Here is a 65333-nt window from a genome sequence, read left to right as displayed (position 1 = left end):
GTGGACCTGTAGTTCTGCACTAAAATACTGGGAGATGCTTATGACAGTGCAAAAATATCAAAGATTCCCTTGGATCTATTATTATTATTATTATTATTATTATTATTATTATTATTATTATTATTATTATTATTATTTATACCACCCAATACCTGCAGGTCTCAGGGCGGTTCACAACTCAAAGTTACAGTATACAAAGCACAAAGTACATAATAAAAAGAAAGCAAATAAAGTACATGTCACCTATCATAAACAGAGTATTAGGAAGTTACATCTTATCTATAAACACCTGCAAGAATGTGAAGGGCTCAAAACTGGAAAGTTGCATCACTTCCTTGTTGGAATCAATGGCTTCATAAAGTACAGTGGTGCCTCGCAAGACGATTTTAATTCATTCCGCGAGTCACTTTGTTTTGCGAAAAATTTGTCTTGCGAATTGCGGTTTCCCATAGGAATGCATTGAAATTTCTTTTTTTTTTTTTGCCCATAGGAACGCATTAATTAAATTTCAATGCATTCCTATGGAAAACCGCAATTCGCAAGACGAATTTTCGCAAAACGAATTCGTCTTGCGAAAAATTCATCTTGCAGGGCATTCATCTTGCGAGGTACTACTGTATTGGACTTGGATATACAGTAATGGCAAAAGTAGCATCTAAAATTGAGAATAGCAAGTGACTATAGAAACCGCCCTGAGATCTACGGATGAAGCATGGTATACAAATTTTAATAATAATAATAATAATAATAATAATAATAATAATAACAACAACAACAACAACAACAACAACAACAAATTTGTGGGCTCTTACACAATATTGCCAAGGAAATTATTGCCTCCTGTGAAAGCAAATTCAAGTAGGATTTATTTTCTTGCAGGATACCATGAGCAAAAGTAACTTCTTCTGGAACAGCTTTCTTGATCATTCTTACAATTGTCAAACTATTGAACTGAAAAGGAATGAAATGGGATGCTGGGCTCAGAAGGATTTTTCATTTTCTGCCCTTTCTGTTTGGCCAGCAGGGAAAATGATCCTGGGTCTCTGTTTTGGAAAGATCTTCATTAACCACGGTTGGTCTTGGGAATTGCACTGCAGCCCTGCAGGTAAGATGTCTCAATTCCACACTCTTTATCACTCCCAGGCCAGACAGTGGTGATGGGATCTCAGAAGTCAGAACTGGAGACTGCAAGGGCCTCTCTGTACATTGATAAGCAGGGTACAGCTCGCTGTTTGTACGTTGGTTTATTTCAGTGTGGTTTTGTTCCAATGTCCAAGCCTTGCCGAGACTCTTTCCCCATTGCCTTGCGGCTCCGGGAGCTGCTGAGTGTTGCAACACGATAGCCTTCGCCCTCATTGCAACCAGGGCATTGCTCTAATCCCGAATTGCAACAGCCCCCCTCCCCAACTCTCCAAATGTCCCAGTTTAGGGATGCCCTTTGTATTCTTTGCTGGAACCTAAATCGCAACAGGAGACTCCTACGGTATGTGCTTCAAATCTCCCATCCTACCAGGGAAACACCTTGTTTTCTGTGCCTCACAACAGGGGACTCTGATGTCCTCTTGGTTTTCATGTTACAGAGGCAAGGGAATGCTGAGTGCACTCTGGGCTTTAAGAAGGCCAATTTCGTAAAAGCTTAAGGAACTGCAGCAGGGTAGGCAACCTAAGGCCTGGGGGCCAGATGCGGCCCAATCGCCTTCTCAATCTGGCCCCCGGATGGTCTGGGAATCAGCGTGCTTTTACATTAGTAGAATGTGTCCTTTTATTTAAAATGCATCTCTGGGTTATTTGTGGGGCATAGGAATTCGTTCAACCCCCCCCCCCAAATATAGTCCGGCCCACCACATGGTCCGAGGGACAGTGGACCGGCTCACGGCTGGAAAAGGTTGCTGACCCCTGAACTACAGGGTGAGATCCCACGGTCAGAAATACTCAAAAGAGAAAGGAGACCAAGATGGAGGGGAGTTTCTTAAAGGTGAAATATTGAAGTCACAAATGCAGACAATTCCAACAAGAAATAAAAGTGGGAAGCCCCTAAATAAAACAGCGTGGCTGCATAAGGAGCTTACAGACTGGCTGAGATTTAAGAAGGGTATGTCTGCCCCACCCCCATGCCCCACCACTGCCCAACTGTGAAAATCTGAGCTATAAACATACAGTGGAACCTCGGTTTACGAACACCTCGGTTTACGAATTTTCGGTTTACGAATGCCACGGACCCATCTGGAACGGATTAATCCACTTTCCATTACTTTCAATGGGAAAGTTCACTTCAGTTTATGAACGCTTCAGTTTATGAACAGACTTCCGGAACCAATTGTGTTCATAAACCGAGGTACCACTGTAATTATGGACTAATGTAATTTTACAGAGTGGGGAGCAGTCTTCCTGGATGAGTGTCATAACACCTGTACAGTGGTACCTCGGTTTATGAACACAATTGGTTCCGGAAGTCTGTTCATAAACTGAAGCATTCATAAACTGAAGCGAACTTTCCCATTGAACGTAATGGAAAGTGGAATAATCCGTTCCAGACGGGTCCGTGGAGTACTCAACCTGAAACGTACTTAACACGAAGCATGGGTGGAATTGGTTCCGGAAGTCTGTTCATAAACTGAAGCGTTCATAAACTGAAGTGAACTTTCCCATTGAAAGTAATGGAAAGTGAATTAATCCGTTCCAGACGGGTCCGCAGCGTTCGTAAACCGAAAATTCGTAAACCGAGGTGTTCATAAACCGAGGTTCCACTGTATTGCTTATTTCCTGCAAGTTCCTGTCTAATTCAGTTTGCATTTAAAAGCAAACCTGCTTAAGTCATACTTTTTGACACAAGTTTCAAACCACAACACAGCCCCTCTTCGAAATCTGCACTCCTCTGAAATTTTGCAGCGCAGTTCTCCAGCTGAGTAATGCATATGAAGATTAATATGTTAAGGAGAAAACATGCCTGTATTAGTTGATTTTATAAAAAAAATCTCAATGAATATAACCTACAAAATGCCATATATTATGCAGAAATGACTTTGCTAAAAGAAAAGTGTTTTTCAGGCACAATGGAACTCAAGGTACAGTACTTATGAACGAGGATTTTTTAATTGCAAATTTATAGGTGTTGATGTTCTTCCAGGCTCCAAGTACAAGTCTCTTGGCTTCCATAAACAAATGCAAAATCACTTTTTGTTCTTCTGCCATTAATCCCCATCCTACAGGAATATGAATTAAAAGTACTGTACAGCAAGTATAAAAGGATCTCACTGGTTCAAACTTGATACGACTTCATGAGGACTTTAAAAAAAATTAATGAATGTGACGGGAAACTAGGACTAGGACAAAAATGGGAAATCGATAAGGGCAGGTTTACTTGACCTGATGCAAATGATTGTGCATGAATACCAAGGCACTGCAGGGTCAACAGCTTCCCACATCACAACCTGGAGAGGTTGGAGTCCCCTCTGTTTAAATGAACAACTTGCATCTTTATCTGAGCTTCCTAGAGTCCTCCTTCACACAGCAGAGAGTTAAACTATGGAACTCACTCTCATAGGAAGCAGTGATACAGTGGCGTCACAAGGTGGGGGTGGGGGTGGGCAGTACGCCCCAGGTTCCATGTTTGGGAGGGTGACAAGAAGGCACCCCATGGGGTGCTGGCCCTGCCGCCCCGGCCCGTTCACGGCTGTACTTAGCGACACCGCACATGCACTGTACATAGTGGTTTGCCACCGGCGCGGCTGGAGCACCGTACGGATAGCGGTGGGATCCCTCCGCCGTTGGCAGGAGCCGCTTACAGTAAGCCAGGGAGGGAGGTTCCTGCTTTGCCACTTTAGAGCGAGCGGGGGGGGGCGTAGGGAGCCACGGCTCCCCTTCCCTCCCTCCCCAGTTTGCTGTAAAGCAGCAAAGCAGGAGCTGTTTACGGCGAGCTGGGGGGGCCCCTGCTCCCAGCCTCCCTCCCTCCCTGACTCGCTGTAAGCGGCTACCACTTTGCCGCTTTACAGCGAGCCGGGAAGGGAGGGAGGGAGGGAGGGAGGAGGACAGATGGGAGCTGTGGCTCCCGAGAGGATGCAGCTTTGCCAGTGCCCCGGCAAAGCGGCATAGCTCCACCCCTTCCCCCAACGGCTCGGGGTACTTGGGAGTCGCGGGGGTGGGGGCGCAGAGTCGTAGGAAGGGGGGGGCGAACATTCGGTCCCGGCCCGCGACTCCCAAGCCTACCCCGAGCTGTCGATGTGTGTGTGGGGGGGGGGTGTCAAAAAAAAATTGCACCGGGTGCCACCTGGGCTTGCTACGCCTCTGCAGTGATAACCACCAGCTAGGCTTAAAGAGGACTGGACAAATTCATGGAGGCAAAAGTTATTGATGGCCGGAGGCAGTAATGCTTCTCAATACCAGTTCCTGGAAACCACAGGAGGGGAGAGGGCTTTTGTCTTCGGATCCTGCTTGTGGGTTTCCTACAGGCATCTGGTTGGCCACTGTGAGAACAGGATGTTGGACTAGATGGGCCACTGGGCTGATCCAGCAAACACTTATTATGTCGTTATGGAAGTGTTTCACTGCTGCTGGACGAGGGCAGCCTTGACCATGGTGGCCTGAGGGTTGCATGGCACTGACAACCTCTATCCATCCTCGGGTGACCTTGTCCAAAAGGTGCCCCTCTAAATAGTCCCTAGATTTGCCACCTGAGGCAAAGCTCTCAGGCCGCCTCGAGCTGGACGACCCTTATTTGCTCATCCAACCTCTACAGAGCATGCAAAAATGGTACATTTGTGGGAGGGGGGAGGTTACTGTTTACGTGACACGGTAACTCCTTATAGCCTTGCTGGGAACAGGAGGTATAAAATGTCTTTCATGGGGCCTTGTGGTCGGCACGCCCCACAGAAGAATTTTGGACACTTTCTCTACAGTACTTCCCTATCGCCTAGATAAAATATCTGTGTTCCGTTGCCACACCTTGATAGAATTTTCTGGGCATACCTGCCAAGTTGCTGCCAGAGAAATAAGGGACCGGGCGGAAATAGCAGACCGGAAGCAGCGCTGCCGCCATTTTGGAACTGGGCAGAGCATGCTCAGAAGTGACTTTTGATGCTGCTTTGCCCAGTTCCAAAATGGCCGCCGCGCCAGAATAAACCGGGGGAAAAAAAAAACCCCGTTTTTTCAGCTTGGAAAAGCTGGAAAAACGGGGATTTCCGGGGAAAACGGGAGACTTGGCAGCTATGTTTCTGGGCTAGCAGTAACCATCCACCCTCCCCTCTGTTCAGAATTTCAAAGCAACGTCCTTTCACAGGTAACTGAATTGGTCCAGCACCCGATCAGAAAGCCTTTTCCTTTGCAATGGAAAGGACGCATGCCATGCTGGACAGCCCTCCTGAGACCTGCATCAAATGCAAACGTTTCTCTTCGTACAGTAGGCCACATAGCGCTCTCTGCCCTGCATCCTGGCAAGCAAAGTGGCATGGTCAGGGTTCAAAGGCGCACTCCAGCCAGACAGAAACACTCAAGGAGGATGAAAAGCCGGGCTGGTGAAGGGTGTGGCCTGGGGAGAATCCTGAGGGCCAGGTGGAAAGGCCTAGAGGGCAACATTTGCCTCCCTGAGTTCCCTCACCCCTTTCTTGCACCAACCGTACGATGGCCAGTGATGGCATGTAGGAATCAGACTCCTTACACCTCTAAGGAAAAGCCAGCCTCTGGTGAGAGAACAGCATACCCCCCCCCAACATTCCTCAGATGAAAATAGTGACATTTCTCACTCCCTGCCGACTGACCCATCTCAAACCCCCATTTTTGGTCTCCCTGCAGAGCATTTTCTAATAGAAGATGGGCAAGTGCCACCATCACTGGACCAGTTAAACTGGCGAAGATATATCATAAAAAGGATAATAAATGCTGGAAATGTAAATAATCGGAAGGGACCTTTTACCATATGTGGTGGACTTGTCCCCGAGTAAAGAGCTTCTGGGACAAGATTTATAATGAGTTGAAGAAAGTGTTTAAAAACACGTTTGTTAAGAAACCAGAAGCCTTTTAATCGGAATTACAAGGAAAGAATTGCCAAAGAAAGATGTTACTTTTTTTTCTGTATGCCACAGCAGCAGCTAGGATTGTATTAGCAAGAAATTGGAAATCTGAAGATCTGTGGACGACTGGCAGATGAAGCTGATAGAATTTATGGAACTGTCTGAAATGACTGGGAGAATCTGTGATTGGGGAGAGGAGACGGTGGAAGAAGATTGGAAGTAATTCAAGATTTATTTGGAGAAGAAATATAAGATTAAAAATGGACAATAAGGGAAGTGGAAGTACAAAGAGGCTGAAGAAGCACTTAGATATACCGTGTTTCTCCTAAAATAAGACACGTCTTATATTTATTTTTCCTCCAAAAAAACACACCACGGCTTATTTTCGGGGGATGTCTTATTTTTTCGAGCGGGAGAACCAATAGAAAACAATCAGGGGTGAATAAAGGAAGATCGCCTTTGGGTGCCCCTCCAAGAGCCGCTCGCTACTGAATAAGCGCCGCAAACAGAAGCAGGTTCCCGGCGCCGACCGGCCCCTCCGGCCCCCGGCCCCCCTGGGACTTTTTCTGAAGGACTCGGCTTCGGGGTGGCGGGCCAAATCTGAAGGCGGCTTTATGTCTGCGACTCCACAGAAGACGCGGCCGCCGGCTGCACTTACCGAGGATCCGGCCCAGAAGGGGCAGGAGTTCTTCACCTGCGGGGAGCTGCTTAGGGAGAGCGCGCCGAAGCTCAGCGCCACCAGGCAGCACCCCAAGATCAGCTGCAGCAGCCCCAGAGACAGCAGAGGTCGGGCCGGCAGCAGCCCCGTCCGAGACGCCAGCGGCGGCCTCCCCGCCCAACGGCAGGCCCTGCCGGGGGAGAGCGCGGCCCAGCGGGGCTGAGGCCACCCGGAGCGGGACCATCGCAGCCGGGCAGCTGGCGGGGGCGGCGGGACCGAGGAGGCGGAGCAAGGTCTGGGCGCCTCGGGCGCCACCGAGAGCCGGGCCAGCGGGCAGCAAGAGCCCGGCAGCACCGCGGGCAGAGACATGGGCGCCGGCCAGCCGGGCGGAGGGGAGCGGCCTCGCCTTCTTACGGGCGCTCTGCTCGGGCCAAGGGCGTCCCCTCCAGGGGGGTGACTCTCAGCAGCCAAACTCTCCCCATCCGCTGCCACGCACGGCCCTCTCACCAGCCTCTTCGCGCTGCGCTGTGCTCCCCGAAGCGGCAAGAGGCGGCTGCACGGGAGCCGCTTCGGGGAGCACAGCGCAGCGCGAAGAGGCTGGTGAGAGGCAGCTGCGGCTGCAGGTGAAGCCCGGGATCTGCGTGGTAGTGAAGAGGCGCCCGAACAGCCTGCTTCTCAGCTGATCGGGCGCCTCTTTGCCACCGCCGCAGCGCTCAGGGCGTTCGCCCCAGTCGCCCACGCAGATCCCGGGCTTCACCTGCAGCCGCAGCTGCCTCTCACCAGGCTCTTCGCGCTGCGCTGCGCTCCCCGATCAGCTGAGAAGCGGGCTGATCGGGCGCCTCTTCGCTACCGCTGCAGCGCTCAGGGCGCTCGTCCCCAGTCGCCCACGCAGATCCCGGGCTTCACCTGCAGCCGCAGCTGCCTCTCACCAGGCTCTTCGCGCTGCGCTGCGCTCCCCGAAGCGGCTCCCACCCCTGGCTTATTTTTGGGGGATGTCTTATATTTATTATACTAATGAAAAGCCTGACATGGCTTATTTTTGAGGACCGTCTTATTTTAGGAGAAACACGGTAGTAAGGGGGAAATAAGATTAATTGTAAAATAATTATTATGAGCTCTAGATCCAAATGATATTTTGAAATACTATTTGTGGTTAAAATGGATCAAGAATAAGATTTATAATGAGTATTCTAGGAGAAGAAATTATTTAAGAAGTATAGAGTGCTATATTAGTTATAAATAGAAACGTGGAAGGGGGAAGGAGGAAGTCGATAGAGTAAGAAAATATATTGGAGCATTATATTGTTAAGGAAACTAAAGTTTGATGAGATGTTTGCTCAAATGTGAATAAGTATTTGTTTTTCTATGTTCTTTTTTTGCTTTTGCTTTTTTCTTTTGCTTTTTCTGTTATATTTTTTGTATTAGTCATAAAACCAATAAAAATATATTTATTTATTTTTTTAAAAAAAGCCGGGCTGGTGAAGGGTGTGGCCTGGGGAGAATCCTGAGGGCCAGGTGGAAAGGCCTGGAGGGCAACATTTGCCTCCCTGAGTTCCCTCACCCCTTTCTCGCACCAACCGTACGATGGCCAATGATGGCATGTAGGAATCATACTCCTTACACCTCTAAGGAAAAGCCAGCCTCTGGTGAGAGAACAGCGTAACCCCCCCTAACATTCCTCAGATGAAAATAGTGATATTTCTCACTCCCTGCCGACTGACCCATCCCAAACCCCCATTTTTGGTCCCCCTGCTCCCTGCAAAGCATTTTCTAATAGAAGATGGGCAAGTGCCACCATCACTGGACCAATGGGGCACAGCACAGACAGCCATCCTAGAGAAAGACCCTTAATCCCATTTTTTTTTCTTCTTCGGTAGATTTACAAAAAGAAAAGCACACACCAATAAATAAATTTTAGAAAGGGGCAAGATTAGACGCGGGTGCCCAAAGCGTTTCTTTAAAAAGCAAGGCTCCTTGCTTTCTGCTCTGCTCCTCCTTTATTCCGGCTCAGGGTGGCCCTGCCCTCTGCCTGTCCCTCAGAGCCAGTGCTTCACCTGGGCCTGGGCTGCGGCAGCCTCTCCTCCTCCTCCTTGACTGGTCTCCAGCGCAGTGGCAGAGTAAGCTGCATGGGTGCCCAGAGCAGTGCACCCGGGGGCACAGCGGGGGTGGCAAGATCCTCTGCTTGCAGAGACGGCACCCGGGGCGGGCCGCCCCCTACCTCCGCCAGTGCTTCAGCGGCCAAGGGCGGAGGCCGGCAGCAGTAGCCATGGATACTCCATCATCACTGCTGCTCGGGACAGATGCTGGCTCATCCTCCCCAAGTTCAGAAATCAGAAGACTCTGCTCCCCTGTGTCTTATTTATTTCATTGCATTTCTATCCCACCTTTTTCTCCAAGGAGCTTAAAGATGGCGCACGTGCTTCTCTTCATCCCCATTTCATCCTCACAACATAGCTGCCAAGTCTCCCGTTTTCCCCGGGAAATCCCCGTTTTTTCCAGCTGTTCCTAGCTGAAAAAACGGATTTTTTTTGTTTTCCCCCGGTTTATTCTGGCGCAACGGCCATTTTAGAACTGGGCAGAGCATGCTCAGAAACGACTTTTGATGCTGCTCTGCCCAGTTCCAAAATGGCTGCAGTGCGACTTCTGGCGCAGCGGCCATTTTGGAACTGGGCAAAGCAGCATCAAAAGTCACTTCTGAGCATTCTCCGCCCAGTTCCAAAATGGCGGCAGCGCTACTTCTGGTCTGCTATTTCCGGCCTGGTCCCTTATTTCTCTGACCGCAACTTGGCAGGTATGTCCTCACAACCACCCCGTGAGGTAGATTAGGTAGTGTGAGAGACATTGAACTGCCCCCAGGTCACGCCCAGTGAGCTTCATTGCCAAGCGGAGATTTGAACCCGGATCTCTCTCCCAGGTCCGATACTCTATCCACAGTTGGCATATGGCCCCGAAACAGATCCGGGGAATGTGGGCTTTGGCAGAGGGGCTGGAGGAAAGTTGCCGACCTTCGCGGCAGGACCTCTTTCAAAGAGTTTTCTCGGCTAGTTATGGAAGTTCTTGAAGCTGAAATTGAACAATGAAAAAACAAAACCTGGTTTACCAGTCAGTAATGGACTGGTATGTAATCTGATCAAGTACCGGTAATTGCATCAGGAATTATATACATACATGCATGCATGCATGCATGCATATATATATAAGCAGGAGATTTTGTGGGCCTGCTGAGTAGCCGCCTGCTCTCTAAATGAACTTTGCACACGCAGAGAAAAGGGGGTAAGAAAGGTTTGCTTAGCATAACTGAATTTCTTTTGTGTTCCTTTCAAGCAAAACCAAAAGTTGGCGTGATCCTTGAGTTTCTTGCGTGCCTTTTTTTAGCCTTGAAGTTAGTCCTTCTTCCTTGACGGTGGGTGAAGGGATTTCAGTGGGGTGAAGGGCAGCCACTCTTCATGTGCTTAGAAACCCTCTCTGCCTCCACTGTTGGGACCTGGGAGCTGCAGCCTTTTCCCAACCCCCACCCCTTGACACCCCCAATTCCCTACCTTCTTTTCTCACTGAAATTCAGTCTTGCTTTGGTAAAGGACAGGCCAGTGGGCAGGCAGCTGCAGAAACAATTCCCCACTGTTTTATAGGGGATTAATGGCACGCTCTTGAACCTAATCAGAGTTCAGGGAGGCGGCCCCTGAATGCCAATTGCTGGAATCACCCGTGGAAAAAGCTTCCCTGCTTCCCCAAAAAGAAGAAGAGGTGGCAACCTCTCCCACAGCGACTGTCTCTAAATTTCAGAAATAGATTCAGAATTTGCACAACCCGTTCAGAGACTGTGCAATCAGGAATCTTGGAGGCCAAGCGGTTGGGTGCCTTTGTAAAATGATGTTATTTACCGAGAAAACATCCCCCTGTTGCTTCCGGGGCCCTCCATTCGCTGTGGCTTTTCACTATTGATGGGGCATGGCATGATGCTGTCAGTCTCTTTGTCCCGTACCTGCCCTTCATTGTTCTTCCCTGCATGCATAACATCTTCATTCAATGGGGCAAAGAACAGGCTCTGTCAAACAGCTGCAATGCCATGGACAGGCTCAGGGCAGGATTTAGGTTTGATGAGGCCCTAAGCTACTGAAGGCAATGGGGCCCTTTATATGTCCAGCTGTCTTTTGTTTTTTTGTGTGTTGAATATATGCTACGGTATATGGTAATTTATGGACCTAATGGATAGGTTTGATCAAACCTATCCATTCTTAAGGAAATCAGCCCTGAGTGCTCACGGGAAGGACAGATTGTGAAGCTGAGGCTCCAATACTTTGGCCACCTCATGAGAAGAGAAGAATCCTTGGGAAAGACCCTGATGTTGGGAAAGATGGAGGGCACTAAGAGAAGGGGACGACAGAGGATGAGATGGTTGGACAGTGTTCTCGAAGCTACCAACATGAGTTTGACCAAACTGCGGGAGGCAGTGCAAGACAGGAGTGCCTGGCGTGCTATGGTCCATGGGGTCACGAAGAGCCGGACACGACTAAACGACTAAACAACAACAACAATGGACCTAATAGGTATCTACAGCAATTTGCACATAACAAAATATGTATTTTATCAAAGTAATTGTTGAACTGAAATACAATTAAGAAGAAGTATATAAATAGGGAAATACAATTATTAAGCTCTAACTTAAAATTGTTTTTTAATTCATAAAAACTTAATAATGCAAACACATTGGCATTTGGCAGTAGGCTAACAAAAGTTCCTTTAAAAACACAATTTACAAAGACTCATAATCTAGTCTTTAGAAACTTGCTATGACATGAAATAATGCAAACTACTAATAATTATAAATAGCAGAATGTAGGCACCCTATATATAGTAATGAGCAAACCAGTGATATTTTAGGGAGCAGGCTTGGAGCATTTCTTGCATCATAGGAGCCTACACAACACAAAACACTGTTGCTGTATGTAGGTTTTATTTTATTTGTTTTTTATCTTATATTTTAGAAATGTACATCCAGGCTTTTTCCCTTTAAATTTTCTGGGGCCCCTCAAGAGAGTGGGGCCCTAAGCTATAGCTTGTTTACCGGTAGCTTATAGGTAAATACAGCACTGGACGGGCTGGATGCAGAGGGGAGGTGGAAGGAACCAGCCTGGGGAAGGCGGCTCAGAGCCTGGAGACTGGTGGTGGGACAATGAGAAGACGACTGGGAGGAGGATGTGTCGGAAGCTGAAGAGGCAACAGGGTTTAGTGAGCAGGGAGAGTCTCTGGCAGAGAGCAGTTCAGAATCAGAGGCAGAAGCGGAGGGAGGAGAGGAGGGTGGCCAAGAGGCAGAGCTGAGTCCGGCTGGTGAAGAAGCCAGAGGGGTCTCAGCCTCCAACAAGTTCCCCTCTCCCCTAGTGTCCCATTTTCCCCTTTCTCTTTCGAACACCCTCTTTTCTCCTTCCGTCGCCGCTTCTCTTCCTTCCTCTCTGCCCAGCAGGCCGACAGGAGAGAAAAAGATGCTTTTTCTCCAGAAGCCTGAACCGATCACTTTGTAAATTAGGCCGAGGGGCAGGATTCCAAGTTGCCTACCCTTTCCTATACACTTTCCACAAACCTAGCAGGCACTCTTAACTGCTGAGCATGTGCACGGCACACCCCAGACCATCCCTAAGTCATTTGTTTGCTGCAAGAACACAGGAGCTGAGAAGGACCTTTACAGAAGGAGGAAGTATTGCCAGGCAGCTTCCCCTCAGCTTGTTTCGATGCTGCTGCTTTTATTTCATTTTTATGGTCTGTTTATGGTTTTATGTTCTCTCCAGGCCCACTGTTTACATTATGGCAAAATGGCCAGTAAAATAAGAGCAGTGTTGAGACGTAGAAGACTCTATTTGCTTAGTCGGACCAAAGTTCTGTCCAGTCCAGCATCCCAGATTCACACTTCCAGGTGCTTCCTGGATCACCCGCAGCCGTTCTTCGATGACACCCCCCCCCCAGCCCAAACTATTTTCTGGAGGTAGAACGCTTCTGGGTAGGGAGGCCCTGCCTTCAACGATTATGATGACTAACAGATACTGATAGACTGGCGTGCCATGGAAAACGCCTCACTCTCGCTCAGTCGGACCAAAGTTTCGTTTGCCCAAGCACCCTGTCTCTGACAGGGGACAGGTGTCAGCTTCTGGAAAGCTCGTGAGTCGGGCAGAAGGCCAAGACAGCTGTCCCCCCCCCCCCCGCCGCCAATTTTTCAAAAAATTATTTGGCCTCTAGTCTGGGAAGCTGCCAGCATGCCAGGAAACAGAAGCAGAGGAGCGGGGCAGTGGGGGTGTGTGGAAATGGCCATATTTTCGGCCACACCCCTCTGCAAACACATGATGCATGGGGGAAATGAATAGCAGCTACGGAGAGAGAGAACGATCTTGACTTACACTTTCTTTTCCTTTGTCGTGACTAAATCTGCCACCGCCCTCCAAGGGCTGCAAAACATTAACAGATTAACTATGAGTCCCTCAGGGTCCCTTCCACAATTCTATGATTCTATAAGGGAGGGGGAGAGAAACCCGTCACCTTTCTGCTCCTTCCAGCAGCTTGGCAAGCCAAGTTACATTTCATCCCTACTAGGAAGAGGAAGTAAGATCAAGGGCGTTAAAAACAAAACAAAACACCAAGCACTAATAAAGGGAACTTAAATATCCTATGGATGCTATTTTTAGGCAGCTAGGTGGAGGACGTCATTTCAGTAATAAATCGTTTTCACACAGTGCCTTTCCTTGTGAGAGTGTCACAGTGTGTCAGGGTTACGTTCGGATAGATGCTGGATTGCTGCCACATATTTGGCTGCTGCTTCACCCAGCCAGCGCATAGTTAAACCACGATGTCCCCTCCCATGAGACGTAGTGAAAGCCGCTAACTTGGAGGACTGGAAAAGAGGATCCCTGGAGGGGAATGGTAGAATTGTAGAGTTGGAAGGGACCCTGGGGGTAGTAGTAGTAGTAGTAATAATAATAATAATAATATATTATTATTATTATTATTATTATTATTATTATTATTATTATTACCCCGCCCATCTGGCTGGGTTTCCCCAGCCACTCTGGGTGGCTTAGAACAGTGTTTCTCAACCGGTGTTCCGCGGCACAGTAGTGTGCCGTGAGACACTGGCTGGTGTGCCGCCACGTGCGGCGAGGAGAAGGGCGCTGACGGACTTCCGGCGAGGCAAGATGGCGCGCGGCACGGCAGCGCGAAGCTCCTGAGAGCGACCAGCGTGCCTGTGCTGCCAGCCTAGCCTCCGGAACCGCCGCCGGTACGCGGGCGCCAAGCGAGCCCGGCGGATCGACCGGGGAGCCGCTGGAGGCCCCCCCCCGCGACCCCACCGGAGCGACAACGAAAGCGCCCGGTCGGAGGATCGCCGGACCCCTGGGCTCCGCGGCAGCCGCGTGGGCGTCGGAATCGCCCGGCGGATCAAGCGGGGAGCTGCTGAAGCCCCCCAGCGAGCCCGCCTGCGGCCGGGAAGAGCTCCAAAGCCCGGGACCTCCCTGCCTCGTCGCCGCAGCCGTCGCCACCCCAGCCGCCCCAGGAGAAGAGGAAAAGGAGGGAGGCCCCCCAGGTGAGGGAAAAAGGGAAAGATAGGGAGGAGAGGGCCCCTCGCCACCCCCAACCCAGGTGAGAGCGCCTGGTGGGTCCGCCTGGCTACCGCGCAGCAGTTCTTCAGTGGCATGCTTTACGTCTCCCCTACAAACTAAACTAAATATAGGGCGGCACAGAGTTGGTGTGCCGCGGGATTTTTTTCATAGAAAAGGTGTGCCGTGGCCCAAAAAAGGTTGAGAAACACTGGCTTAGAATATTAAAATACAGTACAGTGGTGCCTCGCTTAACGAATGCCCTGCTTAACGAAATTTCCGCTTAATGAAAGGATTTTTTGAGCGGAGGTTGCCTCGCTAGACAAATTCGTTTTACGAAAAATTCATCTAGCGAATCGCGGTTTCCCATAGGAATGCATTGAAATTCAATTAATGCATTCCTATGGGCAAAAAAAAAATATTCAAAAAAATTTCAATGCATTCCTATGGGATTCGCTAGACGAATTTTCCGTTATAAGAAAAGACCCGTGGAATGAATTAAATTTGTCTAGCGAGGCACCACTGTAATCTATTAAACATTAAAAACCTCCCTAAACAGGGCTGCCTTCAGATGTCTTCTAAAAGTCTGGTACAGTGGTACCTCTACTTACAAATTTAATGCGTTCCAAACACACATTTGTAAGTAGAAAAAATTTGTAAGTCGAATCCCATAGGAATGCATTGGGAGAAAAAAATCGTAAGTAGAAGGAATCCTATCTAAACCGCATCCAAGATGGCAGGGCGTTCCACAGGGCGGGCGCCACTACCGAGAAGGCCCTCTGCCTGGTTCCCTGTAACTTGGCTTCTTGCAACGAGGGAACCACCAGAAGGCCCTCGGTGCTGGACCTCAGTGTCCGGGCAGAACGATGGAGGTGGAGACGCTCCTTCAGGTATCTAGTCATCTAGTCCAAGCCCCCCGCGATGCAGGAACATTCAGCTATCTCACATACAGGGACTGAACCTGCAACCTCGACATTATCAGCACCACGCTCTCACCGACTGAGCTATCAGTATTCGCAGAATGGCATCGATGGACTAGATGCCCCTTTGAGTCCCTTCCAACGCTACGATTTTACGGTTTGAGAAGAATAGGGAAAAGTCTTTCTCCCTCTCTCATAAACACAGGAAATGATGGAAGGCTCAGGACACTTTGAGCTCCTTTTTAGCAGGATGGAAATGCAGCAAATTAATAGCAAGGCTATTGCGGGAGACCAGCCACCAGGGGCTGTGTTCAGCACCCGCTGGGAACGGGCCCATGCGAATCCTGGCTCGGGTCTGAGCTTCGTGCCTGGAAGATCATGGGCTCGTACAAAGGGCAAGGAGTTCCGAAAGTGTGCGGAACACTTAATCATACCTGTCTGGGGACGGCGGAGGGAACAGGAGTTAGAATAAATAAAAGAACCTTGTTAAAACATTTCAAGACCAGTATCTGCATCGCCCAGAGGCCCTGTCCCCCGCCCATTGCAAATACACGATGAATAAAGCAATAAACGTGTGAGCTCCAGTCTTTTGACGTCACGGCGCAGCCAAAGTTGAGGGGGGAACATTGTTCGACTGTTATGGTTGGGCAAGACGGGTCATTGAGATTTAACAACCCAAGTGCCTGAACTGAAGGCAGGGAGTAAAGTAGCTTGCAAGGACTCCTTTGCTTCCGCCCCCGCCCCCAAATCATTATTAGTTTTCAAACAATTCAACAAATTCAATTTCAATGCACTATTCCCTTAAGATTTTGACTTCCCATCCTTCCTTCCATGATGTTTCTATTCAAATCTTTCATCTACTGCCATATATGTAATATTTATCTAAAGCATAGTAATTATCATAATTTTTTAATTTATATCCTGCCCATCCTTCCCCAGCCACTCTGGGTGGCTCCCAGCAGAGGACTAAAAACAGAATAAAACTTCAGACATTAAAAACTTCCCTAAACAGGGCTGCCTTCAGATGTCTTCTAAAAGTCAGATAGTTGTTTATTTCCTTGACATCTGATGGGAGGGTGTTCCACAGGGTGAGTGCCACTACTGAGCGCATAAATCTTACATTGCATCCCTTTATCATTCTGATTCCTTTGCCTATATTTCAAATCCTGCGATTTCATTTGACTCTAATATTTTCTCAACTAATTCGAAAAGGGTCTCCCTTCTTCTGCACGTGTTTCTTCTTTTTGGTTTCTTATTTTCGACGTCAGTTTCTCCATCTCCACATAGTCCAATGATTTCAAGGTCCGCTCCTCTTTCCCTGGAAGTTCTTTCCGTTCATCTGCGTACAGAATTCTGGCTGCTTTGGTGGCACACATAACAAATTTAACCAGCTTTCGGGGGGACCTTTGCTATTGGCTCAGCTCTTGCGACTTTCGCCCGAGGGTATGGCACCTCCCCCCACCCCGGATGCGTTCCTTCTGGGCAGATGCCCCATGATCACATGGCCATGGTGGGCAGGGCCAAAGATGAAAGGGGTGGAGCAAACCATGTGAATTTTGTAGAGAAGGATGATTTCAACACAAACACTCACACACAAACCCCCCAGACAGAGAGGCTTGGAAGGGACGCATTTGGCCCTCCAGCCTGAGGTTCTTCGCTGCTGGAGGAGCTTCGCGGTGGAAACCTCCAAAGGGTCAAAAGCGGTCAAGAGAATTCTTGCATTGCATTCCCTGTTTCTTCTAAGTGAAGGCTCCAGTTATAATATTTTGGCTTCTCCGTTCCACTCCTTGATGCTCCCTTTGTTCTTTGGCATCCACAAAATTTTCTGGCTACAGGCCTGAACTGCCTTTTCCCCAAAACAACCTTTCTGTTTTGCAAAACTTGAGCGATCCACACCCCAGGGATGGGCTGATTGATCCGTTTCAGTTTCTCCTAACTTTTCTTTCTTCCGGGTTTAATTTAGCGCCACCACGTATCTGCATCAATTTGTCAGTTTCGTTTCCAAGCATCTCATGGAAACTTGCCAGCATTTTAGCCCCGGTTTCTCCAAAATTATATGCATTTCTATGCACTATTCTGCCTAATGTACATAATGTTCACAAGCAGCTTTCCCTAACATAATGCAGTGTGGCATGTTATTTCCACTAATACACGCATTTTGAAATGCACGCTTTCCCCTAATATGCACCATTTTTTAAATTTCAGTTCGCACAGAACAGAGAGGACAATTATAACAAGAAACGAAAAATAAAATATGAAAAGCAGAAGTGAAAAACCATGCAAATTAGTACAATTGCATACAAAGTCCAAATCATCAAAGGTGTGCGGGGGGGGGGAGGTGAGAATTAAAGTTGTCTCCAGATATAGAAAAGATATTGGAGTTATTTGACTGCCATGCATAGTTCCAAGTTTGCCAGGCTGATGTACCCATTTTTTGCAGACCTTTTTTGATTGGAGAGCTGCATTACAAAATTGGAGAAAGGAGTATGTAGAAAGAGAAGCTTTGAACCTTGGTAAGATTCCAGTCCTCATGACGGTGCTAGACCTCATGGTTCTATTCCTGCATTGCGGACGGTTGGACGAGTTGACCCTTTGGGATCCCTGCCAACTCTACAATTTTAGGATTAGGTGGACTTATATAGGAACATAGGAAACTGCCTTGTACAGAGTCAGAGCTGTGGTCCAGCTAGCTCAGTATTGTTGACTCTGACTGGCAGCAGCTCTCTAGGGTTTCTGATACAGAGCTTCTCCCAAAGCTGCCTGGAGATGCTGGGGATTGAACTCAGCCTTTGCAGAAGGAAAGGGGAGAACAGAGTAATCTTGAGCATGCACAGAGTGTTTTCCCCTTTGCACTAAGAACTCCTGCCAGTCCAGTTCCAGACTGGTTTGAGCCCCTGAACCTGCTGCTTTAGAAACCCAGTACTGCTGTCCACCCCAACCCCCCAAGTCCAAGACCCCAGACCCCCCCCCCAGCACCTAGTACATCCACCCACATTTCCAAATATACACAGTCCTTCCTGGAATAAGCCCACAATCCCGGTGGGACTTTCCACATGGCCGGGGCTGCAGCGCCACCTGCTGGCTAATCCTTTCCAACGATTTAGCCGGGCAACAGCTCGGCACAAAATTTTTAAACTGCACCTGAGCGTCCTGAAAATGCATTTTTCAGCCTGAGGGCCACCTTTCCTTCTGCATAACCTCCCAGGGGCCGTGTGCTTGTGGTGGACAAAGCCAGAGGCAACAGTGGCCAGAGCAATGTGTGTGGATGTTGTGCCCGAGCAGCAGGCTAGTTTCCGCACATGCACTCCTGCATATGCCTCTCTTTGCTCTCCATCCAGGCAAGAAAGAGGCATGATTCAAGGGCACATTCCAGCCGGGCAAAAGCCCTCAAGGAGGGTGTGAAGCCAGGGCCAGGGATGGGTGCGACTTAGGGGAGACTTCTCAGCGCCAGGCAAAGAGAGACGCATTTAGTTCCTTTCCACCTTTGGGTGTGTGCGTTTTGGGAGAGAAATAAGTGTGTTAACATGCCAAACTACAGCACCCACCCACTCACCATGGAGGCTGCCCCATTGTGCCATACCCTCCAACACTTTGGCCTTCAAAATCCAGAACGCAATATTCTGGGACCCCATCTTCCTATTTTGTATCGTGAGAGAACGGCGGCCATTTTGGATGCAGCGATCTTGTGCGATTTTGCACAGTAATTGCCCCCTGAAAAAGCGCTTCTTTGGGCACTGTGCCCCCAAACCTGACCTTTTGGGTGCCATGCAAGATCATAGCCCCCCAAAAGCATTTTTTCTCCCGGGGGGGGGGGGTTGCAGTGTGAAATTGCACAAGATCATGGTGTTCAAAATGGCTGCTGTTCTCTCATGAGGAAAAAAAGGGATGTCCCGGGGTTTGGGGGGGGGACACTTGCAGGGTATGTTGCACCTCTGTGTGATTCACTGTTCTGGCTCTGGCTCCTTTCCAACCAACCTATGCTGCTGGGGAGCGCAGAGCGCCCCATGCTGCATCATTCAGGAAAGACATAAAGCAGAATCGCCTGCCTTCAGAGGATGCTGCCCGTTGTGTCTCTGGATGGTGGGATGCTTTGGTCTTCCTTTCAATCAGATCACGCAGGGGTTGACTCAGCCCCTCCCTCATGCAGCAACAGAGCGGCCCACTTGCAGCTGAGGAGACTCTGCAAATGGTGACTCAGAGACTCAAACAGAGACACAGAAGGGAATCATCTTGAAAAACAGAGGTGCTGCCGCTCTGCCTGTTGCCACTGCCACTGCTTCATAGAACCATTGAATTGCAGAGTCAGAAGGGACCCCGAGGGTCATCTAGTCCAACCCATTGCAATGCAGGAATCTCAACTGAAGCATCCATGACAGATGACCATCCAACCTCAATTTAAAAACTTCCAAGGAAGGAGAGTCCACAACCAACAGGGCCCTCTGCCTCCCCTGCTGCATCGGCACCCATTTCGCTCCTCCTGCTGCTTCTGCTGCCACCCAGGGGCTTCTGCCGCCTGAGGTGGCCGCCTCGGTCCCTCTAATGGCAGAGCTGGTTATGTTGAAAGGTAAAGGTAAAGGGGCCCCTGACCATCAGGTCCAGTCGTGTCCGACTCTGGGCTTGCGGCGCTCATCTCGCTCTATAGGCCGAGGGAGCCAGTGTTTGTCCGCAGACAGCTTCCGGGTCATGTGGCCAGCATGACAAAGCTGCTTCTGACGAACCAGAGCAGCGCACGGAAACGCCGTTTACCTTCCCGCCGGAGCGGTCCCTATTTATCTACTTGCACTTTGATGTGCTTTCGAACTGCTAGGTTGGCAGGAGCTGGGACCAAGCAACGGGAACTCACCCCATTGCAGGGATTCGAACCGCCGACCTTCTGATCAGCAAGCCCTAGACTCTGTGGTTTAACCCACAGCGCCACCTGGGTCCCTTCCATGTTGAAAAGTAGTCAGTAAGTATCAAAGCACACTGAGATGGAGGCGAAAAGCCTTTCAACAGTCAATATCCTGCAAATAAGCAGGGACAGGCTTTTTGCCTGAATCTCAGTGTTCTTTGATAGTTACTGACTACGCCTAATATTTCTGTCCACGGAGCATTTATTTGACTCCTATTAATTGTCACTTTATGCACGTTTTGCATGTTTGCTGTTTTATGAATTGTGAAACAAGATAATGTTATCAATTTATTTTTAACACATTATTAGCCGTGTGTTACTTGGGGTTGTTCAGAGTTTTCTGTTTTGCAACACAGGGGATATACTCTCAGAGAGGTGGCAGCCAGAGCCAATTATGGCAGAACCCATTCATTGCAAGTTTGTCCCCGTCCTCTTGTCGCTGCCGTTGATTTCTACAAGGGGAACGGGAAGGGGGAGGAGGAGGAAGGTGGCTGTCAGTGGACAGGCAAAGTGGACAGGCTGGTGGGGGCTGGCTGAAGACAGACTGGGGTTAGTGGGCCAAAACCACCCCATTTGCCCAAATGGACTGGTCTCTACTGTACATTCCACCAGGGCTGGCACACCACTAAAATTTCCTGGGAATTTTCCCCCTGAGCCAATTTGTGATAAGAGCTGTGGGATTTCCCCCTGCGTGGAAATTTCATCCGCCTCGTGAACTTTTCAGGATCCAATTCCCCCCCCCCCCCAAGGGTGCCGGCGTGATGTCAGGCTAAGCTCTGGGATATGCCAGAGTTCAAATCCACGCCTGCCCGTGAAATTCATTATATGACCACAGTAGCCAATTACTGGGTGAACAACCTCGCAGGGCTGTTGTGCGGATGGAATGGGAGATGGGGAAAGAGAAAAAATAATAATTTGCCACCTTGGAGGGAAGGCAGGAAATGAATAGAACAGAATGCTTTTCTTCAGCCTCCACAACCTCGCAGGGTTGTTGTGAGGGTAAAATAGGAAGGGGCGGGGGGAGAAGCGTGGCCCTGTATCGAGCTAGTCGGTGGAAAGTCTGGGAATGAATGAAATAACAGAATGCCTTGAACGTGGAAAAGGCAGCCTATAAATTTCACGAATGATAAATACAAATACAGTCATACCTTGGTTCTTGAAGTTAATCTGTTCTGGAAGTCTGTTCGGCTTCCGAAAAACGTTTGGAAACCGGAACACTTACTTCCGGGTTTCCGGCATTCGGGAGCCGATTTGTTTGACAACTAAGCCATTTGAGAACCAAGGTTTGACTGTAAAAGGGGGTGTAACTGAGAGTGAAAGTGAAAATGCACCATTGAAACTGGGAGTAGGGCTGGGAAACCTCAGGTCTGGTGGCTGAATGTGGCCCTCAAAGTGTCTCTATTTGGCCCTTGAGACTCTTGCCAGGCCACGCCCCCTCTGAGGCCACGCCTCTTGCTGGCCCAGCTCTGCCCCCTCGAGTGCATTTACCCCAGCGTTTCTCAACCACTGTGCCGCGAGACGCTGGCTGGTGTGCCGCGACGTGCGGCGACGAGAAGGGCGATTTGCATTGTCACGTGCCTGGCGGCCGCCAATATTAAACACTGACCCACCGGAAAGCAATATTTCTCCTCCTCTTTCCCAAAGCTCAGTGCAAACGGAAAGCAATATTTGGCAAGTGTTTCTTACAGTCATAATTATAATATAGGGCGGCACAGAGTTAAATTTTTTAACTTTTTTAATGGTGGTGTGCCTCGTGATTTTTTTCACGGAACAAGTGTGCCGTGGCCCAAAAAAGGTTGAGAAACACTGATTTACCCAACTGAGATGGGTCCCTGAGCTGTGGTTGTCCCTCTTGCTAGCTTGCATGGAGAACAGGGCAGTGGGTGGAGCAGCCTCCAACTGTTTTGTGTACCTGGAATATAGCCTGCTGCTGTTGCCAAAGGTGAGAGACAGATCCATCGCTGCACCCGTCCTTGCCTTTGACCCCACCCACCGCTTGTGTGGAAGGTCATCTAGGAGGGAACATATATCCCTGTTATTTATTTCATAAAATCTCTACACCGCTTGACTGCAAAAAAACAAAACAAAAAACCTCTTTATGAAAAAAGATAAAACAATAAAATTATCACTAAGGAAAATGAATGACCATAATCTAAAACTTTTGAAAAGTTAAAGAACAACAACCACAGACTAAAGACAGATCAAAACTCACATCGTTTGGGTAGCCTTGTTGAAACAAAAACGTTCTTAGCAGGTGTCAAGCACAGTAAAGAGGAGGTGCCTGCCTGGTTTCAATAGGCAGGGAGTTCCAAAGTTCCGTTGGTCTAAAAAGTAAAAAGTTTCCCCATCCCTACCTTAGGGGTTGCCTGAAGCCACTCCAAAAGGCAAAAAAGAAGGCCTTTTCTTTGCACATGTCCAGAGGCACCCTTAACTTGGCAGGGACTGTGCTTGCATTCTGATGTTGGGCTTCCACCTGTTTCCTGATCTCTCTCTCTCTCTCTCTCTCTCTCTCTCTCTCTCTCTCTCTCTCTCTCTCTCTCTCTCTCTCTCCTGTGTCCCCGTCCCGCTGGGCCGCTTTGCGCATTGCCCTTTTAAGAGGACACTTTTTGCTGCTTGAATGGGCCGCTGGAGTCTATGCATGGCCATTGTTGCTTGGGCGCTCCCATCCCTGCCCGCTCCATTGTGTAGCTAAAGAGACGAGGTTGGAGGCGGAGTGGGGCGGGGGGGGGGGTGGAGAGCCCTTTCCCGAACAGAACTTTTTTGCAAGAGAGTCGACACGGTCAGGGCCCCAGTCCAACACGCTGGAAGGACTGATCTGCTTCAGGACCACTCTCTTGCTGCTCCGGGCTCTTTCCAGGCTGGGGAGGTGGCCAAAAACAAGCTCCCCGGCCACACATTTCAAAGGCAAGTAGATCTACCTGAAAGAGCAAAACCCTTCCTTCTGCGGGCACAATGCCCATCCTCGCCAACAGGGGGCTTTCTCAGGGTTGCCACATTTTACGACCTGCGTCGCTCTTCTGCCCTTAAGCCCACAGAGGGGGGTCTTTCGGCGTCAGTAGCAGGGTGGGCAAGATTGCCTTATTTCTATTTTTCCTCTCAAGGCCAAGGAGTGGAGTCTTCTCCCCACCCTCACCAACAAGTGGTGACCCTCTGAAATTTGAAAACTTTCTCAAGTCTGGGTTCCAGAGGAGATTGATGGCGGGGTTTTTTGTTGTTGTAATTTTGGAGAATTTATTTTCTCTTTTTAGTTTGCGGAAGCAGGTAGAATGCCTTCCCAGGAGTCCTCTTTGCAGTTCATCTCTGTTCTGTGCGTGGGGGCCTTGCAGGCCCTCTGTGGCATGGGTGGAGCGGGGTCCCCCCCCCAACTAAACAAGGCTCCTTGCTGCCGGCGAGAGCGCGGCATTCACTTGGCTGTTGCCGGGACACTGGTCGCCACAGCAACGTCCCGAGTGCCTTGGCCAGGGCGGGTGATTATTTAACCAAATGCCCAGCTCCAGCGCGCCAGTTGTGACTCTGGCTTGTGGGGGGGTGGACACCCAGATAGGGCTCCAAGAGGCTTTCTCCGAGAAGGTGCAGGTGGGTATCGCTCGAGACCCCCATGATAAAAATTTATCCACTCTTTTCACAGGACCGGCAGCCTGGTCCTCTCTCTCTCTCTCTCCCATGGGAGACCGTGACGCAGCCGTGACTCGTCCAGCTAGAGGCCTGCAAGTGTCCCTCTTTCCAGGTTGGCGGGAGGAATGGGGCAGAGTGCAGTGTTGTTCGCTCTCCTGCTAATATTGCACTTGTCCCGGCCTCCTGCTGTCCTGGGTTCGCCTACGGGTGCCCGATGGGGACACACCTAACCCAGGACCTCTCGGGATACCGAGTCAGGCTCTCCTTCCGAAGGCCAGAGACCCGGAGACAAGACAGAGGTGATTGTGGGATTCGGGAGCCACCAAAACAACAGCGGCAGGACAGAAACCCGAGTGCTTCCGTCGCACCCCAGAGGTGCAGACTTTCTCATGGATTCCTTCTCTAGCGACAGGAAGGAAACCTGTTTGGTGAGATGACCGCCTCAGGCGGCAGATTCCACCGAGGCAGCCGATCCCAATGTCGATCTTTCTTCTCCCTTCTTGCTGAAGTAGATCTCCCCCCGCTTCTTCTTCTCTGGCAGGGAAGTGGGAGTCCTTTTGGGGTCTGCCTCTGGTGCCCAAATGTCTTGGTTCTGGGTGTTGATAGTATTAATTATACCTGGGGAAGGGACATGGCTCGGGGATGGAGTATCTCCAGGTAGAGCGGGGGCAAGACTCCCCTGCCTGAAATGGCAGGCAGCTGCTGTCCGTCAGTGCAGACAATACGGGGCCAAATGGACCTGACACGATACAAAACAGCATCCTCTGTTCCTAATAATTTTGACTTTTATATGGAATGCTTTTCTTAGTGCTCAAAAGCGCCTCGGATGCAGAATCCGTAAGAACGTAAGAAGGGTCCAGGGGCCCCTCTGGTCCAGCTTCCTGTTCTCACTGTGGACAAACAGGAGCTGAGTGCAAGAACACTCTGCCCTCCCGAGATTCCCAGGAACTGTTATCCAAAGAAATGCTGTTTCTGAAAGTGGAGGCAGAGCATGGCCATTGAGTTTGGTGGCTGACAGCTTGATCCTCCATGAATCTGTCTAATCTACATTTAACTATGTGCTCTGTGAAGAACCTCCTTTCCTCCGTCCTGAATCTTCCAACGATCATCTCCACCGGATGATGTAAGGCTACAGCAGAGGGAGAAAACCTGTTCTCCCTCCCCTTTTCCATTTGAGCCTAATTTTATAAATTTCAGTCCTGTCCCCCTCTTACTCACATTTTCTCTAAACTAAAAACGCTGCCATCTTTCCTCATAACTCCAGTCCCTTGAGCATTTCGGTTGCCCTTTTCTGAATCTTTTCTTGTTCTACAACAGGGATGTCCAACAGGTAGATCGTGATCTACTGGTAGATCACTGGGTGTCTGTGGTAGATCACCGGTAGATCAGTGGCTCCCGCCCAAAGAAGCTAAAAAACTTTGGCTCCCCCCAAAAAACATCAACAACTTTGCCCTGCACCCCTAAAAGGACCTGAACCACCAAAAACAGGGCTTTCCTTCCTAAAAAAAAAGCTCAAAATCGCTTCCTTCTTAACTAAAGAAGCTCAACAACTTTTATATGAACCTCACAAAAACAGGGCTTTCCTTCGTAAAAAAAGCTCAACAACTTTGACCTGAACCCCCCAAAAGGGGGTAGATCACTGCCAGTTTTTAACTCTGTGAGTAGATCACAGTCTCTTGGGAGTTGGTCACCCCTGTTCTACAATATCCTTTTGGAGGAGATCTGACCAGAACCCTACACAATATTCCAAACGCAGCCGGACCATAGATTTGTATAACAGCATTGCAATATCGGCAGTTTCATTCTTTTCCTAATAAATCCCCAGCACTGAATTTTGCCTTTTTGTAGCTGCATCACACTGGGGTGATCAATTCCATCCACTGCGATCCCAAGGTCAGCAACATCCGGTTCGGACCCTATGAGCATATATGTGAAATTAAGATCCACATAAAGGTCAGCTGTTTTAATAGCTATTGGTCCACAAAGCATAGCTCCGTCGGCAAGAGCATGAGACTCTTAATCTCAGGGCCGTGGGTTCGAGCCTCACGTTGGGCAAAAGATTCCTGCATTGCAAGGGGTTGGACTAGATGACCCTCGGGGTCCCTTCCAACTCTACAGTTCTTCGATTCCCAGGAAACTATGGGGATTCTAGTCCTCTCTGAGGTCGAATGGGGAAGTGAGGCTTCTTTTAACAAAGCCTTCTCAACCCAGAATTCTTTGTGGCTGTGGGGTGGAGGAAAGAAAAGGACGTCACAGTGGTATAAAGCAGCTATTTAGATATCTGGCTCCCTCATTTACCCACTGGCAGATGATTCCTTTGCAACCGCCTTCGCCACCTCTGCAAATTAAGACAGCTCGCTCGGTGAAAACCCAGAACGTTCCAAGGTGTGGCAGGTAATGAAGGGAAAACACTGAGAAAACGAAATCTTCTACTATCTGGGACCCCAACCATTCACCCAACCATTCACACACTCACCCACCCACCCACCCACCCACCTGTGCCCTCAGCAAACAACAACAGGAGCAAGAAGTTAGAAAAACAGCCAGAACTTTTTATGGACAAATCGTTTCCCAAAATGAAGACAGCAAAAGACGGGACATAGGTAACGCCAGTGGGAGTTTGCTCCGTCGCCACCCTCTCTGATTGGCTGGGCCCTTGCTGGCCCAGAATCCTTTGCTGGTCCTTGTGGCCAAGGAATCTTGGGAACCCCCCACAGAAGAGACTGCTGGCTGCAAACTCCTGGGGGTTTCCTGAAGCTGATGGGGTGAGGTCTGCTAGTTTTCCAGTCCATTGTGTGTGTCTGTGTGTGTGTGTTGTGTATAGGGGTCTGAAATGATGCCCACTTCTAGGATGGGCGCTGAGCCCTTTTGATGACCTTACTTCAAGCCCCTTCCAGTAAGATTCGGCGGAATGGCTCAAAGTCCACAGGGATGGTATCTACAGAGAGAGGAGAGAGAGAGAGCATTAGGTAGAGTGGAAACACCATAGTCAAGGTTTTGCACTGGACCTATGGAAAGCAGAAGCCTGGAGAACATCTGTGGCTTTCCAGATGTTGTTGCACTCCAACTCCCATCTGCCTCCAGCCAGCATGACTAATAGTGAGGGCAGATAGGGGGTGGGGAGTCCATCTAGAGGGGCACGTGCTCCTCATCCCTGCTTTACACCCCTGTAAATGCACTGGATATGTATGTGATCCCTGGTAGATTGGGACACGGGTCTAGGAAAGGGGTGAACAACTCTGTGGTCCTCCAAATATTCCTGAACTACAACTCCCATCCTAATGCGGCTGATTGGCGTAGGAGTTCATCAACATCTGGAGGGCCCCAATCCCTGATGATGGAAGGATCTGTTGATTCTGTTGCTCGTCATCTTCTCATTCTTAAATTCAGATTTTGTGTGGTGTTTTTTTTTAATCCTCATGAAAGCCTTCTGCATTTTAGTGTGAATTTCTCATGAGGAACACATTTTGATCAATATACACAACCATGCATGCCATTTCTCCTAATACAAACCCCTTTCCTATGTTATTTGGACCAACATATTCATTTTTGGTGTATATCTAACATGCATTTCTTGGTAAGCACCAGTTGGATAACTGCATTGCAAAATTCAGGAAAGCGCAACTTTTCAAGCACGGCTGTGTTCCGATTTGCCTTTAAATGCAATTTCTGCCTTTGTCTCTACCTGCTATATAGAATTTCAACCTCGGTGAGATAAACATGCCCATCCTGTCATTTCCCCCCAAACAGGCTCAACTATTTGGGGAGGGTGGAGGGGATACTACCCCCCCACTCTGATTTGGTGGGAAAGACCTCCATGGAAATCCCATCCCACCCCCCACCCGGGTCTAGGAGAATGAGGCCTAGCTCAGGTGAGCGAAGCCCTGATTTGAACCAGCCCGAATTGGCACACAGCTGACCGTTGCAGCGATACTGCAGGTTGGACCAGATGATGTTCTCCTGGGAGAAGCAAAACACCCCCAAGCGGCCCCCTCGCATCGTCGTGTCGATGATGACGCCCGAGTCGGCCACCAGTTGGGGTCCCTCGTAAAGCAGCACCCTGTGAGGGGGAGATAGGAGGAGGTCAGGTGCGTGGAAAGTCCTGGGTTGGGTGTGTGTGTGTGTGTGTCATGAAGATCAGGAGAAAAAAGAAGGTAGATGAATGACAGCCAGCCTGCAAGGATGGTTTTGAAGCAGGGAAGATCGCGAAGCCCAGGGTCAGCACACACATGATAGTCAGCCCTGTCTTAGACAACCCAGAACCTTCCTCAGCTCTTATCTTGCAACAGCCATTCCTCCCAGCTGCTGAATATTGAGAAAGACAGGATGGAAGGCCCACTCCACCTTTGGGCTCGCTATTGTAAGGACTGGGAAAACCACAGTCCCGGCCTGTTCTGGTCCATGGAGTCACGAAGAGTCGGACACGACTAAATGACTAAACAACAACATTGTAAGGACTGGAACCTGGAGTTTTCCTCTTCCCTCCTCAGCCCTTTCTCCTTTCGTGTCATGCCTTTCACATTGCAAACCTGAGAGTCAGGGAATGCCTTACTTTTATCGATCGCACGCAGGCTGCCCTGGGGCCCTTTCCAAATGGAGAGAGGGGTAAAAACTGCTTATAACAGAAGCAACGTGTCCCATACAGAGAATGGTGAGGCCGTCCACTTCAGGTTATCCCCATTTCAGGGTGACCCGCCCTTCATTCTAAGGTCCCAGGGCGTGTTAAAACACAATATTAAAAACAGTTTAAAACAACTGGCTGTCACAGAAACAAGACGGGTCCCTATTTACCATAGTACAGTGATACCTCGGGTTTTCGAAGCCCTCCGTAGTCGAACGTTTTGGAACTCAAACGCCGAAAACCCGGAAGCAAGCGCCTCGGTTTTCAAACGGACTTCAGAAGTCGAACAGGAACCGTGGCTTCCTTTCTGAGTTTTCCGTTTTGAGGCTTCCGCTTTCGGTTTTTGGTTTTCGAATGTTTCGAAACTCGAACGGACTTCCAGAACGGATTACGTTTGAAAACCGAGGTACCACTGTATATGCATTCTTGTTCCTGGTGGTATATGGCTGGGGAACAGCATTGCAAAATTCAGAGGCGTGTGAATTTCACGGGGTGGCTGGGTTTCGTTTCACACGTCGTTTTAGAAACAGCGACTGAAAGTGGAGGCAGAGCATGGCCATTGAGTTTGAACCCGGAAGCACCCAGATGATCAGCAGCACCCGAGCGCAAGAGCGCCTTCGTCTCCTGTGGGTCCCAACGACCAGCATTCAGAAGCATAAATAAAGGTGGACCCTTTACTCTGAGTAAAGACAATGTTACTCTGAAGTGCCCAGAACGCCCAAAGGTCGTTAGGGGACATGTTCCTTCCAAGCCACCATAACCGTGCAAGCCATCGTAAGGCCTCTTTGCCTCTTGTCAAAAGTTGGCGTGTTTTGAGGGTCTACAGAGATCTAGAGATCTAGTCCGGTTCAAGGTGCAGGTGGCAGAGTTGCAGTGGAGAGATGAGATGTGCCCCCCCCAAACACACTCTTCTCCTGCTCTTTCCGCAAAGGAGGGGGGAGAAAGTTCCCAGGCTTCATTCCTCCTCCTCCCGCTCTGCGCTATTCTCCGCAGGATTGCCCCCTGCCACCTTTCCCCATTGTCCAGACTTCTTTTCTCCTTTTTTTGCATTTTAAAAAGGTCTTCTGAGGGCCAAAAGCATTCCACCCAGGCTTGGGTTGCCATGGTGAAGCAGACAATGGGCCTTGGGGCCCATCCAGTGAATGGTTCTTGGGGGAGGGAGTGGAGGGGGTGGGGGTGAACTCGTTCCCAGTGGAATGAACCACCCCCACCCTTTACACACACACACACACACAAGGGACCGGCCACATTGTTAAACAAGGAACGGCTCAGCCTCTACGCCAGCTGGGAGAGGGGAGGCTGGTGGTGACGGGGAAAGAGAAGTATTCACCCCTCCCCAAAAGCCTTTTTGCTGTGTCCCTCTCACACTCAATCCAACAGACTCATAGTCCCCCTCCCCGCCCTCCACCCTCCAATCTACAAATTATCCTTTGCCACTCTAGAGAGCTCTAGCGAGTGAGCCAAAGCGCACAAGCTCGAGGAAGGCCAATATGTCCTTTTTACATATTAGACAACACTCACAACATATGAATGGATTGCTTATAGATGCAGACTTTGTTTGGACAAATATAATGACGTTTGGAATGAGTTTATGCTGAACATAGTAGGCCAGGCATCCCCAAACTTCGGCCCTCCAGATGTTTTGGACTACAATTCCCATCATCCCTGGTCCTCTTAGCTAGGGATCATGGGAGTTGTAGGCCAAAACATCTGGAGGGCCGCAGTTTGGGGGTGCCTGTAGTAGGCTATTAATAATCATATATGTTTTGGGAAACGATGATTTTATTTATATATCTACCTAACAATTATGGAAGCGTAAGTGATTATATTGACAAGTAGGTAGCCGTGTTGGTCTGAGTCGAAGCAAAATAAAAAAATTCCTTCAGTAGCACCTTAAAGACCAACTAAGTTTATATTTTGGTATGAGCTTTCGTGTGCATGCACACTTCTTCAGATACTTCTTATCTGAAGAAGTGTGCATGCACACGAAAGCTCATACCAAAATATAAACTTAGTTGGTCTTTAAGGTGCTACTGAAGGAATTTTTTTATTTTGATTATATTGAGTGTACTATTTCTTTCTTTCTTTCTGTATTTTTTGTACTTTTTTCTGTCTCTCTTTTTCCTTTCATAGCTTTATTTTCTGTAACTGAAATTCTTTCCATAAAATATTAGTAAAAAACAACAACGTATTAGTCACCCCTGAAAATAGTGTGGGATAGTAAACAGCACATCAGACATGGACTGAGGGGCATCTACAAGTCCCTTGCTCGCTGGGTGGGCTATGCATTGCCAGGTGACCTCCCTCACAGGGTCGTTGTGAGGATAATTTTATCGCAAGGAGAGGCATCCCAGGGTCCCTGGCAGAAGGGCTGGGTTCTACATGAAACATGTGAGTTATTCATTGAATAAATTTAGATGGGCCAGCATTCATTTCAAAACCTCAACTTAAGGAGGTGAGCTTTTGAAGGAAGGGTGCGCTTGGGATGTAATAATGAATCAATAATACCATACTGACCCGAATATAAGCCGCATATTATTATTTTTCCCAAATTCCAACCATGAAAAGTTAAAGTGCGGCTTAAATTCGTGATCTTACAAAAACTGGCTTTTTTACGATATCACTGCTGAAACAGACACACGGTAAAATGGAACAGGTGTGAGTGCCTGTATGATTTTAAGGGAGCAGCTTATATTCAGGTATTGCCTTTTTTCTTTTTCTCCCTGTGAATTTTAAAAGTGTGGCTTATATCTGGGTGCAGCTTATATTTGGGCCAATATGGTACATGAATGACAAACGTTGATCAATCAGCCTAGCCTTGGCTTGAAAACATAAACTTGAGGAGGTCAGTGTGTGATCAGAATTTATTAGCTTGCTAGTAATAAATATTAAAGGTGACTTAATTTAATTAACAGTAATAATGTGTTGACAATGATAAGTCAAGAAGGAATAGTAAATAAATACAGTGGTACCTCAGGTTAAGTACACAATTGGTTCCGGAAGTCTGTACTTAACCTGAAGCATACTTAACCTGAAGCGAACTTTCCCATTGAAAGTAATGGAAAGTGGATTAATCCGTTCCTGACGATGAAAAACACCCCCTAAAACAGCAATTTGACACGAATTTTACTGTCTAATGAGACCATTGATCCATAAAATGAAGGCAATAATCAATGTACAGTGGTACCTCAGGTTAAGTACCCTGTTTCTCCGAAAATAAGCCGTAGCTATAAAATAAGCCGTAGCAGGATTTTTAAGCATTCAAGGAATGTAAGCCATACCCTGAAAATAAGACATAGTGATAGGCGCAGCAGCAATGCCGGCCGCGGTAGGAGGAGGAGGAGGAAAAAAATAAGACATCCCCTGAAAATAAGCCATAGTGTGTGTGTTTTTTGAGGAAAAATAAATATAAGATATAAATATTTATAAATAAATATTTTCGGAGAAACACGGTACTTAATTGGTTCTGGAAGTCTGTACTTAACCTGAAGCGTACTTAACCTGAAGCGAACTTTCCCATTAAAAGTAATGGAAAGTGGATTAATCCGTTCCAGACGGGTCGGCGGAGTACTTAACTTGAAAGTACTCAACCTGAAGTGTACTTAACCCGAGGTACGACTGTAAATAAATAAATGCTTGAGGTTAGGAGGCAACATCCACCTTGACTATTATTATGCCTCCTTAGTTTTCATTATCGCCTAATTACAGTCTATAAGATAATGGCTAAGATGACTTACAATCTCAGAAGGTAGCGTAATGTCAGAAGGGTGCGTGGCTGTTCCTGTCATGAAACTGCCCTCGTCAACCTGCCCCCTCACCATTGAAGTGACCCAACGGCAGCCCCACACCTCACCTGATGTAGCCCACTTGGGGCCGGTGGAGGAGCCGCAAGCGGTACGAGGTCTTGTCCTTCCAGCCCACGTTGCGGGGGTCCTTCCAGAGCAGGCGGACGTGGTCGGGGGTGTGGCCCGTGTGCCACAAGGCGTTCCGCAGGTATTCTCCGGGACCGGTGCGAGACTTCACCGCCTGCCAGCAAGGAGAGGGGTTGTGGGGAGCAGGAGAAACAGCATGCATCATTTCAGCCCTGACTAGGCCTTGCAGAAGCCAAGCTGGTCCTGCTTCAGCAAGACTTGTTCGCACCATACCTTTGAAGCGCTATGATACCACTTTAAACAGCCGTGCCAGGCCTCCCTGCAGAAAATTCTGGTGGCTGTAGTTCGTTAAGGCTGCTGAGAGTGGCTGGGAGACAGAGACCAGAGCAGCGCACGGAAACGCCGTTTACCTTCCCCGCCAGAGGGGTACCTATTTATCTACTTGCACTTTGACGTGCTTTCGAACTGCTAGGTTGGCAGGAGCTGGGACCGAGCAACGGGAGCTCACCCCGTCGCGGGGATTCGAACCACCGACCTTCTGATCGGCAAGCCCTAGGCTCAGTGGTTTAACCCACAGCGCCACCCGCGTCCCATTCCCTGTTGCCCTTCCAAGATACAATTCCCAAGAGCTCCCTGGGAAGAAGGATTGGTTGTTAAACCACTTTGTAGGGGAAATGGAGGTCTTCCAGCAAGTCTCAACACTACAGTCCCCAGATGAAGTTGATGGATTATGCTGAAATGGCTAAAATGACTGGAAAATCAGAAATAAGGAAGACCAAAATTTTAATAAGGAATGGGGGAAATTTATAACTTATCTTAAACAGTTAAAATCGTTAGTAGGGTTGGGATATCACTTGTAGTAAATTTTATACAATTTACAGTAGGTAGTTCTGTCCCTATAATTCCCAAAAGAAAAGCTTCTGGGTGTTTTTTTTTTAATCAAAGTTATTTTGAACATTCTTTTCAATTCATTACCGGTATATATCATTTCCCAGTAAGCTTTAACCTAACTACAAGACCACCACATACGATAAAAAGAGCTTTATTTATCTTTACATTTCCAGCATTTGTTTAAATTCGATTTATACATTTTTGCCAGTTTACTCGGTGTTCGATACCATCGATATATCATTTGGGACACAGTGGGGAGGTAAAATATTTGGATTTTCGTTAAAAAAAATGCAGGAGGGAATAATTAACAATAGGACCCACAAAGGGAAGGAGGGAAGTCCAGGAGATTCCTTGGACTCTTGTTTTTATGTTGTATGTTGCACATGCGACTGTAAAATTTCAATCTGAAAAACCAAATAAAAGGGATCTTTGTTGGGGGGGGGTGGCGTCTCTCCTAACAAATCTCAGCACCCTTAACAAACAAAATTATATTAAAGTATATTAAACTATTATATTGAAGTGATATACTGCTAAAGACTGTATAACGCAGATGAAGCCTCGCTGAATGCTGGAGGGTGGACGAGGTCATCCATGCGGTCCCCTTCCAGCTCTGCAATTCTATGCGTCCCGCACAGAGTTGATTCCTTGACATCCACCTTTCTTGCTGCCCAGGGCAGCCCTGCCCTCTGCCTGCCCCTCTACAAGTCACTTGCTTGCTGGGTGGGCTATGTATCGCCACGTGACCTCCCTCACAGGGTCGTCGTGAGGATAATTTTATTGCAAGCGGAGGCATACAGGTGAAACTCGAAAAATTAGAATATGAAAAATTAGAATATCGTCGAAAAGTTCATTTATTTCAGTAATTCAACTTAAAAGGTGAAACCAATATAGGAGACACATGACATGCAAAGCGAGATATGTCAAGCCTTTATTTGTTGTAAATGTGATTATTACGGCCGATGATTGAGGCTTTCCCTCCTTATGGAGGGTCTCAATGATGGCTTTCTGCACAACTGTCAAGTCAAGTCAGCAGCCTTTCCCATGATTGTGATTCCTACTGAAGCAGACTGAGAGACCATTTAAAGGCTCAGGAACCCTTTGCAGGTGTTATAGATTGAGTAGCTAAACACTATTCTAATTTTCTGAGATTGTGAATTTGGGGTTTTCTTCAGCTGTACGCCATAATCATCACAATTACAACAGATAAAGGCTTGACATCTCTCGCTTTGCATGTCATGAGTCTATCTCCCATATTGGTTTCACCTTTTGAGTTGAATTACTGAAATAAATGAACTTTTCGATGATATTCTAATTTTTCGAGTTTCACCTGGCAGAAGGGCTGGTCTCTTCATGAAACATGTGAGTTATTCATTGACTAAATTTAGATGGGCCAGCATTCATTCTGAAACCTCAACTTGAGGAGGTGAGCTTTTGAAGGAAGGGTGTGCTTAGGATGTAGCAATGAATAATCAATAATACATTAATAATTTTTGTTTTGAATCTATCAGCCTTCGCTTCAAAACCCAAACTTGAATTTATTAGCTAATAGCAAATATTAAAGGTTACTTAATTTATTGAACAGCAATGTATTGACAATGATAAATCAAGAAGGAATTGGAATAAATAAAAATAAGCTGATGTTATATAAACAAAGAAAGAAAGAAAGAAACAAACGTGTCACAGGGACCGGGTTGACTACTTCAGAGTAACGACGTCTCACAGGTCTGCATTTTATCCTTTTATTGGTGCAATCTATTTACAGTGCTAAAACAGTGCTATATACAGGTTGTCAGTACATGTTCTCAGTTGGGCGCAGAACCTCCGAATGGCGATTCCCGCGTTTTCCTCCAGCAAAGTAATCTGGGAATACTAAATCTCCTCCCCCGGCGCTTTTTACGCAATTCCGGGGTCGCTGGGATCAGTCTCTTTCCCACGGTCTCTTTGCTTCCCCTTTCCGTTCCCAGGCGGTGCCTGGGCTCAGCTACCCTACCTGAGCCCATGCTTCTGCTTCCTGAATCCCCGCTGGAACTATCCCCCTCCCCGCTCCCACTTCCGCTGGGCGAGGAGCTCGTGTTCAAGATGGGAGGGGGCTGTCTGTAGCTCCTGTCCCTCACAAAACGGCTAGCATATAAATAAATGCTTGAGGTTAGTAGGCAACATCCACCTTGATTATTATGATGTCTCCTTAGTTATCATTATTGTATAATTATATAAGGTAATGATTAAGATTTTCCCAGTAGTGATGTATGGAAGTGAGAGCTGGACCATAAAGAAGGCTGATTGCCGAAGAATTGATGCTTTTGAATTATGGTGCTGGAGGAAACTCTTGAGAGTCCCATGGACTGCGAGAAGATCAAACCTCTCCATTCTGAAGGAAATCAGCCCTGAGTGCTCACTGGAAGGACAGATCGTGAAGCTGAGGCTCCAATACTTTGGCCACCTCGTGAGAAGAGAAGACTCCCTGGGAAAGACCCTGATGTTGGGAAAGATTGAGGGCACAAGGAGAAGGGGACGACAGAGGACGAGATGGTTGAACAGTGTTCTCGAAGCTACGAACATGAGTCTGACCAAACTGCGGGAGGCAGTGGAAGACAGGAGTGCCTGGCGTGCTATGATCCATGGGGTCAGGAAGAGCCGGACACAACTAAACGACTAAACAACAACAAATAATCTCAGTAGCTCCGGTAGCATAATCCCAGGCATTCCAGGATCAAATCAGAAGCCGCGGCGGCTTTCATAATTCAGGGACTGTCCCTGGAAAATAGGAAAACTTGGAGGGTATAGCACTCACTTTGAGCTGCAAGCTCGGCTCAGCCGTGGCCCGGAAGGGCGTGGCCTGCCAGTAGGTCTGCTCCGTCTGCTTCCACATGACCACGTAGAAACTGGCGCTGTCCTGGTAGGCAAAGATGAAGCCGGCGTAGTCGTCGTCGGTGACGGTGTTGACGTGGAAGGTGCCTTCAAAGTCCACCCCGTTGAAGGCTGTGTACCCTGCCCCGTGGTTAGAGAAAGGAGGAAAGAGTTAGCAGCCGTCTCGCCAAGATGGAGGGAGGGACTGGTGGGCACAGGTGATGGGAAATATTTTTCTCTGCCTGAAACCATGGAGAACAGCTGCTGGGCCACACTCAGACCATAGGCTTAAAGCGCTATGATATTGCTTTTAAACAGTCATGGCTTCCCCCAAAGGATTCTGGGAACTATTGTTTGTGAAGAGTGCTAAGAACTGTTAGGAGACCCCCCCCATTTCCCTCAAAGAGCTACAATTCCCAGAGTTCTCTGGGCAGAGGGATTGATTGTTAAACCGCTCTGGGAATTGTAGCTCTGCGAGGGGAATAGCGGGGTCTCCTCTCCCTTGGCACCCTTAACAAATCACAGGCCCCAGAATTCCTGGGCAGAAGCCATGGCCGTTTCAAGCAGTTTCGTAGTGCTTTAAATGTATGGTTTGAGCGCAGCAAAGAATCCGAGTGGGTATGTTTATATTCCTCTTACCGACAGCCAAGCCTGGGTCGCTGTTCATCGTCTGTACAATCTCCATGCCCTGGAGGTTGGGAAGAAAAAAGAGAGAAGAAAAGGGGGATGGTGAGACGGTCGAGTATAAGCAAAGGGCAGGGTAGCTGCCCAGACTAACCCCTCGGGTTTCGCATCTAGCACCCAAGCACCGAGAGAAGGGTCATAGCTTTGTAGTAAGAGCCCTTTAAAGACCAGATTCGGTAGAGGGCATCTCCCTATGTCCCTGTGGTGTCTGACCCCCAGGAACCAAAGCAGATAGGCAACATGGCCGCTTGTCCACTCAGCCCCAATGAACCCCAGAGGCCTTTGTAGTTTTTCAGCGGGGGCTTATCCTGCACTGTGCAAAGTCTAAGGTCTTCTCTACCCAGTGGCTCACCAATATGCACCAAGATTTATTGACCCCCCCTTTTGCCCATGGAACCAATCGGGTTCGTTTTGCCTCTGAAGCCCGCGGCATCTTCCCGGCTGCCTTGCCGTACCTGATTGAGAACCACCCAATTGGGATCGATCTGGGCGTCGCCCTCGGGATCCAGGATGACCGTCTGGTACGCGCGAAAGTCGGTCAGTGTCACCTCGGAGCTCTCCGGGCAGACGTCCAGCGGGTCAGCCACCGTGTCGTTGTCAAAGTCCTCCTCGCAAACGTCCCCCACACCATTGCCTGCGCGGAGGGCAAAGGACGGTGAAGGCCCAGCCACTAAAGCATGTTGGATGATGTTCCAACCTATCAGGCGTGGGGCAAGTGTGGGCCTCCAGATGGACTGCATCCCCCATCATCCCTGAACGCTGCTGGCTGGGGCTGATGGAAATTGGAGTCCAGCAACATCTGGAAGGCCAGGGGTTCCCCCATCCCTGCTTTATACCTCTGTAAGCGCGTTGGATATGGGATCCCTGATTGGTTGGGACGTGACTGGTCTAGGACAGGAGTGGGGAGCCTGGAGGGTCCCGGATGTTGCTGGACTACAGTTCCCATTAACCCCCGGTGGCTGAAGGAGCTGGAGATCCGCAACCTCTAGAGAGGGCACTAGGTTCCCTGCCTTGGTTGTGGTGTTCATGATCTGAGTGGGGAAGTAAGCAATTATCTTGGTTCGAGGTAGCGTATAAGGTTTCCCAGGATATCCTCACAACAACTCTGTGAGGTAGGATCTGAGATGGGCAGTGAACCTGTGGCTCTCTAGATGTCACTACAACTCCCGTCACCCCTGACCATTGGCCCTGCTGGCCGGGGCTGATGGGAGCTGGAGTCTAGCAACATCCACAGGTCCATTAAGTCCAATTTCATCTGCAATTCTGTGTGTTCCCTTCAAGGCACTACTCTTCAAGAAGGAAGCAGTCTGGGGATCGTCAGTGTGACCCCCCACTCCCGACACACACTACCTCCTCCTCCTCCTCCTCCTATGGTGCCTCAAAAAGGTCTCAGTAAACATTGTCTCAAAACAAATATTGTCTCCATTCTGCAGAGAGGAGAGGTGCAAAGAGCTTCTTTCTGCGAGCGAAACCAGCAATGGCGGATGTAAGTGCCTTTTCACGCACTGATTGGAGGCAACATCCCCTCATAATTTTGTGGTCCTGTCTCTTTTTCTGCTCTCTGAGGTGCGGCAGCCATTTTGCGCTACGCCACATAGCAGCCATTTTGTGTCATGCCATACCTCCCCCACCCACCCACCCACCCACGCCGCAGCAGCAGCCATTTTGTGGCTGGTGCCATTGACGCAAAGAATTCTGGACGGATTCCACTTTAAATGATCTCGCGCTCACCATCAGAATCCTTCTGGTTGGGATTAGGGACGAGACGGCAGTTGTCAGGGCCCGGGGGCACGTAATCGGGGATGCCGTCGTTGTCATCGTCATTGTCACACTCGTCTCCCAAGCCGTCGTTGTCTGAATCAAGTTGGGAGCTGTTGGGGATCTCGGCACAGTTGTCTTTCGTGTCCTGGTGACCGTCGCCATCGCTGAACAACAACAACAACAACAATTTTATTATTTGTACCCTGCCCATCTGACTGGGTTGCGCCAGCCACTCTGAGTGGCCTTCTAGTATATAGAGAAACACGATAAACCATGGTACATTAAAAACTTTGGGGTTGCCTTCAGTTGTACAGTTATTTATTTCCTTGACACCTGAGGGCAGATGCCACTACCAAGAAGGCCCTGTGCCTAGTTCCCTGTAACCTCACTTCTCGCAGGGAGGGAACTGCCAGAAGGCCCTCGGAGATGGACCTCAGTGTCTGGGTTGAACGACAGGGTGGAGATGCTCCTTCAGGTATACTGGGCCGAGGCATCTCTTTTTCTAGAAAAATAGCACTGGGAAAATAACATGGAATTCAAAATACCAAGTTGATTCAAAATGGGGTCCAAACATAGACCCAAACCTGCTCCTTGATATCAGGGGCCATCATGGCAAAATTGGTAATGATACCTTAACAGGTATCTGAATACATAGAACAGGCACCGCCAAACTCGGCCCTCCAGATATTTTGGGACTACAACTCCCATCATCCCTAGCTAACAGGCCCAGTGGTCAGGGGTGATGGGAGTTGTAGTCCCAAAACATCTGGAGGGCCGAGCTTGGGGGGTGCCTGGCATAGAAGGACAAGCAGACAATACCCCTATAGATTCTGAGAGAATACATTTTCGCGGGTTTTAGGTTTGGGTTTTCGTTTCGCTTTTTCCTCACCTGTCCACGTTAGTGTCGCAGACGTCACCCACCAGGTCGCTGTCCGCATCTGTCTGAAAGAGAGCATGGCCTCAGGTGAGCAAGCAAACGAGCATCCCTGGAGTCGCACGCCGTGATGGCGTCGCTTTAAGCGCCGCCATGGCTTCCCCTAAAGAATCCCGGGGACTGTAGGACGTTACAACGCTCATACCTGAGTAGGGTTGCTGATCTCGGGGCAACTGTCACAGGCATCTCCCACACCGTCTTCGTCACGATCCGTCTGCAGCGGGTTGGGCACTTTGGGGCAATTGTCAAGCCCGTTGGGGATTCCTAGGGAGGGGCGGGGAGGGTGAAAGGGGCTGCTTCAGCCCTGGGTCAAAATGCCCAGCCGGATTCAGCACCCTGTGCCTTTTCTGAAGCAGCCCTGTTTAACTTCCTCACTTCTGCTGTTTCGTTGAGGCACAGGAAAGTGCCTTAGACTTACGGAGCCATTGTTAAAATCGTGTTTATGGAAGGCAATCTTACTCGGCTACGAGTGATCGCCAAAGAAGAAAAAGAAGCTTAGTATTGTCTACACTGACAGGCAGCAGCTCTCCACGGTATAATTAATTAAGCTGAATTAGCTTCATAAAATTTTTTTGTTAAAAAAAATCCTTAGAGTATGTTTCGTCACGCTTCTGTACCAGTTTTCTCAGATCTGCATTATAAGAACTATAACCTTAAAAACCTGTGCCTGGGCTTCGCTTTTCCTCTTCCCTCCCATTCCCTTTTCCTCACGTGCTGTGCGTTGTCTTAGATTGTAATCTTAATATTGATTTTGGAAACCATTCTAGGAGATCCTTTTTTTTTTGGCTAAAGGGTGGTGTACAAAGACCTGAAGGAAATAAATAAATGTTATTTCCCCTTTTGGGGAGGGCTTCCATGTTTCTTAAACCTCAGAAAACAGGACAGGACAGAACTATGACTGCGTGCATGCAAAAATGGGCATGGGATGGAAAGAAGACCCAGCCGCCTGTCCTTACCTTTGCTGGGTGCCCGCTCAACCTGTTATGACAAAGCCAGCCGTACGAACTCTACCACGATTTTGCCCTTCCACTCACCGTCGCCGTCGATGTCATTGTCGCAAGCGTCCCCCTCCCCGTTGCCATCTGTGTCCTTCTGGTCGTTGTTGGGTACGTTGGGACAATTATCACAAGCATCCCCAAAGGAATCCGTGTCTGAATTCTGCTGGTCTTTATTGGGGAAGAGACGGCAGTTGTCCTATGACCAGTGCACGAGAGAGAGAAAGGTGCATTCAGACATGGGGAATATCGCCTTAGCTTTCCTGATTGCAATTGCTGGTTCTTCTGCCCCGTCTCCTAATGTTCCTTTTGTGGGAGGTTGCTGTCAAACATAACTATGTGCAGCTGTTATGTGCATGAAGGGGTAAACAACCACGGAGTTGCATTGCTAGATAGACTCAGCTAGGTCACGCCCCCTCTCCTCTGGAGACGGAGACTTTCTACCTCCTCTCTCTCTCTCTCTCTCTCTCTCTCTCTCTCTCTCTCTCTCTCTCTCTCTCTCTCTCTCTCTCATCGTGCAATCCAACGAGACAGACATGTGTGAGCTCGCTCCCGAGTCTGCAGCATGTGTTTGGAACTTTATTCTACATTTTCTACCCAAGAGCATTTTGCCTGCGTTATCCTTGCTGCTGCATGGAACAAAGCACGACCGAGACCTTGAATCTGTAAGTAAAGTGTTTTAAACGTAGTTTGCAGTGTGTGGTCTGTTCCTTGCAAAAGGGCTGGAAATAGGGGGGGGGGCGTTGTATATGGGGTAAGAAGGTCTAAGAGCCTATATTCTTAATGCTTCTAGGGATGGGACGCCTCAGGCCCAGGGCCCAAATGCTCTCTCTATCTGACCCATGGTCCTCTGACCCAGCCACACCCCCTTTACCCAGGCCACACCCTTCACCTCGCTGCGAGAAGCCAAGTTACAGGGAACCAGGCAGAGGGCCTTCTCGGTAGTGGCACCCACCCTGTGGAACGCCCTCCCACCAGATTTCAAAGAGAAAAACATCTGCCAGACTTTTAGAAGACATCTGAAGGCAGCCCTGTTTAGGGAATCTTTTAATGTTTAACAGACCATTATATTTTAATATTTTGTTGGAAGCTGCCCAGAGTGGCTGGGGAAACCCAGCCAGATGGGCGGGGTATAAATAATAAATTGTTGTTGTTGTTGTTGTTGTTGTTGTTGATGTTGTTATTCACCAGCCTCTCTCTGCACTGCCCATCCCCTGTGGTTCTACCTAGTTGGAACAAGTACTTCGACTGGGATAATACCTCGTGCTTGCCTAGATGGGAGGATGGAGAGTGGGGTGTGTCTCTGGCTGCACCCAGCTTGGTAAGCGGCCCCTGGGAGGTTGCCCACGAGTGTAATGTGGCCCTTGGCCTAAAAAAGTACATCCCCCCGCTCGCTCTTGTCTGATACATCCAGCCTGAATGGGAAGTTGCGCTTGGGGCTACCTCCACGTTCTTGATCCCATCGCCGTCCGCGTCGTCGTCACACTGGTCCCCGATGCCATCGTTGTCAGCATCTTCTTGTCCCGAGTTCGGCGTAAGCCGGCAGTTGTCCTGCGTGAAACAGGGCAAGGTGGAGAGTGGGACAAGTCAGAAGAAATCCCTAACCAGCTGCGACTGTTCAGGGTTTCCGGCATACGTTTCTATTGGAGATTCATTCCCCGTGTACCAGTCATGGGTTTGTTGTCTATCACATGACGGTATGTGCTTTGTTTGTTTGTCTTACTGTGTTCTGTGAAGTGGGACCATTGTCCTTTGTTCTTTCTCTTTGCTGTCTGATGCTAGAGAGAGAGGGAGTCATGTTACAGTGCTCTGAGTGTATTATATGTAAATAAAGTAGATTAGCCAAAATGCTGAGTTGCTGAGGTCTGTTACAGAACTCCGCAAACCTCTGCGGATCCCGAAGTGTGCTGATGTCTTCTGGCATCAGTCGCTGTGATGTTCAGGCTAAGGAATGGGAATGCTATTGAAGCTCCCGAACGATCGCCCAGGAGGGAGGGAACATGCCAGTCGGGCATGTGTCTCTGCCAAAGTTCTACTCGTGTGTAGGACATCCTGGCAGTTTCCCCCAGTCCTTGGTGGAGATGGCGGGGATCAAACCTGCCACGTCCTGCACACACAGAGCACAAACTCTTCGAGGCAGTGTGGTGTAGTGGTTAAGAGCAGTAGACTCGTAATCTGGGGAACTGGTTTCGCATCTCCGCTCCTCCACATGCAGCTGCTGGGTGACCTTGGGCTAGTCACACTTCTCTGAAGTCTCTCAGCCTCACTCACTTCACAGAGTGTTTGTTGTGGGGGAGGAAGGGAAAGGAGAATGTTAGCTGCTTTGAGACTCCTTCAGGTAGTGATAAAGCGGGATATCAAATCCAAACTCTTCTTAAAATATAATTCTATTATTTCAGTCCTTGCGTTTCTGAACAAAGGGATGGTTTAAATAGGGTTTTAATTCTCCAACAGCAGCTGCATGACGACAGGCTTACATTTTTATGTATATAGGAAGATATGCAGCACTTGCCCCCCTCCTGTGGTCTCCAAGAACTGGTATTCGGAAGCATTACTGTCTCCGACTGTGGAGGCAGAGGATAGCCAATGTGGCTAGTAGCCATCACTAGCCCCTTTTGTTCTTCCTGCCGCCACATCTTACCTTGGAGCAGTGCTTGTTGTTATCGATGCAGGGCAAAGGCTCGTCTGGGTAGCCATCGATGTCTGTGTCACGTCCACACACATTGCCGTTCCCGGCCCAACCCACGCTGCACTGGGAAGGCAAAGAGGAAACAATATTTTTGCAACAACTGGTACTACAGGTATCAGTTCTCATGTCCCCAACTGTATGCAAGTCGGGGGCATGCCCCCCCCTCCATATGAATAATAATCTGTCGATTTCAACCTTCATTAAAAAGAAGAGCTAGCTTCTAGCAATCGTAGAACCCGAGGAACAAGGCAGAAAGGCAGTGTGGTGCAGTGGTTAGAGTGCAGGACTGGGACTTGGGAGACCAAGCTTCAAACCCCCACCAGGCCATGAAGCTCATTGGGTGACCTCAGGCCAGTCACTCCAATTTTCCAACACCTTTATTGGCATATATATATATAGCAATATATAGCAATAAAATCATATAAAGCCAGTCACTCACTCCTAAGCCTAACCTACCTCACAGGGTTGTCGTGAAGATAAATAGGGGGAGCAGAAGTATACCTGCCCCCTTGAACCCTTTGGAGAAAAGGTGGGATATAACTGCAGTAAATAAGTATTAGAAGTATGTGTGGATTCTTCTAATTTGGAGGTGGGTTAGAAATAATTAGCCTGCTCCCCCTTTTCTGTTTTTTACTTTGCCACACACCCCGTCCCCCGTCCCCCCCCGGGGGAAAACCCTGCAGGTGCCCATGACTGCAAGGTGTAGAAGGAAATTTGTACGAACGCAGGATCAGTTCCGACTACCCCAACTCAAAAAAAGACACTGCAGAGCTGGGGGAAAGGAGGCAGATTGATTTGTGTTGTGCTAGAGAAGTCTCTCGGCCCCTTTGCAATGGTGGCAAGATGGAAGGCCAACAGTAGGTGGCGCCAGAGCCAATGGAAAGCGGAGCCAACCTGCAAGTCCCCACCATACATTTGAAGCACGACTAGGATGACCCTTCGAACTGTCATGGCTTCCCGCACAGAATTCTGGGAGGTGCAGTTTGTTAAGGTTGCTGAGAGTTGTAGGGAGACCCCTATTCCCTTCACTGAGCTACAATTCCCAGAGTTTTTTTAACACACAATCCCTAATTTCAGGGAATGCTGGTATTTGTAGTTCTGTGAGGGGGATAGGGGCCTCCTAACAACTCCCAGCGCCCGTAACAAACTACATTTCCCAGAATTCTTTGGGGGAAGCCATGCCTGTTTAAACTGGCATCACAGTATGTAGAGTTGCCATACACCCGGAATACATACTGCATTAGGAAGCAGTGTCCAGGGGAAATTGCAAGAAATGTGTTTTTGGAGATAGCTCAAAAAACATCCTTTTCAAATTTGGCAAAAAGAGCTCAACAATATGGCAACCCTAAATGCATTCGCCCCAATTTTGCTTCGAAAGGACTCACCGCGCAGGAAACGTCTCCGTTGCGTTCGAAGAGGCAGTATCCGTTGATGTCGCAGGGGTTGTGGCTGGGGCTCTGGCAGGTCTTCTGCGGGGTGCAGCTGCCGTTCTGGTTCCCCACAAAACCTGACTTGCAAGGCCCACATTTGTAGGATCCCTACCAAGGGAAACAAAACGAAAAGGAATTTTGATTTCTTTATTTTTTTTTGCAGAAACGTGGAACACCGTTGGTCCATCTAACTCAGTAGTGTCAACACTGACTGGCAGCAGCTGTCCAGGATTCCAAGCAAGTGGGGGCGGATATCCCTAGCCCTACCTGGATATGTTGGGGATTGAACCTGGGACCTTTTCTGCATGCAAGGAGGGTGCTCTACCACTGAGCCACAGTCCTGCACCCCAAAAAGAAACCAAGATTCCAGTCCTCATGGCTTTAAAGGACTAGTTCAAATAGGAACAAAGGGTTCTTCAGAGCCCATCCCACAAACTCACTTAAGCAGCCTTAGGCAAGCCACTCTCTCTCAGCCTCCAATATGAGTGATAATCAATAGTTTGCCTTACAGCAGGGGTGAGGAACTCTGAGCCCAAGGGCCAAATGTGGCCTCCCCCCTTCCCACCAGGCATCTCTACCTGGTTCTTAGGCAGGGGCACCAACTTGAATAAAATTTTGGGAATCCAGGGAATCCTCCTCTTGCATAATCAATGTGGCACGCACACACACTAATTGAATATCAATGCCCATCAACTTTAAGGGTGGCCCAGCTCCCTCAAATATTTTATTGGGGGGGGGAGCGAAGGGACCTTGGCCCCTAGGAGTTGGCTCTGATGCTCTCAAGGCTCTCCCTTGGCCTCACCCATCACAAACCCTGCTCAGCCGGAAGTTCAACAGGGAAGGGGACTGTTTGACTTCAGCTGGAAGGGAATTGTGCAAAATCGGACCCATAAATGATATAATAATATTATTTATACCCCACTCTGGGCGGCTTCCAACAAAATATTAAAATACAGTAATCCATCAAACATTAAAAGCTCCCCTAAACAGTCCTGAATGCACATGTTCTGGTGGATACAAGATGTGCACGGAAAAACCGGGACATCCCATTTTTTACCGTAAGAGAACGGCGGCCATTTTGCTTGCCTTGATCTCGTGTGACTTTGTGGCATGATTCCTCCCCCACCCCCGGAAAAAAAATGCTTTTTTGTGGCTGCAACCTTTGTGCGGCACCCAAAAACATGCATTTTGGGGCGCCGCACCCCCAAAAGTGCTTTTTCCAGGAGGGGAAACCACAGTGTGAAATCGTATGAGAACACAACAACCAAAATGGCTGCCGTGCTCATGTGATAAAAAAATGAGAAAGTGGCAACTGGGAAGACGGCGTCCAGGATTTTGGCTTCAAAATGTTGGAGCGTGTGCAGGGCCGTCTTAAGCATCCCTGGCGCCGTGGTGCGGCGGATCCCTCCGGCGACCCCCCCGCCCCCTTTCCCAGCGCGGCTGGCGGGCGGGCTCAGCGCGCAGCGTGGCTGCTGCTGCGTGGTGGCCGGTCGGTTGGTTGGGCGCAGCACGGCTGCCGGGCGCTGCTGTGCAGCAGGCAGGCGGGCTCAGCACGCAGTGCGGCTGCCGGGCGCTGCTGCATGGCAGGCGGGCGGGCGCAGCGCGGCTGGCGGGTGCGGCTGTGCCGCCCTGCGCCACCCAGCCTGGCTGTAGGGCCGGCCCTGAGCATGTGAACGTGTATACGAGGCATGGGAGACCCCTAGCAGTGGTTCCCCCAAACAGCTCCCTGATTGGGCAGGGAAATAAAGGATCAGGTATCCTGGATTCAAATTGTTCAGGGCCTTGCAAATCAATACAAGAACCTGATCGGGTCCCGGTAGCGTAAGGGCAGCCAGGGCAAGTAACCGTAGCCTCTTCAGTCCCTGGGGTCTGTTTCCACATGGAGGACTAGACTTCTTCACCCTAGACAGACTCACCACCGTATTGGTGCAGATGGCGTTGGGGTCACATCCGCCGTTGTTCCCGTCATTGCATTCGTCAATGTCTGTGCAAGTCTGGAGAGAGGAGAGAGATCGTTTTGATATATAAATGCAATACATAAAGAAATAAAGGCCCCTCTCTCATCTTGTCATTTACTGGAACGTTTGCACATTCATCTACTCGTCATTGACTTTTGCAAAAATTTATATATTGCTTGATCATCCACGAGCGTCCGCTTGCAACAGTTTTAGTCCAATTTTAAATGCGTCTGCTGTTTTTGCCTTTTTAACTGTTTTAAATTGCCCACCTTGAGGCGGTGGCTTAGAAGGTGATTGATAAATCAATCGTACATGGGTAAGAAAACATTCGAGTGGTTTACAAAAAGAATAAAACAACGAAATTGTCGTTCAAGTGCAGCTAAAAACGACTATTTTACACACTTGGAAGATAATTAAAATGAACAATAAGATAAAAACGTGACAACGTTGTATGTGTCTGGATAGGCGCACCTAAAGCCAAAACATTTTTTAGTAGAAAAGAGGACAGAAAACGCCCCTCTTTGGTGTCAATAGGCAGGGAGTTCCCAAGTGTGGATGCTGCTACACAAAAAGATTGGTTTCTTACAAATGGGGAATGAGGATTATGAAGCAGCAGTAATGGTGCCAATTCCACAAATCAAAGCCCAGGCAAAGGAATATAACCCCATGGGCAATCTTGGTTTTATATAAACGAACCCATAGCTGCCAAGTCTCCCGTATTCCTCGGGAAACCCGCGTTTTTCCGGCTGTCCCCAGCCGGAAAAACAGTTTTTTTTGTTTTCCCCCGGTTTATTCTGGCGCGACGGCCATTTTGGAACTGGGCGGAGCATGCTCAGAAGCGACTTTTGATGCTGCTTTGCCCAGTTCCAAAATGGCTGCAGCGTGACTTCTGGTGCGGCGGCCATTTTGGAACAGGGCAGAGCAGCATCAAAAGTCGCTTCTGAGCATGCTCCGCCCAGTTCCAAAATGGCGGCAGCGCTACTTCCGGTCTGCTACTTCCGGTCCGATCCCTTATTTCTCAGGCTGGAACTTGGCAGGTATGCGAACCACACCACCCCCCTGCAAAAAAAATCCCTCACCTGTTTGCTGGCTTTGGCGTAGTCTGCCCCTACTCCAGATATGAGGTTCCCCTTGTAGCCGGGCGGGCAGGGTTCGCAGCGGAAACCGGGTGCCGTGTTGAGACATTTGGATCCAGGGAAACAGGGGTTGGCATGGGCGCACTGTGGACAACAGGAGACCTCGGTTGTGAGTCCTTCCTCTTCAAATTGGCTCCAACCCTCAACACCATGCTACCTGCTTACCTTGTTTTTTTAAAAAATAATCACTTTGTTTATTAGGTTTTGCAAAATTCTCAAAGCCCTTGCTTTGGACACAAAACTGGCAATTATTGCAAGATAATTTCATTATTTGCTGTGACTCTAAAATCTGTGCCGGTAGCGGGATTCTATTAGGTGTGTTTACTAGAAGTTTTTCTGTTTTGTTTCCTTGAAATCAATAAAAAGTGTTCAACACACACAAAAAGAGTAAACAGCAGGAGAAAATCATTCAGAGTTATTGCCAAAGGAAAGAAAACCGAACAAAGGAAACGCTGACTTGACCTTAAGCAAGATCATCTGTAAATCAGCCTGAGTTTGTGGTGGAATAAAATTCCTTGCCAAAGAATGACAAATCTGACTTGGCATTGAGCTGGAAACTGCAAGGTCACCGAGATCTGAACACGACTGTGGCGACTCCAGTATACAGAAGACGTTGAATCTGGCTGGCAACTAAACCTCAGCCTCAGGACGGCCAAATGCCTGGCTGAATGGGATTCAGGGCTGACGCTAAAACTACCGTACTTACCTCGTTGATGTCCGCACAGTGGGTGCCATTTCCTTCAAAGCCTGGCGGACAAGGTCCACAACGGTAGCCCGGGTACTCGTACGTCTCCATGCAGTCGACGCCGCTGAAGCAAGGATTTGGGTTGCAGCGGGAGCGGTGTTCGTGAAACCCTGCCGTGGGGAGGGGGGAAATGTTGGCAGGGAAGGGTCAAGCCACTGAATTGTGAAGCAAAGGAATAATAAGGGGAAGGATGCTGACAGCCAGAGCCTGCATCAACAGTTGGGCATTTGATCTGGGCCCATATTCCAATCCTATTGCAGACCCTCCAAGTCTAGGGTTGCCAGACTCAATAGAGGACAGGACTTCTGTGCCTTTAATTGCCCTGCTCTCTTTTGAGTTTGGAAACCTTAAAGAGAAACCAGCAGACCCTTTGCTTGGAAATTAAACCAAGGGCCTGCTGGTTTCTCTTTAAAGCTTCCAGACTGAAAAGAGAGCAGGGCAATTAAAGGCACAGAAGTCCTGTCCACTATTGAGTCTGGCAACCCTATCCAAGTCTCAGATTTACAGAAGCCGTTCTGGTTTCTGATTTGATCCCAGAATGTCCCGTTTTTCCCTAGGATGTCCCTATTTTCATCAGAGAATTGTTGGAGGGTATGGCGTTATCCGACCCCCGAGCCAAGGAAATAAGTAAATAAACAAGCTGTAGAAAATATCTGAAGGCAGCCCTGTATAGGGGATTTTTTTTTATGTTCGCTGTTTCATTATGTTTTTATATATGTTGGAAGCTGCCCACAGTGACTGAGGCAACCCAGTCAGATGGTCATAGTAATAATAATAATAATAATAATAATAATAATAATAATAATAATAAGGCAAATGACCCATCTACCCCAGAAGGCTGTGCTAGGATGAATTACAAAATCAAGCTTGTATGCGTATCATCATCAAATTTTATTGGTCAACCAAATACAGGTTACGGTGGTGCCTCGCTAGACGAATGCCCTGCTAGACGAATTTTTCGCTAGACGAATGGGTTTTGCGAACGGAGGTAGCCTCACAAGACGAATTCATTTTGTGAAAAATTCATCTAGCGAATCGCGGTTTCCCATAGGAATGCATTGAAATTCAATTAATGCGTTCCTATGGGGGGGGGAATCAATGCATTCCTATGGGATTCGCTAGACTAATTTTTTGCAAAACGAATTGACTCACAGAACGAATTAAATTCGTCTTGCGAGGCACCACTGTATAGCCAAGAGCAAACAAAAACAGACACATCTCAAAAACATAATATAGCCAGTGCTTTTTTTTTTCCTGGGGGGACGCATGCCTCTAACCATTTTGTGAATCTTTGTACTTTTGTCCATTTACTGTATTCATTTTTCCTGATTTGAACTATAAAATGGTGATTTTCTTGAGTCAAAATGAGAGGGCCTCTAAACATTTTTGTTAGGGGAAAAGCACTGGTTATAGCACATATTATTAAAACACTATAAAACACTTCACAGATATACACAAATGGTGGACAACTCAAGGTGCAAGACAGGACTTTAGGGCTTTCCTGAGTTGAGAGGCTTTTAGCACAAACTTCAGTGTGTTAAATATCACCAGTTTGTCCAAGCCAGACAGCAGGTAATTGAGTTTATCGATGTTGCTAAATGTGGCAATCAACTCAAGGGGTCTCTTTAAGTATTTAGCCCTCAGAATTTCATGTACCTTAACAGCCCAACATATAATCATGAACGGTGCTTGTCTCACAGTCCAGGGAAGCACCCAATTTCATGGCGCCCAGTCTTCCCCACCCAGTCCCCTCCCTTGGCACTCACCGCACACCTGACATTCCATGATGGTGTTCCGGATCAAAGACATCTCCTTCACCTGGGAAGAACAGAGATACATCACTGTGTTTAATGGGGTGTGCCGCAGGTGAGGCGCTGGAGCGATGGACAAGGAAACGGGGCAGCAAAGCAGTTTGCAACAACTGCACATCAAACCAAACAATTAAAAAAAAACGTATTTAAAAAGTTAGAAATAAGAAATCGGGTAGCTATTGTGGAAAGATGTATTCTTCGACTCCTGACAAAATAGAAAAGTTTAGGGTTGCCATATTTCAAAAAGTGAAGATCCAGACACAAAAGTTGTTGAGCTTTTCTTTGGCAAAATTGTATACCCCCGCCCCAGGTTGACCTTACCTGGGCTTACTGTCCCTCCCTCACCTGGTCTCTCATGTCCTCCTGAAGTTCCATCAAGATCTGGTTGAAAAGGGTGAGTTGTTTCACGAGGGCCCTTGTTTGCTCCCCTGTCACAACAATGGGGGGGGAAAGTCAATTGCCTCAACTTACTTATTTTTATGGAAAATCCATCTATGTACAAGAAAAAACCACCTCAGAAGGTGTTTTACAACTGTTGAAAGAAATGCTGGCATTATCAGTGAGAAAGCAACCGTTTAAAACATTTGAAAAATAATTAAAATAGTTGAGAAGCTAAAAAGAAGGTCAAAACACATGCCAATGTTCTACAGGTCTGGATAGGCTTGCCTAAACAATGATGTTTTTAGCAGTGTACAGTGGTACCTCGGGTTACAGACGCTTCAGGTTACAGACGCTTCAGGTTACAGACTCTGCTAACCCAGAAATAGTACCTCGGGTACTATTAGCTAAAGTGGTACCTCAGGTCAAGAACAGTTTCAGGTTAAGAACGGGCCTCCAGAACGAATTAAGTTCTTAACCCGAGGTACCACTGTATTGCATGAAAGGGACCCAGGTGACGCTGTGGGTTAAACCACAGAGACTAGGGCTTGCTGATCAGAAGGTCGGCAGTTCGATTCCCTGCAACGGGGTGAGCTCCCGTTGCTCGGTCCCAGCTCCTGCCCACCTAGCAGTTCGAAGGCACATCAAAGTGCAAGTAGATAAATAGGAACCACTCCGGCAGGAAGGTAAACAGTGTTTCCGTGCGCTGCTCTGGTTCACCAGAAGCAGCTTTGTCATGCTGGTCACATGACCCGGAAGCTGTCTGCGGACAAACGCCGGCTCCCTCGGCCTATAGAGCGAGATGAGCGCCGCAACCCCAGAGTCGGACACGACTGGACCTGATGGTCAGGGGCCCTTTACCTGCCTGACATCAATAGTTCAGGTGCTGCCAAGCGAAAAGATTGACCTCTTACAAATGCAGAATGAGTATTATGTGGCACGTGTAACAGAACCAGTTCCACAGATTGAAGCTTAGCTGTCAAATGGGAACATGAGGGGTAAAGCGATCTCTCGCAGGTAAACTGGTCCCAAGCTGTTAAGGGCTTTATGTACTGCTAGTAACACCTCACAGGGGTCAGCAAACTTTTTCAGCAGGGGGCTGTCCCTCAGACCTTGTAGGGAGCCGGACTATCTTTTTTTTTGGGGGGGGAGAACAAATTCCTATGCCCCACAAATAACCCAGAGATGCATTTTAAATAAAAGGACACATTCTACTCATGAAAAAACACGCTGATTCCCGGACCATCCGTGGGCCGGATTGAGAAGGCGATTGGGCTGGATCCGGCCCCCGGGCCTTATAGTTTGCCTACCCATGCCTTAAGACTTAAGATGCTTGAACCAAGAACATCATTGCCCGCACCACCCAACAAGCTCTGCAACTGAGGGAAAAGCTTGCGCTTAAGAAGACAAGATTTGTTCTGAGACACACATGAATGAGGGGGACATAACAGAGGAGCGGTCATCAGACTCACCAAAGAGGGAATTGATCACGTTGGATACTGAAAGGGAAAAGAAAACAGAAATAAGATGCTATGTAAGGACTTCAAGAAGTTCAATAGCGCACTGTAAGTTGCTGGTGGACTCAAACCGAAGATGTGGGCTTCTGCTATCAGAATACAGTGGAACCTCCATTGTCAAACGTAATCCGTTCCGGAAGACCGTTCAACTTCCGAAATGTTCGACAACCGAGGCGCAATTGCCAGTCGGCAAATTCCTTTTTAAAAAATGGAGAGACGTGCCTCGGAAGCCGTTCGACTTCCAAGGCTCGTTTGAAAACGGAAGCATTCACTTCCAGGTTGTCGCTGTTTGGGTTCCAAATCGTTCGGCTTCCGAAGCGTTCGACAACCGAGGTTCCACTCGTAACTCAGAGGCCACATTCACAGCATCCATTTAAAATGCTCTCATCCTACTTTAAGCAGCTCTGGCTTCCCCAAAAGGATTATGGGACCTGTAGTGAGTTAAAAAAAAGACCGGAGGTTGTTAGGAAACCCCTCCTTATCCCTCCCAGCCCCGAGCTACAATTCCCAGAGTTCTCTGTGAGATTGGATTGACTGTTAAACCCCTCTGGGAATTGTAGCTCGGGGTGGGTGGGGAATAAGAGGTCTGCTTACAACTCTTAGCACCCTGAAGAAACGGCAGCTCCCAGAATTCTTTGGGGTTAAAGTGGTCTGACACTGCTTTTTAACGTGCCGCGTGAATGCGGCCAGAGTGGGAATGTTCCACAGGACCCTGAGCCCAGATCTAGAATGTGAACGGAATATCCCGCTCTGGCTGTGCAAATACAAAGCTGAAGAAATCCTTACCTGTGTTCTGCATGGATTCGTCCCCCTGGAAGGGACATTCGCTCAAGGCTCCCACACGGCTCATTGAGCCTCCCAAGATCAGCTTCAGGGATTCCAAGAAACCCTAAGGCGGAAATGGGGGCGGGGGGGGGGAGAGAGTATTGTCAGTACACCTAGGTTGCAATCCCCTAAACGGGGGCAGGTGAGACTAGTAAACTTCAAGGGCCGCATTCACTTTTAGGCGGCCTTCCAGGGGCCAGAAGCAAAAGTGGGAGGAGCAATGAACGCAACCCCCCTCCCTTTGTACGGTAGGCTGGTTATTGCAAACACCCCTCTCGAATTCTTCTTCCGGGCAGGCTAGAGGCATCACGAGGAATTAAAGGACACATTCCAGCCTGGCAAAAACATTAGAGGAGGGTGCGAAGCAGGCTTGGTGAGGGGTATGGCTTGGGGGAGGCTTATGAGGGCCAGGTACTGCTTTTGCCGGTCAACTTATCTCACCCACCCCTTTCTCACAAGGTCGCTGTATGGTATAAACGGCTCAGGACCTCAAGGACCGCCTCTCTCCATATGAACCAACGCAGACCCTGAGATCGTCCTCTGAGGCCCTTCTTTGTGTGCTTCCTCCATGTGAGGTCCGGAGGGTGGCAACACAAGAACGGGGCCTTCTCTGCAGTGGTTTCCCATTTGTGGGACGATTTCTCCAGGGAGGCTCACCTGGAGCCTTCATTATACACCATTAGGAGAAAATGTTCCTCTTCAACAAGGCCTTTGGCGGATTGATATCAGATGCATTTTAAAATGTGTTGTGGCCTGGTTTTTGTTCTTATTTTTATTATGTGCTTTGTGGTTTTTATATTGTAATTTTAACCTGTGGTCTACAGGTATAGGATGGTATACAAATTTAATAAATAATAATAATCTAATAATAAAATGAGGGAGTGCTGTAAGTGAGGAAGGCCGAATTTCTCTTAATTAAGATAAATCAGCTTCATAACGTAATAAAAAGCTTCAGCCATTGTCTTATGGAGGAAACAGAAAGGTCAGCTCTTAAATATCATATGGGCATGGTGAGGATTAAATTGGCACCACGGGAGCCAACTAGGGGCCGAGGGTTCTTTGGTCCTCCTAATAAAATATTTGAGGGGGCTGGGGGCCCCCAAAGTTGATGGACATTGCCATTCTAATAGTGCATCATGTCATGTGATTATGTGCGGACTGCGGCGGGGCTTAGCTGCCTCCCCCATATTTAATCCAAGTTGTCACCCCAGATCATCACACTCTCCCTAGAGATCTGCACCCATTGCAAACCGAGACGGCCCCTTTCTGCATTGCCCCTCCCTTTCATTTGCATAGCCCCGCCCTTCACTTCCCATCCCTCGGTCATACTAAAGGGTGACGGAACGTTGGCGGTGGCTGGGCTCCCTCTCTCCTCCCTTACCTGCGTGCGGAGATAGCCTTTCTGTCCCGTCCGAACCTCCACCGCCTCCACCTGCTCCGGGTCGAGAGGCGCCATCTCGGGCTGCCCTGCGCTGGAGTCCACTAGCTTGCAGTCCACATAAAGCTCCACGGAGAGGCGGCCACCTTGCAGGCCGCTCACCCGCAAGAGGGCAGTGTGACTGCGCCCATCGACCAGGTTGGTGTTCTGCAGGTTCACCGAATGCAACTTCCCGTCGGCCCGCAGGTATCGGAGGTGGACTGGGGGGAGAGGGGGGGGAGGAATGGGCATGGTGTTCAAAGCTGTATACAGTCGTACCTTGGTTTTCAAACAGCTTAGTTCTCGAACGTTTTGGCTCCTGAACGCTGCAAACCCGGAAGTGACCGTTCCAGTTTGTGAACCATTTCTGGAAGCCGAACGTTCGACGGGGCTTCTGTGGCTTCCGACTGGCTGCAGGAGTTGCCTGCAGCCAATCAGAAGCCGTGCTTCAGTTCCGAACATTTTGGAAGTCAAACGGACTTCTGGAACACATTCCGTTTGACTTCCAAGGTATGACTGCATAGGCTATAGTTGTGATGGCCAACTCCTTAGACATGTAAATGGACTCACCCCGATAACTGTCCCCAACTAAATATAGCGGACTCACAGCACAGCGATTAAACAAATTTCTAAAATTTACCACAGGCTATCTTTTGGGTGGTCTGGGGGGGGGGACTTCATTCCAGGAGTCTCAGGCAGGAGTTGATTGAACAATAAAAGTTTTATTTACGGAGAAAAAAGGTTGGCAAAACAAAGTTGGGTCAAGAGATGCGTTTCTTTCAGGTCAAAGCTAACTTATTACAGTGGTACCTAGGTTTATTAACTTAATCTGTTCCTGAAGTCCATTTTTAAACCAAATCCGTTTTTAAACCGAGGCGCGCTTTCCCTAATGAGGTCTGCCGGTGCCGGTGCCCTTCCACTTTTCGGATTCCATTTGTAGACGGAGGTAAAGTTCGCAAACCGGAATACTATTTCCGGTTTTGCAGAGTTCATAAGCCGAATAGTTTGTTAACAGGACTGTTCATAAAATGAGGTACCACTGAACTTAAACTCAGGACTCGCCCCCCCCCCCAACTGGAGCAACAGTTAAGAATCAGCTTGCAATTAAAAAACAATTAAAAAACATTGTAGTTTGTTGTAGGTGCTAAGAGTTTTTAGGAGACCCGCCCCTCCTACAATTCTCAGAGCGGCTTAGCGCTCAATCTTTCTTCCCAGGCAACCCGGGGAATCAGAGGGGAACAGGGGGACTCCGAACGACTCCCAGCGCCTTTAGCAAACTACAGTTCCCAGGGATCTTTGCAGGAGGGGAGTCGTGGCTGTTTAAAGTGGCAAACGTTGCTTTAAATGCTCAGTGCAGGTGAGACATTCCTGGCCCTTTTCTTCCCCCCTCGAGCCTGGACAGAACGGCGGGTTCAGATCCTAGGTCTCCCCACTGTCACTCACCTTTGTTGGTCTTGCCCACGACCGTGGCTTCAAGCCACCGGCTGTTGTCCTTTTTGTAGTAGAGCCCAAACAACACCCCGCCTTGCTTGGGGGGCAGGCGGAAAGTGGAGAGCAGGTAGAGGTCACTGACGGTCAGCAGCTCCGTACGGATCTTCTCGGCCACATTGGCCATATGCCTGGGCTCCGTCACCGACAGGAGGTCAAGTACTAGGGGAGGAGCAGCGGGAGAGGAAAGGTCAAGCATTGGCAGAACTGGCTGTCCGTCATGGAAGAAAAAGTGCCGTGGCACTTCTCCCTCTGGCTGTCTGATGCAGATTCGTAGCTCGGTGGGGGGAACATCTGCTTTGCATCCAGAATGTCTGAGGTTCAATCCCCGGTGGCAACTTCACACAGGGCTGCTTGAAACCCTGGAGAGAGCTGCTGCCAGTCGGTGTAGTCAATACTGAGCTAGATGGACCAATGGCCTGATTCACAGAATCATAGAATTGTAGAGTTGAGATCATCTCATTCAACCCCCTGCAATGCAGGAATATGCAGCTGTCCCATATAGGACAACCTTGACGTTATCAGCACCACGCTCCAACCAACTGAGAGCCATGAGGACTGGAACCTTACTAGTCTATTTAAGGCAGGCATAGGCAAACTCGACCCTCCAGGTGTTTGGGGACTGCAACTCACATCATCCCTAGCTAACAGGACCAGTGGTCAGGGATGATGGGAATTGTAGTCTCAAAACATCTAGAGGGCCAAGTTTGCCTATGCCTGATTTAAGGGAAGGGCCATAGCTCGGTGGTGGGATCTCTGCTCTGTGTGAACAAGATCCTGGGTTCAAGTCCCGGTATCTTTAGGTAGGGCTGGAAGAGACTCCCTTTCTAAAAACCCTGGAGAGCTGCTGCCAGTCAGTGCAGTCAATACCAACCAATGGTAAGAGGCAGATGCTATGCGAGCCAAGAAGGCCACAGACAATTTCCAAGTGTTCTGCAGGGCAGCGGGCAAGTTTGGCTCAGGAAAAGATGCTGAGCTTTTTAGAGCCAAGTGCAACTCCTAATCTCCACACAAGGTGGCGGGCTAGATGAGTTTCAACCTTTCCCAGCCTAAGGTCTTCTTGACTTTAGGACTTTATTCCATACCCTCCAACATTTCTCCTATGAAAATAGGGACATCCCATTATTCCATAATGATGATTTTACTATTTATACCCCACACATCTTCCTGCGTTGCCCCTGCCACTCTAGGCAGCTTCCAATATAAAAACATAACAAAACATTAAACATTAAAAAAAACCTTTCCCAATACAGTGGTACCTCGGTTTAAGTACACAATTGGTTCCAGAAGTCCATACTTAACCTGAAGTGAACTTCCCCATTGAAAGTAATGGAAAGTGGATTAATCCATTCCAGACGGTCCGTGAAGTACTTAAACTGAAGCGTACTTAACCTGAAGCGAACTTTCCCATTGAAAGTAATGGAAAGTGGATTAATCCATTCCAGATGGGTCCGCGGAGTACTCAACCTGAAGCGTACTTAACCCGAAGTATGAGGGTAATTGGTTCTGGAAGTCCGTACTTAACCTGAAGCGTACTTAACCTGAAGCGAACTTTCCCATTGAAAGTAGTGGAAAGTGAATTAATCCGTTCCAGACGGGTCTGCAGAGTACTTAAACTGAAAGTACTCAAACCGAAGCGTACTTAAACCGAGGTATGACTGTACAGGGTTGCCTCCATACCCTCCAACATTTCTCCAATGAAAATAGGGATGTCCTAAGGAAAAGAGGGACATTCCAGGATCAAAGAAACAAACAGGACAGCTTCTCTAAATCAAGGACGTCCCTGGAAAATAGGGACACTTGGAGGGTGTGTTATTCCCATCTACCTTGATTTCTCCACTCTCCTCCTTTCACATAAGGATAATTTACTGCATTTCCAGAACAAAATGCAACTATCCAGCTTGTTCCTATGTCGAAACATTACCTACTGCAATGCAATCTCGGGTGTGTGTGTGTGTGTGTTTTGTTTTTATGATTGGAATTATTATAGTTAAACGGCAGGGTGTGTTGCATTTAGAGTGTCTAGCTGAGTGTCTCTTTCATCTGCAGCCGCAGCAGACAATGTGGCAGGACTGCCCCACTCACCCAACCTTCATGTAACTGAGTCACTGCAGAATAATACCAGGATGGAGACTGGTGTAGCAGGGAGGTCAGCGCAGTGGAAACATACTGGCAGGAGTCTGGTTCTGCTGGTGAGTTTGCACCGTGCCATCTTTGCTGCTGCTGACCCCTGTCTCTCTCCAACTCAGTATGCTGCCTGCCGCTTCACTCCAGAAAGGATATTGTGTAGCTGGAAAAGGTTCGGGGAAGAGCAATTAAAATTACCAAGGGGATGGACTGAAAGGTTTGTTTGGGAATTCTTAGTTTAGAGAAAATGTGAGTCAGAGGTGACATGATAGAAGTTTATAACAATTATGCCTGGCATGGAGAAATTGGATAGGGAAAAGTTTTTCTCCCTCTCTTATAACGCTAGAACAGGCATCCCCAAACTTCAGCCCTCCAGATGTTTTGGGCTACAATTCCCATCATCCCTGACCACTGGTCCTATTAGCTAGGGATCATGGGAGTTGTAGGCCAAAACATCTGGAGGGCCACAGTTTGGGGATGCCTGCGCTAGAACTCATGGATATCCAATCAGTGGCAGGACGTGGGGTGGGGGCCAGAGGCTTCCCCTGGTGAAAAATTGTTAGGGGCATAAAATTTTGACACCCGGTGCTGCCTCAGCATAGCTACACGCTTGCATCGCTGGGCTCCGTTGAAAACGGCTTTTCCGTGCAAACCAGGAAGTGACCTCTCCAGACAACAGAACGACTCTTTTATTATCTCTGCAGCTTCAGGGCAGTTGAATGCCTCCGTTTCCCTCCCTCCCTCTCACACATGCTGCCCCGGGCACTAGCAACCCATGCTACGCCACTGCATCCAATGAAGCTGAATGTTGGAAGATCCAGGACAGATAAAAGAAAGTCTTTCTTTGTTAAACTATGGAACTCACTCCCACAAGAGGCATTGATGTCCACCAGCTTGGATGGCTTTAAAAGAGGACAAATTCCTGGAGGAGAAGGCTATCCAATCCATGGCAAGTAGCTACATTCTACCTCTACTGTGAGATGCATTCTGCCTCTAGGTGCCCATTGCAGGGAGTCGCAAGTGGGCAGAGTGTTCTTGTGCTCAGGTCCTGCTCGGCCACTGCGAGAGTAGATGGAGTAGATTGGCCATTGGCCTGGTCCAGCAGGCTGTTCTTGTGTGTATGGAAGGCACTGCAAATCCTGGAAAAATGGGGCCTCCGGCTTGCAGCCTTCCAGCCCGATATTTATTTACAAGAATGGATTGAGCACACTGTCTCCGTTCAAGCACACAGAAGCCTTTGCATCTGCTGGGGGTTCTGTGGTCTCCTTCTGGGCAGGAGGAGAGGGTCTATATTCAAAGCCTCCCCACCCGCCCCGGACCAGACCTCCCAAGGGTGTGTGTGGTGTCTGATAAAGAGTCCACCTGGAACAGCCTCGGATTCCACTCCCTGGCACAGAACTCGGGGCAGATCCTGCCCAGAACTTTGAGTACAAACAGATTAACTATATATGTCCAAAACCAGGAATACCGTTAACACTTAATTTGGACAGCTGCTACGGAAAGGAATGTTACAGCCGTTGGCGACGATTTGGCCCCTAGCTGGATTAATGGCTTGCCTGGTTTTTTGGGGATTGGCTGCCAGTCTGGGCAGCACAGAACCTGGTCACAGAGTTAGCATAGGAGGAAAAGACCACAGGAAGCTGCCTTACACTGAATCAGACTATTGGTCCATCTAGGCTAGTGTTGCCTACACTGACTGGCAGCAGCTTTCCCGGAGTTCCAATGGGGTCTTCCTCCCAGTCCTAGCTGGAGATGGTGGGGATTGAACCTGGGACCTTCTGCATGCAAATCAAGGGCTTGATTCCTCCTCTGTTCACACATGCATCGGAACAAAGCATCGGAATGAACTGTGCCACTTAGACTCCAAGTGAAGGGCAAATGCTCCTCTCTGTAAAAAGCTCCCTGCCCACTGCTCTCCCTTAAGTCTACATTTCTCCTTACAGAGAGCTCAGTCGTTTTCGTATGTGGAGGGAGAAGCTTCCCAAAGTGCCTGGAGTGATACAGTCCATTCTATTGCTTTATTTCGGTTATCTGTAGACCCTGGTCGAATGGTCTGTACCACTTCAGGCCATAGGTGGGAAGCACCACTTCCGAATGCTCCTCCACATTAAGATGACAACAAATCCCTGCAAGCAGAAACATAGCTCATCAGGGCGATTTGTCCTAGGAGACCAACGCTTTGCTTTTGGAGCTGGCTTTCTCCATGCAGGGGAAAGGTAAAGGAACTTTTGACCTTTAGGTCCAGTTGCGGATGACTCTGGGGTTGCGGCGCTCATCTTGCTTTACTGGCCGAGGGAGCCGGCGTACAGCTTCCAGGTCATGCGGCCAGCATGACAAAGCCGCTTCTGGCGAACCAGAGCAGCGTACGGAAACACCATTTACCTTCCTGCCAGAGCGGTACCTATTTATCTACTTGCACTTTTTGGCGTGCTTCCAAACTGCAAGGCTGGCAGGACCTGGGACCGAGCAACGGGAGCTCACCTGGTCACAGGGATTCGAACCGCCAACCTTCTGATTGGCAAGCCCAATAGGCTCAGTGGTTTAGACCACAGCGCCACCCGCGTCCCTCCATGCAGGATGGTGTTAATGTAGGGCAGCATTCAAAAATGCGGCACCCCCCACCCCACAACATTTGAAGTGGTGAAATCTTAAACTTATGATTTTATCTCAGCCCCCCCTCTACTACTGCTCCACCACCACTCCTCATATTTTGATCACTTGTTAGATTTGCAGAACTACCGTAAGGACATCGGCACCAATATACTGGTTTATTTATCGATACTTTGCTAAACTATTTCTTTACATTGACAGCCAGGGAACCTTAAATGTTTAGAATGTCTAACTGGAGTGAGTCGGGTTCAGAAGCTCACCGCGAGGCCTTGGGCTGGTCAGCGTCTCTTGGCCCAGCCTACCTCGGAGGGTTGTTGTGAGGATAAAGGGAGAAGAAGGAGGATGTAAACTACCTTGAGCTTCTCAGAGGAGAGAGAGGGGGCCTAGAAAGATGATTTTAAAAGCATATCCGAATGTGTGTCATAGGATTAGAGATGGCCATAGTGACTTGGGGAGAGGGAGGGTTAAATTGTTGTCCTTACTATCTTCCCTTCCTTCTCTTACTCAGAGTTGCAGCATCTGCTTTGCAGGCTAAAGGTCTTGCATTCAATCCCTGGCATCTCCAGCAGGGCTGAGAATGCCGTCGTCCTGCCTCCCAAACCCTGGAGACTCCCTGCCCAAGGTAGCTGGACTAAGAAGAGTCTGACTGCAAGGAAACATCTTGCTTAAATCAGCCCTTAATCCAGAGTCATGAGGACTGGAATCTTACTTTAGATTTAAGGGAAGGACTATTGCTCAGAAGCAGAGCATCTTCTTTGCATGCAGAAGATTCAGTCCCCCGATGGCATCTCCAGGTGAGGCAGGAAAAGATTCCTGCTGAAACCCTGGAAAGCCGCTGTGTCGACAGCAATACTGAGCTACCGTAGGTGGAGCAGCAGCAGTCCGCGTATCAGGCAGCGTCCGATGCTCCTGTTTAAATCAGGCTCCCAACGTGAGAGGGAACCTGGGACATTCTGACTTCAAAGCACATGCTCTGCTGTTAGGTGGTAGTTCTTCCCAGAAATATGAAGCAAGATTCCAGACCTCGTGGTTTTGGATAAAAGGTCGACGACAGTATTGAGCCAGTCGGACCAGTGATCAATGCCCTCTGTTGTGATTTAAAGCAACCATGAGGACTAGAAGCTTACTCTACGTTTAGAAAAGGACCATTTTGCATTCGGCTGCTTTAAACAGATTGTCTAAGATACAAGTCAAACCACTGGGTCCACAATGACTGGCAGCAATTGGACCATTGGGTCCTCACGTAGCTCTGTATTACCAACACTGACTGGCACCACGCAGCCCATGTAGCCCCATGCTGCCAACACTGACCAGCAGTAAAAAAAGACCACTGAGACTGTTTAGCTCATGATTGTCGACACGGACTGGCAGCAATCAGACTACTGGGCAGCAATCGGACCATCAGCTCCCCCTAACTTGGCGCTACCAACACCCACTCCATCCATCTAGCTCCGCGCTGCCAACACTGACCGGCAGCAATCAGACCAACTGGGTCCGTCTGGTCGACACTGGCTGGCAGCAGCTCTCCAGCAATCCCTCCCCGTTGTCGAACCCGGCACCTTCTGCCCCTAAACCAGAGCTCGGGCAGCGCTTCCAGACGAGCGAGCCCTTCGAGCCGCCGCCGGGGACCGAACCCGGGACGTTGGCGGGTCTTGACCGAGCGCGCCGTCCCCGCCGCCCGCTTACCTTGCAGCCCCTGCCTGGCTGCGCCCGCTGCGCCCAGGAGGAGGAGAAGGAGGAGCGGGAGGCGGCGGAGGGCGGCCGGGGGTCTTCGCAGGAGCCGCTCCATCCTCGCAGCTTCCAGGCGCAGGAGGAGGAGGAGCGGGGCGTGGACGGGCGGCCGGGCGGCCGGCGGATGGGGGGGCTCCGAGGAAGGGGCGGCGCCGCAGGGACAAAGGGCGGCAGCAGCAGCAGCAGCAACCGAGGCGCCGGGGCTCGCTTGGAACTGCGCGGCCGAAGAAGCGCTGCCTCCTTCGGCGTCCCTCGCTCCCCTTCCACGATCCAGTCGAGCCCTCCCCGCCTCTGCGCCCGCGGATCGGAGCAGGTTCAGGGTGGGGTGGGGGCACGGACTGGGGGAAATAGGACGGGGTGGTGCGGATGCTCCGCTCGCCCACTCAAAAAAAGAAAGAAAAAGGGAAAAGAGCACGACTACAGGACCTCGCGTGTCCTCAACGTGGACCAAGTCGCGGGCGGCGTCTGGGCTCCTGTCCCTTTAAGGAGTCGCTTGCAATCGCGGGTTTCCATCTGATGTGGCTTCTCTCTCTCGCTCTCCCCCCGCCCACTAACACACATCAAAAAGATGCAACGAGGGGAGAAGCTGCACGGGGTGGAATTTTCCGTCCCGGGATCGCTCTTAAAGCGGCAGGAAACTCTGCTGGAGCGAATCGAAAGAGCCAGCGTGGGCTTTCCCATCCGGTGGCCAGCCAAATAAACAGCATAATCCTGCGACAGGGGCAGCAGAATATGCTACTCTGTTGTTGTTGTGCCCGGTAACTGGTAATGAGGTAGACTGCCCCTGATCCTGGAGGCTCAGTTCTTGGTCCTCAGGGCAAATAAGCTGCTGCTAGCCAAACAACGGAACATGTCTTGGGGCTCGTCCACACTTCCGCTTGTCCCCGGGGGAAACGGAAAACCACTCGGACCCGTGCTTTAGAGCCACAAGACGAGCAAAGTGTGAGCGAGTCCCTGGCGATTCTTTATTAGAATGGCACTAGCGGCCCATGGAAGAAGCACCAAACACGAAAGTCCTGGAGTTCTGGTTTCAGAAGGTAGCCAGTCAGATGCACCCACTGAAGGGGGGTAAACGGCTGCGCCCCCCCCCCCCGGCCAAGCTATTGGTTCTGCAGGGTGTGATGTTCACAGGCAGGCTGCCTCTGAAGATGGGGGATTGACTCTTGAATTTATTAAGAATGCTGGAACGTAAAAAGAGTCCTCCTGGACCAGACCGAAGGACCGTCTTGCCCAGCATCCTGTTCTCCCAGTGGCCAACTTGGTGCCTATGGGAACACCAGAGCTAGGAAGACCTGGGTGCAATAATCCTCTCTGTACTTGTGGTTCCCACCAATAGTAGAGCTGGAACACAGGCATTGTGCCTATATTCTCCATGAACTCCACTAGCCCTCTTTCAAAGCTTAATTATAGTTTAATTATAACTTGAATAAATAAGTCTTCTTTTCAGGGCCGTCTTAAGTATATCTGGCGCCCTGGCGCGAAGATCCCTCTGGTTTCCCAGCGCGGCGGGCGTCGCACACAGCGCAGCTCCACCCTGGCGGCCCAACGCCCTGACGCATTGCGCCACCCAGCCTTGCCTTAGGGCCGGCCCTGTTTCTTTTATCTGTCCTGAATGGATGTCCAGTGGATATCAGGGACTGAATGAGAAACTTGCCGGTGCTCTCCTTCCCATTAACAGGAAGAAATCAGGGGCGAGATCCCTTGTAAGCTTGGGGAGGACATCACTACCAGCTGGCAACCTTCCCTCGGAAACAGCCCAGCAAAGCATCACTTGCAGGAGAGTACATAGTTGTGCTTGGCTCATGAGTGCAATGGTAAAGAGACCTGTGAAGGCCGGCATGAACCGAGGATGCACGGGTGGGGGTGGAAGAAAAATTGGATCCAGTTTGTATTTAAAAGCAAACCTACCTAATTAGCCCTTTCAGAAAGAACACACAAGCCAAAACAAAGCCATCTTTCAAAATTCTCACTTCTCTGAATTTCTGCAATGTGGTTCCCCGGCCAAGTCATGGTTACAAAAGTGCATGTTTTGGTAAAGTGTGTGTTGAAACCCTATGTGAGCGAAAATAACACACAATAAGGAATTGCATCATATTAGGGAAAATGGCTTTGCAAAAAAAATTAAAATTGTGTCTATCAGGCGAAGTTGCATACAAGAATGCATCCATTGGGAGAAATTCACACTAACGTGCTGTTATCTCATAGAATCCTAGAGCTGGAAGGGACCCTGAGGATCATTCTAGTCCAAGTCCTTGCAATGCAGGAATTTGCAGCTGTCTGGGATCGAACCTGCAACCTTGGTGTTGTCAGCAGTACGCTGTAACCCACTGAGCTATCCAGCTAAAAGACATTAAAAATAAATAAATAAATTACAAACTGACACGGGGAACTGAATAGATCAGAAAAACGAGAAACTGGGGGAAACCGAAATGGATAGATTCGCCTAGAATATCTCCCAAATCGCCAGACACAAAGCTCTTGGGTTTTATGGCAGATGAATCAATGTAGAAAGGATACTTTGGCACCAATTCAGTGCCTGTTTCACAAACACAGACACCATTCCAGCAGCCGATATTGTTCCCGGCCTGATGCTCCCGGCATATTCTTTGCCATGGGATGCAATTCCTAAAGGAAATAAATCTTCCTCCTCCTCCCTAGCTTGTGTACACAGGACTGTCCCATCTCTGCTCCCTCTTTGCCCCACCACCCTGTCTCTCCTTGGTCTGGGCTCTTTTCTTTCACAGAGCTTCCAAGATGACCTCATTGTTTTTCTTCCAAGACTTGGGTCGGCTCCCAGGAGCTGGAGAGGGGTGCTTTTTTTTTTTTTACTGCTGTTGAGGCTTGGCCCAGATCCCTCTCCACCCAGCAAGCAGCAGGATTGCGGGCACGTGGCATGTCCTAGGGATGAAGGGAATCCCCTTCCCATTTTTCAGAGGCTGTGGGGGTGGGCAGGGAATACATATTCTGGGAAGAAGTCTCCCCGCAACGCGCATTTTTCTGTGGCTGAAAACGAGCGCATCCCTTGCAGGACCCAATATATTATGGAAGCGGGAAGCCCTGATGTTATTCCCACACACATACACAGCCATCAGTATGGGGCACAGTTATCTCAGGAACATAGGAACACAGGAAGCCAGTCCATTTGGTCCATCTAGCTCAGTATTCGCAACACTGACTGGCAGCAGCTGTCCAGGCTTTCA

The 65333-nt window shown here is 49.0% G+C and overlaps 1 protein-coding gene and 1 long non-coding RNA gene across 2 annotated transcripts; both read right to left on the bottom strand.

The window, feature by feature from the left end:
* Positions 1-20326: 20326 nt before the first annotated feature.
* LOC148683156 (uncharacterized) lies at positions 20327-22590 on the bottom strand. The gene is made up of 3 exons (XR_015947501.1): positions 22264-22590; positions 21964-22063; positions 20327-20503 (listed from the first exon to the last, which is right to left on the bottom strand). It is a non-coding gene; the product is annotated as an uncharacterized LOC148683156 (long non-coding RNA).
* A 3607-nt stretch (positions 22591-26197) lies between these two features.
* THBS3 (thrombospondin 3) lies at positions 26198-62718 on the bottom strand. The gene is made up of 23 exons (XM_035098544.3): positions 62089-62718; positions 55621-55827; positions 54142-54398; positions 52722-52824; positions 51891-51917; positions 50386-50468; positions 49996-50047; positions 48191-48339; positions 47428-47568; positions 46307-46384; positions 44346-44498; positions 42913-43023; positions 41715-41822; positions 40311-40470; positions 39422-39540; positions 39232-39284; positions 38313-38506; positions 37037-37215; positions 36537-36585; positions 35842-36038; positions 32141-32313; positions 27587-27726; positions 26198-26604 (listed from the first exon to the last, which is right to left on the bottom strand). Exons 1-23 carry the CDS (start codon positions 62189-62191, stop codon positions 26549-26551), a joined length of 2892 nt encoding a protein of 963 aa, XP_034954435.1. The 5' UTR covers positions 62192-62718; the 3' UTR covers positions 26198-26548.
* Positions 62719-65333: the final 2615 nt, after the last annotated feature.

The sequence above is a fragment of the Zootoca vivipara genome, chromosome 16, assembly GCF_965207765.1.
Source record: "Zootoca vivipara chromosome 16, rZooViv2.hap1.1, whole genome shotgun sequence".
Lineage (NCBI taxonomy): Eukaryota > Metazoa > Chordata > Lepidosauria > Squamata > Lacertidae > Zootoca > Zootoca vivipara.
The sequence above is the reverse complement of the archived record's forward strand: the minus strand, read 5'-3'. Positions and strand labels throughout refer to the sequence as shown.

What these genes read in the sequence shown, in the direction of transcription:
- THBS3 (XM_035098544.3), bottom strand. Translation starts at nt 62,191, where the DNA reads ATGGAGCGGCTCCTGCGAAGACCCCCGGCCGCCCTCCGCCGCCTCCCG. An exon ending in ACAACAAGCACTGCTCCAAG is followed by an intron (nt 41,823 to 42,912) that starts GTAAGATGTGGC and finishes TGTTTCACGCAG; the next exon opens with GACAACTGCCGGCTTACGCC. An exon ending in CCCCAAGTGGGCTACATCAG is followed by an intron (nt 27,727 to 32,140) that starts GTGAGGTGTGGG and finishes TCCCCCTCACAG; the next exon opens with GGTGCTGCTTTACGAGGGAC.